The sequence below is a fragment of the Dioscorea cayenensis genome, chromosome 1 (assembly GCF_009730915.1).
Source record: "Dioscorea cayenensis subsp. rotundata cultivar TDr96_F1 chromosome 1, TDr96_F1_v2_PseudoChromosome.rev07_lg8_w22 25.fasta, whole genome shotgun sequence".
NCBI lineage: Eukaryota > Viridiplantae > Streptophyta > Magnoliopsida > Dioscoreales > Dioscoreaceae > Dioscorea > Dioscorea cayenensis.
In genome coordinates, this window is record NC_052471.1 from 16,751,212 (window position 1) to 16,823,300 (window position 72,089).

General features: G+C 38.1%; 2 protein-coding genes, 1 long non-coding RNA gene and 1 other non-coding gene across 4 annotated transcripts; 1 reads left to right on the top strand and 3 right to left on the bottom strand.

The window, feature by feature from the left end:
• Positions 1–20,336: 20,336 nt before the first annotated feature.
• Positions 20,337–21,125, bottom strand: LOC120264563. Its single transcript, XR_005537470.1, has 3 exons — positions 20,861–21,125; positions 20,571–20,628; positions 20,337–20,498 (listed from the first exon to the last, which is right to left on the bottom strand). It is a non-coding gene; the product is annotated as an uncharacterized LOC120264563 (long non-coding RNA).
• Positions 21,126–21,557: 432 nt separating this feature from the next.
• Positions 21,558–26,684, bottom strand: LOC120255705. The gene is made up of 8 exons (XM_039263495.1): positions 26,243–26,684; positions 26,031–26,168; positions 25,486–25,540; positions 25,180–25,237; positions 24,434–24,528; positions 24,245–24,348; positions 23,455–23,583; positions 21,558–22,260 (listed from the first exon to the last, which is right to left on the bottom strand). Exons 1-8 carry the CDS (start codon positions 26,302–26,304, stop codon positions 21,558–21,560), a joined length of 1,344 nt encoding a protein of 447 aa, XP_039119429.1. The 5' UTR covers positions 26,305–26,684.
• A 22,238-nt stretch (positions 26,685–48,922) lies between these two features.
• On the bottom strand, positions 48,923–50,122 carry LOC120255785. Its single transcript, XM_039263592.1, has 3 exons — positions 49,868–50,122; positions 49,235–49,810; positions 48,923–49,030 (listed from the first exon to the last, which is right to left on the bottom strand). Exons 1-3 carry the CDS (start codon positions 50,120–50,122, stop codon positions 48,923–48,925), a joined length of 939 nt encoding a protein of 312 aa, XP_039119526.1.
• A 19,150-nt stretch (positions 50,123–69,272) lies between these two features.
• LOC120267407 lies at positions 69,273–69,381 on the top strand. Its single transcript, XR_005538454.1, has one exon. It is a non-coding gene; the product is annotated as a small nucleolar RNA R71 (small nucleolar RNA).
• Positions 69,382–72,089: the final 2,708 nt, after the last annotated feature.

The window sequence follows — 72,089 nt, forward strand, 5'->3', positions numbered from 1 at the left end:
ATTCTTCAATCGTAAACTCCCCTAACTGAACAAAACACTTCAAAGTACACTAAAAAAGAAAGACAAAACCAAAGAAAAAGGTCTCTAGTATCATATTCTTACTACCTCTTTAAATTGTGTGAAACTCCTAGATTTCATGCGAACTTTAAACTGAGGGTCCTTCACGTCTATTTCTTCATTGAATTCAGTATATCTAGGCTTATTAGGATCTATCTCATCTTCATCTATTGATGAACAAGACTGCAAATCCTTAGATGATATACAATCTGAGTATATTTTCCTCCTCCTCATCATTTACTTCTCTTCTAATTTCATCATGTGTATTTGTTGGCTCAGCTCTAGCTATAGCATTCTTAGTCACAACAACTTCATCCTCATCCCCTTCACTATGAAAGTTGTATTTAGAGTCATGTAATTCCTCTCGCTGCACAACTTCTAAACCCACATGTGTTTTTGGATCTTTTTCTAGGCTTTCTTCTATATCAACCTACCTTACTTCCACAAATCCACTCACAATGGCAGCATTTAATTATATATTACCAACACTAGACCAAGTACCATAGAGGCCTTAACATACACATTTGTACTCCTAGACTAGTCTAAATTTAAAGTCATTACATACTGCATTCAACTCATTTTTTATTTCTGACACGACCATCCTTTTATCCTTAATTTCCTTCCACCAAAAACTATAGCCTTCTGTATGTAATTTCAAATCCCTAACCATGTGTATAAGCTCTAATATGGAAATGTAGTTAGCAACACAGAAGTCAACAAATCTTGCAAGTCTATACTCACTCAAATTCTCAAAATCACTCATCTCATAGTACATTTGTACTGTGAAATAGTCAACAGTGGGTATTGAAATAAAATTGGGGAATTAGGAATACATTATTGCACTGCATGAGATTCTAAAATGGTTGCATAAATACCCAATACAACCTAAAATCATTTTTTTCAAATGTTAACAGGCAAATTTTTAATACTAGTATACAATTAAAGTAAAGCACTCCATCCATGAAGGGACAAATAAGTAACCAATCAAAAGAAAATCCACACAAATAAAATGCCAGCATATAATAAATTCCAATTTATACCCAGTAAGAACCAACATTAACAAAGAAAGAAATTAACTCATTAGGATAAAGACCTAACATTCAATAAGTTCCAAAACTTAAATTATAACATTGGGAAAAAAATGAAAAAATTAACAAACATAAACCTAATACAATTATGAAGGATATCTTTCTTATGCATAGATTATTCTACATTAATTATATACTTTATGCATATGCAACTATTTGGAGTAACCATTCAGTTAAAAAAATATATTTTTGATGAAATACTCTTCATGTCATTCACAATCCAACTAGTCATTTGAAAAATTTTAGCAAATACACTACACACATATATATATATATGCAATGTTCATTACTGTTACCTCCATTGATACTATTACTTATTAAATATTACATATTAAATAATGTTTTATATTAGAAATTCATGGCTTAATTCAAAGGAGATTTGTTTAGATGTGAAGTATGGATTCTTTCATTGAGATGTGCAATGAAGTGTAAAGGGGCACTTCAATAAAGGTGAACTTAATTTGATACAAATCTGTATTTACTGCAGTACAACCTAATGTAATTTTATTTCAAAAGCCAGCATACAAATTTACTGTACTATAACCTAATCTCATTTTTTCATAGGTGAACTGATGTGTTCTCCGTAGGTGCATGAGTCACACATAAGTAGTAAAATGGTACCCCGTGAGGGATAGGGTTGTCGAACCTCAGGGATCGGGGCTTAAAGTACTAATCTATCTTCTGATGTTCAGTTAAACAAAGATTGTAAAAAGATTGAATTAAGAACTAGAGATGAAAGAGTGCATGATGGTAGTGATCAGGAGATTAGGATTGTGTTTTCAACAATGAAAGAGCAATGCTCTAGGATGATTTCTATGAGTTATAGCATGCTGACTTAATTCTAATGTTTATTAGGTACATTCTAAGGTTCAAGTGTGTGCTCTAAAGCAATGTTGCAACTATGGTTCTCAAATACACAAAGTTATGCCAAGATAACTAGATTACCTAAGCAGTTGTGCAACTCAAACCATCAAGATATGCAAGCACAAGATTAAACAAAGAAACCAAAAGAACTCCGTAATCATTAACAATCAAGTAGTCAAAGCATACAAAAACAACATAGTTCACATCCTGGGACACTGTGGATGGTTAGCCCCTCATGGATGGGTACAACAAGGAAAACAAAGATGAAGCACTAAAGAAAGAAGACATGACTCCCTTCCCCTCAAGATGATCTTTCTCATCGAGCTCTGTAGCTTAACCCCACTTCTCTTATGCCTCCAACTCTTCCTTAATCCCCTTAAGATATGTGGTGAAGCTTGATCTTCGTCCTCTTCGAAATCCTCCCGGTGGAGAGTTAAATCCCCAAACAAAGATGGAGGCAAACCCTAGAAACTAGAGTTAAAAAGGGTTGTCTTCGAGTGCGACACGGTTTAAGCATGATCGTGCTAAACTAGTGTTTCTATGGATTGATTTTGAGTGAATCGGCTAAGTGTTCGCTTGAGATTTTCAGTGGGAGGCATCTGATAAATGCATAAATGTATGTATTTTATATGTATTTATTGTGTATGAATTGTGTATTTTATTGATGAATCGATGCCCTTTTATTGTTTAATTGTTTAATTTCATGGTTCAAGCACAAAGGAAGCCTAGGTGAGCTCAACGACGTAATTTGAGAAGAAATCGACACCAAAAATGGCGTTTTAGGGCTAAAGCAGTGTAGTGACACTATAGCAGCCTGAAGCACGAAGACTTTGTGAGAATCCTAAGTCTAGAAATCCTTACGGGAAACCTCATAGCCGTGAAGTCAACAGCGAGCAATTCAGAGAGATGTAGTACTGTAGCAGTACTTTAGCTACTTAATGATTTTTTCGGCCCATTTTCTAAGCGACCTCACGACCAGTATTATGACTGTAATGCCACCCATTAGCCATCCCTAGAGTTCTTTTTAAAGAGGGTTAGGGCATCATCTTCTGTGAATTTTGGCCACCATTCCCCACCATCATTGATAAGTGCTTGTGTATTAGTAATACAAAGTATTCTTTTCTTACGATGAGCATTACTTTTCTCAGATTCTATCGTTAATACATGTGTATTTGTGTTCTTTTGTGCATGTAGGGTTGTGGAGACAAACATAGAAGAAAGAAGCCAAAGTAGATTGCGAGTGCACTTAGTTGATGAAATCTTGGAGGGAACAAAGGTGAAGACACAAGTTGTGCTCAATGACATGTGAGTGTTTGCCAACCTACATTATGTTTAAGGAAATATGCAAATTGGAGGGTCACAAAGGCAGTCACACTCATGTGTTTTGACTTGTACAAAGCTAGCAAGATTGTCGTCAAATGTGCTTTTATTTGAAGATGCGACACGATCTATGGCATAGACGTGTGCCCGTTTATGTTACCTCGATGAAAGTGTGGATTCGGGAGTATTTTGGCAGAGTTCTGTAGCATATTACTATAGCAAATCAATGTAACAATTTACTGTAGCAATTACTGCTCACAGGCCGCAGGAAATTAATTCTTGAAGATTCACATGGGCGTGTGGAAATTCCACACGCCCGTGTGGATGCCCGATTCTAGCCCTATTTAAGTCTCGATTTCAGCCCAATTTTAGAATCCTTCTTTCCATCTTTTGGCTATCTTTTCTCCACCTTTGGAGGCGTCCGCGGCTAGGGTTTGGAGAGGCTTTAGCTAGGCTTTTGGAGGGATTTACGGCCTTTGACATCGCGTTTTCTTCAGAAGAGAGATATTGGAGGAGCTTTCGTCGGCACCAATCCGGTGAGGTGTGCCCTAGGTTTGACGAGGGGACCTTTGGAGAAGACACAGGCACTCCACAAGACCATTGATACGAACTCCAAGGGGGTTTTATTCATGGATTACATATTTTTACTTTTGATTTCATTATTGATTGTATTTTGCTCGATAGAGAGCTAAACCCCTTGTGGGTGCTTGGACTTGTAAACCCTAGGATGATGTTATTTCTTTGACCTTTTATTATGCTTTCTTTAATTGATGTTTTAATTAAGTTCCAATCTTTAATGCTTATTGAGTTGGTTTTCCCTTAGAGTGGCACTAGGGCTGAGAATCCATTTTAGTAATCCTTGTGGATGAGTGACACACTATGAGGGTTAGACAATGCTAGATTGGAGAAGGTTTAGAGGGTGAGTCGAGAGGTAGCGGAATGTTCCCTTTCTCCTCCGTTGTGATTTATCCTACCTCTACATTCCAAGAGTTCTTTGCGGTCATAATAGAATGAAGTGCTAAGAGACGAACTCCTCTGGGGCTTAGTTGTGCAAGCGACAGAGTGAAGCGTTGAAGTAATCCTTAGTATCTGGTGCTTAATTGTGGCTAGGGGTCTTTCACTTGGACCAAAGGGTTAGATCTATTTTAGGGAATAAGATTTATTAATTGGAATCCCTAGAGCCTAAAGCAACCTAGCATAGTGTGAGATGTCGAGACTGAGAGATTTCTCCACTGGGGCATAGTGTAGGGTTAATCACGGTTGACCTTAAGTTTTGGGGCCGTATGTTTAAGGATCTCCAAGAGTCATTATACATTAATTAGGAACATAATGATTGGTCTTGCACTTGAAATAATAGTCCTAGGGTGAGCAATGTCTGGGTGCCCCATTTATCGTCGATTGCCTCTCCTATCTTTTATTCGTGCCTCATTCTTTTTCTTATTTTATTTACATTGATTCTTATTCACATCACTATTAATTCATCCTCGTTCTAGTTAAATAGCAATCTTTGTGTTTCTAATCACTATTTCCTGTGGATTTTACTACCCACTTACTGGGGTATTATTACTTCAACAAACCGTTGTACTTGCGGCACACATGCAAAAGGGCATTGTCAATCATCATCTAGGGTTTTCAAGGATGCGGGAAAAAGCAGATCTAGGGTGAAAATCCAAGGGGAGAAGTGGAGTGCTATCAAGGAGAAGATCTAGGAGCTTGCCAGCGCGGATCTGACAAGTTCTCATCACCACCTTCTAGTCTTCATCTTAGGGGAATTTGTTTTGAGCTTTGCTTTATATCTCTTGTCTTCTATGCTTTCTCCTTTGTTGATGATGAACTAGACTCCCAAGGTCACAGGGCATCCAGTGAACCATGTGATTTACATTTATGGTATTTGTGCGGTTTGTGGTTTAAGCCTTGTGAAATTTGATGTGTTGATTTGCATGAGAACTCCGTATTTCAACTTCTAGGTTGTTCTTAGTAGCGTGACCATCACCCTTGTACTATACACACTTGGCTTAGAAGGGATTCATGTAGAATTACACCGTGACCATCAGTTATTTCGTACCCCTCCAACCATTAGGGTTGGACCTAGTCTGAGTTTTGGCCCTAATTAGAGATATCCCGACACTTTATGCAATCATAGGAGGATTTGGGCGGAAGTGATTTTGACCCAATACTTGTATGGAATTAGGGGTTATCACCGTGACCATCAGGGTAACATTTTTGGATGTCTCTTGGCCCATCCACTACTGCCTTTGTAATTCTAGCATCCCTCTAGCCTTAGTAGTCCAGAGGGAATCCTCACCCAGGGCCTCGAACTTTCATTGTTACTTGCTTCATTAGTATACTTATGTGGCGAGCCCTTAGTTCATGTGTTTATAGTTTTCTCTTTGTTATTTTTCCTATCTTATTTTAATCCTATATTTGGTAGACTAGATAGTGTCATATAGAGGGAAGTAATAGCAGCTCTTGGGACCCCAGGGAATATGACCCCTGTGTCACACATAGTGTATTACTTAACGACCGTTGTGCTTGCGGATCTCACTTTATCAGTAGTGTGGTCATGCTTGGCGCGTGCTTCCATAAACATGACTGTGCTAGGAGCCTTCGGCATGTGCTTCCCCTGTTGAGTAGAAGAACAACTGCAGCCTAAGATATTCAGGGAAGGGACACAAGCGGGCTTCAACCATGTTCGCCCTGGTGTTACTTCTCTGCAAGCTTCTTCACTTGATCCACACAAGGTTGGGAGATTCAAGGGGGACGGAGCACGACTGTGCTCTACCCGTGCTGAGCCTGAACACTTAGCATTTCTTCCATTTTCTCTCATTTAGAGACCAGATTCACTCTTAATTGAATCAAGCTCCTCAATTCCTGTATCATAAACAAACATACCAAGAATAGCACCGAATGTATACAAAGTTGTGCTAAAAGGCAAGCAAAAGCATGAATTGAGGGTAAGAAAACATGATATGAATTGCACTCAGCATGAACAGACAAGTTTTAAGCAATGCAACCTAATTAAAGTAAAGAATCTAATACAATAAACATGGAAAGAAATAAACAGAATAAAACATCCATGGTTTTTCAATGGCCCACACAAAGGCTTAACGCATAACACAAACATATAGAGTGACAAATAAATAATCAAGTGCATCAAAGCCCACATGGAGGCCCAACGCACAAGACAAGAGAATGAAGGGACAAAAAAAGTGGCCAATCAAACGGAAACTCCAGTTAAACAAAAAGGCAACATACAATAATTTCTAATCATAATCAGCAGGCACCAAAAAAGAAATTAATTCATTAGGTCTTAACATTCAATAAGCCCCAAAACTTAATTTCAACATGTGAACAAAATGAAAACATTAATTTATAGTGCGAAAGGATTGTATAAAAAATAGTCTAAAGGTGAACCTAATACAATTTTGGAGGATATCTTTCTTATGCATAGATTCTTCTACATTAATTATATACTCTATGCATAGTTTAAAATCTTTAGAAAACCCAAATAAGGGTGTAATACCCTGAACCTTTGGATACCTGTAAGAAATTATATTCATGGTATTATCACCATTGTAATAAGATTTTCCTGCAGAGTAATTTTGGTGGTGAGCTTAGATTTGTTAATGGGCCATATTGGGCCCATACACAAACCCTAATATTTGTTTATATATACTCTTGTACTCTTTTTTTAATTGATATCCAAAATTATTTCTCCTATTCTCACATGGTACCAGAGCACTGGGTTAGACCCTAGTGGCCACCCAAAACCCTAGCCGCTGCCGTCGCCGCCGTCACCATCACCACTCTAAACCCTAGCCCACAACTCTCCGCCGCCACCTCTACCACTAGCCACCTCTCATCTGTCGTTGTTCCCGTTGTTCTACGGGTACCTAGTGATGTTCCTCAGCCATCACCAGTGATACCTTTGTCTTGTTGCTGAAGGATTTGTCTCTTCGTTGTCATGTCTTCGTCTCGTGGGTATGGTAACGGCTCCTCTCGTGGTGGTCGAGGAGCCGGTTGTGGTGATTCTCGGGGTAGGTTTGTGTGCATCTTTCATCGAAGGACAAGCTACACTGAGAATCATTGTTGGGATAAGCATGGTCGTCCGGTAATGGTCAATACTAGTACAAAGTTGGCCGATCCGTCACCTACTTCTGGTGCTGAACAATTCGTCACTATCTCTCAAGCTGACTTTGTAAGGTTCCAGCAGCTATAGGGCACAGTTTCTCATGCTATAGTCTCTTCTATTGCCTTAGGTAATGTCTTTCTTGCTTCCAGGAACAGTTCCTGGATTATTGACTCCGGGGCCTCCTCTCATATGACAGGTACAAAATCTTTTTTTCCAAAATCTTTCTCCATCTATTTTTCATTCGGTGGCAATTGCTGATGGACGATCTTGCTTAGTGTCCGGAGAAGGAGTTGTGTAGGCTTCCTCTCAACTTAAACTAATTGATGTTCTTTTTGTACCTGATTTTTCTATCAACTTTTTATCTGTTTCTGCGATCACTAAATAGTTGAATTGCAGTGTTACTTTTTTCCCTTTTTACTGCATTTTTCTGAATCTGTGGATGGGGAAGAGGATTGGTTTAGGGCATAATCGTGGTGACGGCGAGTATACATTGGTGCGTGATGATATTCCTTGTGGTTTGGCAGCTTCTATTTCGGACACCGAGTCATCACTCATATGGCACTGTAGATTGGGTCATGTTTCTCTTAGTCGTCTTCAGCAGGCTTTGCCTTGGATTCGGGACGAGTCATTTCAATGTGAGTCATGTCAGTTGGGTAAGCATCATCGCGCTAGCTTTAAATGTTCTACTCTAGTGTCTAGTCAGTCGTCATTTGATCTAGTTCATTATGATATTTGGGGACCTTCTATAGTCGCATCTATTTCCGGTCATCATTACTATGTTGTGTTTGTTGATGATTTTTCCTGAGTGTCATGGGTATATATGTTAAAAGACCGTCGATCTATTATTGATCTCCTTAAAACATTTATTTTGGAAGTACAAAATCAGTTTTCCACTGTTATCAAATGTCTTCATACTGATAATGCTTTAGAATTTCTATCTTCTGCTGTAAATTCTTTATGTGCGTCCTTTGGGATTATTCATCAAACCACCTGTCCACAACCTCTCAGCAGAATTAAGTTGCTGAACGAAAGCATCGTCACATCTTAGATGTTGCACGCACTCTCTTAGTGTAGCGTAATATCCCTAGGTATTTGTAGTCTGATGTTATCTTAACTGCAGTATATCTTATTAATCATATGCCTTCTGCACCCCTAGGCGAGAGGTCCCTCTACATCGTCTTCTACCTGATACTGAGTTGTTTTACTTGTCTCCTCGTGTTTTTGGTTGTGTTGGTTTTGTTCAGGACTTAACTCCTGGTTTGGATAAGTTGTACCTGCGTGCTCTTAAATGTGTCTTTGTCGGATATTCCCGCACCCAACGTGGATATCGTTTGTACCACCCGACTAGTCAAAAGTACTATGTATCTATGGATGTCACGTTTTTTGAGTCTCAGTCTTTTTTTACTGACTCGGGTTCTCACGATTTGTTGACTACGTCGTCTGATATTGTTCTCCCTATTCCTATTTCGATAACTCCGCCTGTGCCTGTACCTAGTGTGACGCCTCCTCTAGTAGATCCAAATGATGGTCGTTTTGGACAGTTTATCATCACCGCCAACATGTACCACTGCCAGATTCGCCTCCTCCAATTGTCTCTCCGGATGATGCAAACCCGTCTCTTGAACTTCCCATTACCTTTCGCAACGGTATTCGTTCTTGCACCAAACATCCCATCTCACTTTTTGTTTCTTATGATAATCTTCACCCGTCCTTTCGCACATTTGCTCTTTCCTTGTCTACTAAGTCGATCCCCAGGAACTACCATGATGCACGTCTACTTCCACAATGGCAGAAGGCAATGGATAAGGAAATGGAAGCCTTCAGATCTCGTGGTACATGGGAGCTCATGCCTCGCCCTGCTGATACCAGCGTCGTCACTTGCCGATGGGTTTTCTCTATCAAGCACAAAGCTGATGGTACAGTTGATCCCTATAAAGCCAAGTTGGTGGCCTGTGGTTTTACTCAGACTTATGGTGTTAATTATGCTGAGACTTTTTCACCGGTTGCTCGTCTGAATTCCATTCGCATTCCACTGTCGGTAGCTATGAATCAATCATGGGCACTCTGTCAACTCGATATAAAGAATGCTTTCTCTACGGAGACTTAGTTGAGACAGTGTTTATGGAGCAACCTCTAGGGTACATTGCTCAGGGGGAGAATGTAGTTTGCCAGCTCAAGAAAGTGATCTATGGTCTGAAACAGAGTCCTCGTGTATGGTTTGAAAAGTTTAATGTAATTGCAGTTGCAGGTGGTTTTCGTAGGTGCAATGTGGATCACTCCGTGTTCTATAAGAACACTTCATCTGGATGTGTTGTACTTGCGGTATATATCGATGACATCTTGTTGACGGGTAGCGATTATCAAGGCATTCAGAGAACTAAGGAGCATTTAATGAAGCATTTCGTTACACAAGACATGGGACGACCCAGATACTTCCTTGGTATTGAGTTTTCATATGCCAAAGGAAAGATGATGCTTTCATAAAGGAAGTATGTATTGGACTTACTTGAGGAGACTGGTTTATTGGGTTGTAAACCAGAGAGTACACCTATTGAGCAGTCACCACCCTTCTGGGAGGCATCATCCCCAACTCTCAAAGATCCAGGTCAATACATATGTTTGATTGGCAAGCTCATTTATTTAACAGTTACTCGTCCTAATATATCTTACGCAGTTATACTCTTGAGTCAGTTTATGCATGAGCCACGAGAAGTTCACTGGCAGGGTGCTCTGAGGGTGCTTGCATATGTTAAAGGAGCTTCGGGCAAAGGTCTTCTCTACAAGAACCATGGTCACCTAGACATTGCAGCGTATTCTGACTCAGGTTATATTGGCGACAGAGGTGACAGGAAGTCTACGTCAGGTTTTTGTACGTATGTTGGTGGAAACTTGGTTACTTGGCGAAGTAAGAAGCAGAATGTGGTTTCAATATCGAGTGCCGAAGCAGAGTATAGATCAATGGCACAGACAGTAGGTGAGATGGTTTGGGTGCAGTCTCTTCCATCTGAGTTAGGATTCCCCATCACGATACCTATGCAGATGTTATGTGATAATCAGGCCACCATCTTCATTGCAAACAATCCAACATTCCGTGAGCATACCAAGCATGTGGAGGTTGATTGTCACTATGTTCATGATATGGTATTAAAAGGAGTCATCTCTATGCCATATACCAGTCATCTGAGCAACTGGCGGATATCTTCACCAAGGGTTTAAGTGTTAAAAGTTTTTAGTAATCTATGTAACAAGCTAGGCATGTTCGATATATATGCTCCAGCTTGAAGGGGAGTGTTAGAGCTTAGATTGGTTAATGAGCCATATTGGGCCCATACACAAACCCTAATATTTCTCTATATATACCCTTGTACTCTTTTCTTAATTGATATCCAAAATTATTTCTCCTATTCTCACAGGTGGTTTATGTGTTAATTAATTGGATATATGCGTGTTTGTATCTTGAATTTAAAATTTCATTTTTCTTGGAAAATAGAAAGAGTTTGATGATGGAAATTATGAATTGTTGTTAATAAGGGTTGTTGCTTCAATTTTGTTTGGAAAAAATTTGTATTTCAGTGAGATTTTGCTTGGAATGAAGAATGAATTTTCTATTTTACTGTAGGATTACTGTAGTACCGAGATTAGGATTTGTTTGGGTGATTAAGTTGATGATGATAATGATTAAGATGACGATGTTGATGATGGTTGGAATAGAGTTGGTTGAGTTTAATTGATTTGGTGAGTTGGGCTTGATCAAACAAAGTGATTTGGGCTTGATTTGAATTAGTCAAGTTTATTTAATTGGATTGGGAGTTGGGTTTGGATGAGAGTTGTTGTGATTGGGTTGAATTGAATTGATTTGGTCTAGGTTTGATCAAATCAAGATGAGTTGTGGTTGGACTTGAATTATTTTGGCTAGGTTGAGTTGAGTGAGTTTAGTTGATTTGGGCTTATCCAGTTTGGGCCAATAACTTTGGGCTAAACCAAATTGAGGAGAATTGGGTTCAGTTGAACCAAGTTGGTTCAAGAGATTTTATATAACAAATGGAATTGGTTCAATGTGGGTTGGGGAAATTAAACTTGGTTCAATGGAATTGGGGTTGGTTCATGTTAATTTAGAATGGTTTAGCCCTAATTGAGTTGGTTTAAGTGCAATTGGAGACCAATTTGATTATGCAAGGTCGGGTTTTAATCGGTTGGAGTAAGTGGGCCCAATTAGATAGTCAATTATTTGTTTCTTGTATTTTCTTTTGGGTTCAATTCCGTCATTGGGTTGCATTTCTTTTATTTTTATTCTATTCTCCTGTTAAGTGTTATTCAGGCTTGGGAGAGAGAGTTTTAGGTTTAGTAAGAAACCCAAGGGAGACCAGGTGAGTTGGTAGTGGCTACTATTTTTGAATAATTGGTTAATCACTATGATTTTGAAATAGTTATTTAAATGGCTGCTATTTGAAAATAATTGGTTAATTATTTCATTTTATATTGTTTAATAATTTACATTGTTAAAATAATACTTATATTTATTTGCAGTATGTCATAGCAATCGTATTAATATATCTGGTTTTGACTATCATATGTAGTTTCAACTGTGGTTTTAATTATGCACAATTCTTCTAAGAGAATGACTATGATTATTCTATATTGCTTATGTAAAAGTTTTTATTAGTTATTACACTTGCATTGAGACTTTATTGAATTGGAATAAGTTATTTACGATGTTTCATACTTGAAAAGCATTATTGTTCAAAGACAAGGATTTTCAGATTGTTACTTGATTCGTAAATTGTGCATTGATTTATGTTAAAATCTTTGGATATGCTTGTGTTTATCATTTCCGTGGGTAAATGGCAGATATTTTGGATATTGATTTTTGTCCTGGTTATGGACTCCTCGTTGTGAGATGCATGTTTGTATTATTTGGTTGGTGACATCCTACTGCAGTAGGTGGTTTTCACTGCCAGCCTGTTGAGGTGGCGTGGAAGAACGGCAGACTTATGTGTCTTGTTTAGGCGGGAGTGTAGAGCCCTGACTGGATGTTTATTGGGAAGCCGGGGTCACCACACAATGGACCGATAGGTTAATGTTAAGGACATGAGTTCCATGATGGCTCTGAAGCTAGCCGCGGCCATGGTGAAGGTTTAGAGAGGTTCCTTTTGAAGTGCTATGTTAAAGTTGTGGTTTTGGAGGCTCTCAACCTAGTCGCGACGGCGGCTACGTAGGGGAGTATTTTTTGGTCGATGATTTGGGGGTGGATTTTACTTTACTTGTTATTTTGGATTGTGATGAAGGGGCAAGGCCCACTGTCGCTCTTAGCAGGGCAGTTTCTCACAAAAATTTTTATTTTCTGAGAAAATTGAGTTGATGTTGATTTATGTTGAATTTATGTTTCAAAAGCTCTTTATAGTTGTATTTTGCCAAAATTCTGGTCTTTGTGAAAGTTTAGAAGTTCCTTGGGAAATTTGATCTTTATATATCCTATATGCGATATATTTAATTATTTGAAATTATTGAGCCACTATCGACCAACAGAATGTGCTGCAGTTGCAGGAGCAAGACCCTACTAGTTTGCTTGTGTGAGTATAAAGTCAGTCAAGGCTAAGTTCAGGGTTACCGTGGGGTCAATTTTCTTTCTACTGTTGGTGTCGTAATTTTATAGCAGGTGTACCCACATGTTGGAGTAATTGTGCTTATTGTATCTGTATATTTGAACAAGTAGCCAGTATAAAGTTGTTAATTGTGCCCTGTAAGTCTGATTTGGTTTTTCAGGTTGGTCAGTTTTCCAGTTAAAATGGGTTTTTAATTGATGGGTGTCACATTTACCTAGGTAGAAGGGGTGGGTGTGACAAAGGGTCTCTATCTTATGTAATATACATATAGTTTAAACCCTCATTCACTCACCACTCAATAAATAAAAATTATTTGGGTGAAATACTCTTCATGTCATTGCCAATCCAACTAATCCTTTGAGATAATTCTGCAACTGCACTACATATATTAGTTTGAAATATTGATTACTCTTGCCTACATTGATACTATTACTTATTAAATATTGTATATTAAAGAATGTGTTATATTAGAGCATTCAATGGATGAATGCAATGGGAATTTGTCTAGCTATGAAATATGAACATTTTCATTGAGATGTTCAATGAAGTGCAAAGAAGTACAACAGTAAAGAAAAAAACTTTGTCAGAACTACACCTAAAAATAACTCATGAAGAAGTTGTCCATGTAAAAAATTTCTTGATAAATTACTTCCTCCCTATCAAGATAGCATGTATAAGACAAGTTGTCACCTTATCTTAATTAGCCTTATGATAATGGTAGTAAATCAATGTCACCCAAAGGACTAATCATGAAAAAATAATATCATATGTTATGAAGAAGTGCTAAAAAAAAATATTCAATATATTGTCTTATACATGCAGAACATTCACACACACACACACACACATATATTTTGAGCCTTATAAAAAATTGTCATTTGGGAAATTTATCGCAAGATTTATTAGAGAGCATCAAAAGGGAGGATCTTTAAGAATGTCATCCTTCACACAAAACTCTAAACACTAAATTCACAAGATTGGAAGTTATTTATACCTTTAAATAAATTGGTTCTTTATAGAGTTTCTTCAATTGATAAACCTCACAAAACCCAACTAGATTGGACAACTTAAGCTTTTACTCATGCAATTCCTAAAGTCCATATCCTTTCCATATTTCAAAACAATGAAAAAAATGAGATAATCAAATGCCTTACAATAAGTTGGTGCTTCACCATCCATGTCGTGCAAAGTTCTAAACACAAAAGGCTCTTGTTCTTGCACCGACACCTGTCAGTGGTGGCTGCTTGGGTTTTGGTCTTCCTCCTTTTCATTGCTCACTTCCCCACTAGGGAAGAAAGAGATCTTCAGTGCTCGAACAAAGAACCCCCTTCTCTCTCCCTCTCTCTGATGAAGGCCAGGGATGATGATCCCTCAAAAGAAGAGAAAGATGATATTGACTTGGACATTGAGTCGTCAAAACTCAGATGGCATGTCATAAACAGCGTGTATTAAAATCAAAATTCAATTGACATGGCATCCTGAGAAGGTTATTGCTGACTTGGTTTGTCCCTCGATAACGTGTCATGGCCAGCGTGGATTAAAGTAATTTTAATCATTGCTGATGTGTATTTTCCAGCAGCCATATCGGATTAAATTTGCCAGAATCTCATGGGTACCCTCCCGGTGAAAAACAATTGGTGTCTAGTGACCAAAAGATACAAATTCAAAAGTTAGTGACCAAAATGAAAAAAGGTAATAGTACGGTGACTAGAAAAAATTTTACTCGATAATTAAGTTCATTAGAGGATATTCCTTTCAACTTACAGAATAGTGGTACAAGCGTGCTTACAAGAAATCTCAAAACCTTGTCATTGTCCATAAGAGCATGTATTATGGGCCGTCCAATTTTACCCTCGTTTTGTATTAAATAGTATTTCAGGGCATTCTAAAGACACCTAACACTCACGAAGCAATTTAATGCGTTTTTGGAGCCATTTTGAGCACTTTTGAAGACATTTCAGTCTCATGTAGGCTCCCATGCGCCGCTTATTGAAGATACAGTGTTCTTAAGCAAGAAAATTGATTAAGTATATCACACAACAATTCATGTGAGCTTCATGCACCCGCATGGAGCTCACATGCCCTTGGTATAAGTGCATGTAGGTAGCATGTGGGCACATGGTACTCGCATGTAATAAATAGAAAACCATGCTACCTCCATGTGCCTTCATAAAGCCCACATGGATTTACAGGATTCTTCAGTTCGAGTATTCCACATCCCATGTGGCCTCTATGCGCTGACATATGTGGCTACATGATATAAAACTATTAAAGGATGAAACTAAGGCTTTAGAAGGGAGAGTGGGCTGCCATTCAACTCCATACATGATCTCTTTCAAATCTCATCGAGAGGAGACTCTCTTGGGTTTAAATAGAAGGGAGAGGAAATCAAAGCATTTTTGTATTTCGGGGATTGTTTTTGGGCGGCATCTCTAGGATTTAAGGATCTTTGTTCACCAACATTAGTGGATAAGGAGGGAGTTCTACAATGAGTTTATATTGTTTTTTCCTTAATTGTGTGATTCCTCCTTCTTTCATATAGAACTAAGGGGCTGTTTGGTTGCAAGGAATGGAATGGAGAGGAGTGGAGGAGTATTGAAAATGAGGGGGATTGGAAAAGGCATGGGTATAAAAACTATGTTTGGTTGGAAGAATTGGGGAGGTAGTTTATTGGGAATGAGAAAAAGTGAAAAAAGAATATATGATAAAATGACCGTCATGCCCTTTTATATAAATGAATATCATTATTATATATATAATGAGGTGTGATAATTATTTTTAAAATTATTTAAATATTAACATAAATTCATTATTATAAAAAGATATTTAACTTTAATAGCTCACATGTGACACTATTCATTTATTTATTATAATTAATATTGTATTTAAATATTTTCGGGTTAATTATTATTTAATTATTATAAGAGATTATTTAGATTAATAGATTTATAATTAAAAAAGTAAAAGGGTAAATGGGTAAATTTACCCATCATAACCCTCATTCCCCTCCCACTCCCCTCAAAAATGAGAGGCATGGAAACTCCCCCCCATGCCTCTCTCACTCCTTGCCCACGCCTCTCCCACTCCCATTACTCCATATCCAAACAAGGGCTTTCTCAATATAAGTAATGATTCCCATTCCTTTCCTTCAAACCAAACACCCCCTAACTTCCCAAGGCCACTGGGTTTCAGTGAACCTTAGGAGGAAAACTTTATATGGATGAATATTATTTGATTTATTAATGCATATTAGCTATTCTTCGGATTTAATCTTTAACGCTTCATGTTTAATCTATAATGGATGGATTCCGTAGCTTAATTCCAAACTATATGTGTAGAATGGGATGTTTGTATGTACTAGGTCATGCTTAAATCAATGAGGGAGTAATTATATCTACACGATGAAGGTTCCGGGTGTAGGTAGCCTTCCGTATTTGGTTTTTAACCTAGAATTGAGATTCCTTGTACCCTTTGCAATCTCAAGTGTGACCAAAAATCGTCGCCCATATGGAATTCGGATTACCCACCAAAAGTTTTTGGGATAATCTACATTGGAATCTCGTGGTCCAAAATTGCCATCAAAGACCTAAATTCATTATCATCCTTACATTGTTAGTTCTCACAAGAGGATCCATACCCGACGCCTACTTCATTTATTGAGATTTCTCCTTAATTTTAGGCTCATTTTGGTGACTATTTTGTATTGCTTTCATTAGATTTAGATATAACAATCACTATCGAATGATAGACTAGATAGTGACACATAGAGGAAGTAATAGTATTTCTTAGGCCCTAGAAATATGACTCTCTCGTGCTCACAAGCAGGGGATTTAGTACATGACAACCCGTGCACTTGGCGTGGGAGAATGTCATAGTACGTCACCATCAATACACCAAGGTATCCACTCTCTTCGATAAGGTTGTATACTTTCTTATGTATATTGGGACATAGATGTGTGTCGCACTTCTTTTAATATTCTCACTCGATTGTCTCGTACGCACATCACATTGTACTTATCATGATCATATAGACTTTCTTGATTGACAAATAAACACATATGCACCTTGGAAACAAACACCAAAACTACAAGGGTGAGCAACTGCTAAGTGAAATTGCACAAGAAACATAAGATGTAGCCAAAACCCGTACGAATTACATACATCGCAAATAATAAAACTACATATAAGTTATAACAATAATGGCATAGAAAATAGTATTAAAAAATAATGTACAACACATTAAGCACAGCGAAAGTGATATTCTTTACCAAGCATGCGCACTTGTCCCTAATAGGCCTACCAAATCTAGTAAGTCCTGTATAGGAGTTTGCATCTAAATGATGTAGGTAGTATGCATGTGGTGATCCAAGGATGACATTTGTGATGGTATTGATTATCCCCTTAAATGTGATGTTCTTATTATATTCATCCTTTCTACAATACAATGTTGCAGATAAGTTACACAAGAACCAATTCCAATTTTCATCTATTTCATTATCCACTGTTACAAAAGTGTTAGGGAAAATTTTGATGAATTAAAACGTGTAATAGTTATGACCAAAGTATGTTTAATAATGACTTTCATCTACAAGGGTGTTAACCAATATTTATATATATATATATATATATCAACCACATGTGTAAACCGACATGAAAAACTAAGCTTCTTGCAACCACACACAAACTAATTTGGTGGTAAGAATTTTCAATCATCAAGATCACATGTGAAAACACAAGGTAAACACTCCAGCATGTAAGCAATTGAGTACGATTCTAGCTAAGAAAAAAACACAAAAATTAATATGATTAATTAAATAGGCCGCCCAACTTAAGTTGCCCAAATAAAACATTGGACCTAACAATGAAAGGGATGTGCATATGAAGACCGAAAGTTAGCCATACTCTTGATATTCATTAATAGAATTTTATCTCCACACAAAAATGGAAAATCTGGTGCATGGACTATATAAGATATATGCCTAAAATCTAACAACCTGCAAGTTACTTGAAAATTTATAGAGACCTGACGATCAATTTTGAAATTCAAATATATCTGAAAGACATATACCCTAATAAATGAATATCAAAATTCCAATATGGAAGACCAATTTGAATCGAATCAGATGCCGGACAATAGTAATGTCTTTTGGACATGTTTCCAATACCAAATTCATTTCCACCCCCAATTAACCACTAGTGAAGTGAAGGGAATTTTTACAAGAAGAACAAAACAACCCTGGACGGCCTTACTAAATCATCGCGTGCATGCCTCGATAGAAGAAAGTGAGGTGAATCCGTGACACATAAGTCATCTGGACCACCAATATACAACCACCGTTCACATCTCTCAAAAATTTGTCCTCAGCCGAAAATTGAACTCTCACCACTCGAGATGAAGAGAAGAGAACTTTTTTGGGGTGACCTTTACGTTGTATCACACACATAAAAGGCCAACTATAATTTTGTAAATGGATTGTTAATTTTTATTTATTTATTTATTTATTTTAGTTTAGTCTTTATATTAATGTTAAGCAAGATAACCAGGTTAACAAATAAAAACTAAATATTTTATTGATATAATGCTAAAACTGTATAGAATATTATCGAAGAAGAAAAGTGCCTTGATAAACACTTATATATAATGATTCTGGTATTTTACAAAAATAATTATCGCAGAGTGTCAAGTAAAGTCCATAAATTTGAATGGGCTTTTTTTTTAATAAAAGTAATTTTCAAGTTTTACTGCCCTTCGTATATCTTCAAAACTTTTATAAGGGCTTTTCGGAAGATATTAAGGTTGTATTTGGATGAAGGTATTGGGCACTATTGGCATTGATTGACTCACATAGGGATATATGTCCATGTTGTAGATTTTTACTATTATCTTAAGAATGAGATCTGAGGTAATTGTATGAGTGCATAGTAAAGCGATTTTGATTACCCCCAAAAATTTGGGGGCATGGAGGGGAATAAACACTATTGATAGTAAAATGACATTTTTGCCCCTACTTAAAATTTAATTAAATAATAATTATTAATTTAAATAACTAATTATAATAATTAAAGTAAATAATAATTAGTATAAATTGAGTCATTTAAATATTATAATAATTAAAGTGATATGACAATTTTGCCCCTACATAGATTTAATTAAATAAATAATTAATAAAAGTATTTAATTATGATAAGGAAAGTGAAATGACAATTTTGCCCCCTACATAGATTTAATTAAATAAATAATTAATAAAAGTATTTAATTATGATAAAGAAAATGAAATGACATTTTTGCCCCTGCTTAAGATTTAATTAAATAATAATTATTAATTTAAATAACTAATTATAATAATTAAAGTAAATAATAATTAATATAAATTGAACCATTTAAATATTATAATAATTAAAAGTGAAATGACAGTTTTGCCCCTACACATATTTAATTAAATAAAATAATTAATAAAACTATTTAATTATGATAAGTAAAGTGAAATGACATTTTTGCTCCTACTTAAGACTTAATTAAATAACAATAATAATAAATATAAATTAAGTCATTATAATAATTAAATTAAATTATAATAAACATAAATTAAGTAATTTAAATATTATAATTAAATTAAATTGGTTAATGATAAAAAAATTATTTATTCTAAATATTTAATTATAATAATTATAGAGACTAAATATTTATTTATATGTAATTATTTTATATATTAGTTTATCATTACTTATATTAAGGGTATTAAAGTAATTTACATACAATTCTCTATGTCACTTTTTCCATTCCCAATATTTATTCCTTTCAACCAAACACTTTTTTTATTACCATTACCATTACTTTTCCCATTACCATTACCATTACTTTTCCCATTCCCATTACCATTACCATTTCTATTCCGTGATCCAAACGGACCCTAAATTAATCTAAACTGCCATTCAACTGACACACTCTCAAGGTGAAAGACGTACTAGAAGTTGTGACAAAATAAACACCCAAGGCCACATTAAAACGAAGTCATTAAAAATCTTCAAAATAAAGTGAAACTAAAATTTAATCCAAGGCACCAATCTCGTAGCTATCAAGGGTCTGTTAAGGTTTATGATTTGGATTTTGAATCAAAGACTACCAGGGAAATTTCAATGCAATGCACCATGACATCTTAAGAAAACATGAAGAATACCACGTTCCAAATGTACAGCTTTGTTGACTCAGCCTTCCCAAAATTCATCTATACAAAGGGGATCAGAGTCAACGTTGGTTATCACTGAGTCTACTACTCCAAAATTACAAATTTCAGTGACTCAGTTAATGTAATCATTGATCGATGAAATCATAAAAAACATTCTAAAAAACAAGACGTAATTTTATACAGCTCTTGGAGCATATAGGGATAGCAAAAGTTTTAGTTTAGCAAGAGAACAGGGTAATGGAAACACCTGCAAGAAACTTATTATTAGTACAGTCCTGAAACAATATAAGTGTAAAGGAAACATCATGCAGGAACTTACCTCCGTTAAATTGTCTACAAAAAAGTGTTCTTGAACTGCATTCGCAATTTGAGCTTGTCTGCACACAAACAAGAGTGAAATGCCAAATTGTAAGAGAAAATTATACAAATTAAACCTCAGAATCAAATCATCTAAGTATCTGAGCACAAATTGACATCAGTAAATTTTCAAATTCATATATGAAATAGTTATTAATTGATAAGATCGAGATAAAGGATTATTGATGAGAAAACTATAAAAATGAATATTCTGTAATTTCATGTTCAGGGCCACCGAAGTACTGCACTGACCTGATGCTGCAACAGTCATAATGAGCAAGCATCCCACTCCAAATCAAACCCCATTTCTAGCTTTTTCTCTATGCATTTTGTTGTACTAAAATGTTTACTCTTCAATGGCTGTTCACTGGAATATGATAAAAGCGGCTCCCCATTCAACATATCAGATTTATTCAGATCGAACAAATTTTTTCTTTGATAGTGATGCGATACACATTCATTATCCTTATCATTCTCAATGTTTGCAACCCTCCGAGAAGAATCACCACTACCATCAGTTTTTTTGTTGCTTCACACCTTGCTTGTGGAGAGTTCTTTGAAACAACACTTTTTGAACTCTCCTGCCACGCTCGCATGATTGATGGGATATTTTTGAAGGTCTTTGCCGCACTCCTCAAGATAGATTCTGGAGTGGTTGGAACACAAGCAAGACTCAATGACAGGTTTGATGGCGTGGAACACTGAACTGGGCTACACTTCTGCTTGGTATGAACATCCGAGATCAGACTTTCGTGAATTCACAAGTGATATTTCATTGCCTCGCCAACTGCAATGGTGCACAATACAAGGGCAAAAAGTTGAATTGTCCAAAAGATACAGGTGTTCTAATGATCTGATCTCCACCACAAAAATTTATCATAGCTACTTAAAACAGTCGTAGGAGTCTGTGAAATATTTTTATCCTTATATTTTTTGTTCTCATCCTTAATTACAAATTCACACCTCCACAGTTTTTTAGGAGATTCCAACATCTTATTACTGAAGGATCTGTCAAACTCACTATGTGAAAAGAACGGATTACTGATAAAATTCTGTGCTTTTGGCTGAAGAACTGAAGCAACATGTGAATCATCTGCAGCACCACTATGATTAGAATCTCTATGCGCCACAAATTTGTCACATGAGGCAAGAGATCAGTCCTGCAAGGACTCGCATCCTTGTATAGGAAACTATTTGGATAACTGGCGGGACCTTTATCTCCCCCACACTGTAGATGCTTTGCAAAAATTGATCGCTCTATTTGTATACATTTAGGATCATCCAATGGAATTTCTTCTACCTCTATTTTTAATCGTTTTGAATCTTCAATTGTAATTTCTCGATTCTCTGGTCCTACAGCTATAGAATTTTCAATTGACTGCAGACCAAAATCCTGAAACCCCAACGATAAATCCTGATCATCCAAACAAGCTTCGGGTGTAACTAAAGATTTATTTATGGTTCTTTTCCTATCAAATTGTTTGATCTGTTGCTGGCTAGGCTTTACAGGCTGGCATTCTAATGTTGGTAAATGCCCATTCAAATCAAGAGAAGCAAGCCCAGGGGTTTGGTCAAGAATTCCAGAAGCTAAAATTGAGGGCAACCTCTTTTTCAAAGAACAGTTCCAGTGATTCTTTATTGAGTTATCAGCCCTGCACAATCAATAATCATAAATGTTTATCAAAGCAATTTAATACAGAAGTAAATTTAGGAGTCTGCACTATACATTCTTTCATGATCAGTAATCCTTGATACTCGCCAAAAAAAAAAACATACAAATCACAAAATTAGGAGTTCATACAACAGTATTTTATTTGATCATGTTGAAGCCTTCAACTCCATCTTCAGCAGGGACATCGATTTTATAATTCACTCTTGTATTAGATTTGTTATTATTTCATATTATTAGTAAATTGTGTGATTAGAGTAAATGGAAATAAGCACACCTAATTCACAGTATTTTATTTGATCATGTTGAAGCCTTCAACTCCATCTTCAGCAGGGACATTGGAATTCACTCTTGTATTAGATTTGTTATTATTTCATATTATTAGTAAATTGTGTGATTAGAGTGAATGGAAATAAGCATACCTAATTTTTGCGTGTTTCACAATTTATCAATTAACAAATTATAGGTATGCAATCTTCTATATTTAAATGAAGACCTACCTATATTTTTGAGAGAATAACAGTTAAAACAGATCTACATTATATAGACTATAAATTTGTGATTGGCCAGAATTTGGCAGAGCAAGCCAATTTCAAACAGATTCCACTGACTGTAACAAGATCATTTGTTGTTATGCATTATAACAAATTTGCATTTAGTGCACATAGATGTTATGCACATAATAATACAAATAGGCAGCAGCATGAGTGTTTCTTCACATACATCTTACTCACAAAAGAACCATAATTTTATTAAGATCATTGACACCATTTATGTGCAGAAGTTTATAAGTTAACCTAATTTTAAGACCAACAGCTTCCTAAATCTAAAAAAAAAATTGAAGTTGAGCTTCTGTGGATGTGGATACGACCACAGCCACATTTTTCTTTGACAAGCCACTTGAATAATATGTGACAATTGATGCTGGCTAATTATTTTCCTGTTCAGTTTAGCATGTGCAAATGATGTTTCAATCAAAAGGAGGTAAAGCCTTCTTCTTATTGCCTTAAATTTGCAGCAGTTAAAGAAATTATCAATCCCAAGCTACCAACTCAGACATGTGCATTTACGCGGTCAAAGAAACCTTATCATAGCCTTAGAAAAAGTTCCAAGCATGCCAAAATACAAGGCAACATAAAAATCTCACAGAAAATTAATAGCATTAGATATAATATACCTTCCAGGTAGAAGCTTAGCCATTTCTGCCCATTTGTTCCCATACAGTTGGTGAGCATGAATAAGAACTGTCTCTTCCTCCGTTGTCCATGCATCTTTCTTGATTGCTGGGTTCAAATGATTGTGCCACCTAAAAAACAGTAGCAGCCTTTGAATAAAGGAATGAACATTTACAAAGTACATAAAGTGCTATATATTAACATAACAGACAGAAGGTTCACAGTGATATGATGACATGCCGAAGGAGGAAATGGCAAACAAGAACTATTTCCTCCAGAGATAATCCACAAAATGTGATTACTCACCCAGGTCAACGTTATAAAAATAGAATGAGAAATCTATGTCATCTTCTACATGAACAGAGTAAAAATTCACCATTATATAAAAATAATACAAAATATCCAAAGAGGTAAGCTTAACGGTAGATGCACAACCAGAATTGAAAGCATATAAAGGCATACTGCTGAACTGCATATTTTTCCAACTTCATATGGTCCAAAAATTATGGATGACTAGTAAGTGTCAATTTCAAGGCAATAAATTAATCGATAATCACTCAGTGATTAAGGACAAATCTCATTTAGCTCCAGTTATGAAATTATTCTGAAGCTAACAGTTCAAATGTAATAATTTTATTTCACACCAGGAATTGAAAATCAATAATAAAGGTAAGTGCCTCTGTCCATTTACTAAGATCACTGTAAGAAAAGATCCAGCAATTGGTTTGATGTAATACTAGAAATTCTTCATTTCAAACCAAATATTTTATATGTGCAGGTTCAGCAACAAACCTCTCCCGACATTGTTTGCCTATCCTCCCTGGCATAGACTGTGCAATGAGAGACCATTTCTTAGGACCATATTTATTAACCAGTTTGATAATGCAATCATCTTCCTGCATATCAAGCAAGATTATTATATGCCAAATCTACATCCAATTTATATCAATCTTCTTTTTGGTAGAAAAATCTGAACAGCACCTCTTTTGCCCATGCTCCTTTGACCAAATCAGGATTAAGCACCTTCTGCCAACGATGAAGGCACTGAACGTCAGTCCTGTCGGGGACATATTCAGCTGTGAAGGAAGAAGTATCAATCAGGCTAATCTTCATTAGAACAAAAACACAATAATGAAGATTTTCATTTGTCAAATCAAATCAAAATTATCCATCTAATGTTCATGAAAGAGCACATTAGATGAGTTTATATTGAAAAAGATTTATGTTTCTCATAGAAAGTAGCTTTCAGCCACCAAGAGCCTATATAAAGGCCCCTGATAATCCAAAAATAGAATGTTAATGACTTGGTTCCAGAACTATTATACTCCACCAAATAAGAAGAGACTAAGCTTAAGTAAAATGTGCCACAGTTCAGTTGAAGATACCAGGAGACACAACTACCTCTTTAAATGAACTGAAAAAAAATATTGTTTTCTCATACCAACATTGCCAAATATAGCGCCAAGGTTTGAAACTGATGACATTGTTAAACCAGTTCTTGTAAATTAGTTTTACATAACAAATACCTAACCAATTACATATAAAAGATAGCCTAGACGATGAATGCAGTGCCAAAGCAGAAATTGAATCAGCATATCCAATACAGTCCCATTTAAATTATGCAGAAAATAACAGGACCTCAAAACTGCAGAAGTAAGTTAGCACAGTTGGAAGTACATCACAGAAACCAGATGGTACAAAATCTTATTCCTAACAACAGTATGTACCAATTTTCTTCCAATTTTTCCCATTGAACCGCCTCACAGCTGTAGCCAATATATCATCCTAATCAAAAAAGGAAAAATTAATTGCAATTAAAAAAAATAAATATAAACATAAGTCCTGCGAGGTTACGAAAAAATTGATATAAATAGATGATTGGACAAATTCCTTGCATTTAATTATTCCCAAGCAAAATTTAGAGAAAAAAAGGAAATCAAGTAAGCAAAATTAACTTATATATAATGACTGCCATACATTCATATCACTCAAATTAGTCTAACATCTAAGTAAAGAAATTATAAAAGAACTACCTCTTCATCTGTCCAACCACCCTTTGTTGATCTCCTGGTTCGGCCAGCACCTCCCCTAACAAAAAAGTCAAATAAATAGCAGCAAAATGATCACCAGGAACTTAAATTACAACCAATAGTATTGATGCTGGGGAAGTAAAAAAATATGACTTCAAGAGAGCAAAGGCCACATTCTAATAAACATAAAAAGCGAAAACGAAAAACAAAAAGAGATTCTTCTCAAATTTAATAGCAAGGAAACATGTCAGAAGTTCAGTGGCAAAGAAGTCTTCAGCACCTTAATCAATATTTAAGGGCAGCTTTCCTTTCCTATCGAACGTAAGCAGTGCTGAGAGGAATACAAGACCACTACATATACCATTCCATTACTCACCACAAACCAGCCAAAGAAACAACATTTAAGTAAGAAACCGAAGTAGAATGAAACCCTATGTTCCAAAACAGCAATATAAAAGAACAAAAATTTTCACAACCACAAAAGCATCCCGAAGATATAAAAGAAGCTCCTTTCAGAAATAACCACTCAAAAGAAAACAAGAGCATACCCAGGCAGAGCGCTAGCCTTCATCTCGAAGCTGCCATCCGAAGCCGGAAACCAGGACGTCGTCACAACACCCTGAACCTTCTCGCCCTTCCCATGCTCCTTCTTCACCTCTTCTACCATCACTCCAAATTCAAATCCCCTATACCCAGAACAGATTAAAACCCCCCAAAAAACCAGAAACACAAAATCTCAACAAATCCAGTAACGGACGACCTCTGAACAAAAAAAGCCTCCCGATTTGGCGGTTTAACAAGATTCAAAAGAATCCAAAACATCCAAAAAAACCAAGTTTTCCAAAAGTAAATTCCATGATCTCGATCATCCCCAAAACGCAAACACGCCCAAACGCCTACCAAATACAGCAACGCCGATAAGAATCAACGGCGAGGGAGCAAGAGCAGGGGAGACAAAGCAACGACAGCGATCTCCAAGGCGCCGGCGAGAGCTAAGGGGATTGGAACGAGGTGCTCCAATGGCGACGAGGCCGCGGGAAAAGGCCAGAGAGACCAGCGTGGGAGCAACGAGAGAGAGAGAGAGAGAGAGAGAGAGAGAGAGGAATGGTTTGAATTCTCGGGTGAGTGTTTTGTTTTGTTTCAGAGACGAGGTTGACATAAAATGACGGTTTTACCCTCCGTGCGACGGTGCTTTGCAGATACTTTCGACGGAGAGGTTTGGCTTGGTTGGGGGCGGCGTAGGTTGGAAGGAAGCCTTGTGAAATTACTTAATACCCCTTTTAGCTGTTGTAACCGTTGTCCAAGTCAAAATCATAATGATTGAAAAAGGAAAAATAATAACAACTTTTTTTAATTTGGAAAGTTTAGCGTGTGGCTTCATCAATAATTTTTTTTTTCAAGTGATCTTAAAGTGAGTGGATTTTTCATCTTATCACAAAAAAAAATAAAATAAAATAAAAAATAACTAATGGCATCTGAATATCAATTTGAGATTAAATGTGTTTTTGTGAACTAATTAATTAATTAATTAATTAATTAATTAATTAAACAGTAAATTTTTGGATTAATAAGACAATCCGCAGAGGTAAGCAAGGGGAAAAAAATTTTGATTAGAAAATAAATGAATCATGAAAATTAAAATAAATCAACCATTGGATAACTCAATGGCATGACGTAAAAATTCTAAGAAAGAGAATAAGGGTTCAAATTCTTTCACGATAGTATTATTTTTTTTTTTATTGTTTATGCATTGTACATTCGGGTCTAATACTGTTTATATTATTTATGGGTCAGGGTGTGGATTTTTCTAAAATATTCATAAGCCCATGCACCTATGTAACTATCTGTCTTTTTGACAATTCATAAAAAGGGAGGCGTTTATCATCGGTTAGTAAAAAAAATAACTTAAAATCATTATATAATATATAAATTATATATCACGACAGTGAAAAAAAATGAATAAATAAAATGAAAAAGAGCAACGTGAAGATACCGTAAGATTTGCAATATGGAGCTGAGATTTGGAGCTTTGTTCCCGTAATGGATAATACTAATTCAAAATACTTTTTTTATGTTTTTCCTTTATAATGGTAATAGATGGTCTTTTTAAAAATTAGTTTTATATTTTTTTAGATGTTCATCCAACTCAAAAAAGCGGCATCATTTTCAGGGGCAATAAAATCCACAAATTTTATGAATTTGATAAACTAATTATTAAATAAAATTATTTAACGTTATTTTTGAAGGTAATGATATTAATTAAAATTAGAAATTAAAATTAAAATATTCTTTATTTAATTATATTGATTAAATCAGATACTCCAGTCGAATGTTTTTTTTTAAAAAATTATCATTTATCCTGATCGAATAGACTAGTACTGAACCTCATCGACATTAAATCCTAGCCGTTGGATGCGTAGATTGGGGAGGTGATGTCTTCAGTGGTAAAATGGAAATTATAATATTGTTGAAGGATTATTTGGTAAATAAGTTGGCTTGATAGATTCTCTGGCACAACCGTGTGGATGTTTGAATACAAATAGCATCAATCCAGTCATCAAGAGCCACATCATCGTCTTGAACAACGAATCAAGACCGTACGATGGAAAACACGGTGTCACGCCCCGAACCTGGCTCCCCAGGCCCAGTGCACTGACAAACGGCCACACACCCACCAAACTGAGGCCCAGTAGGCATGAAGGCCTCAAAACCTGCTTCTCAACAAATCACAAAAAGTCTAACGAGAGCGAAAGGCTAGAAAAGCAAGAATGAGTTCAGACTAAAAAGAAATAAGCTCAAGTGTCTTTGCACGATTCTATCTAAATTTAATCAAATAAAAACTATGCCTACAACAAAGCGGGACTTATTACATGCTAAGAAGATTGACGGTGGCCCAACGATCCTGCTAAGTTATCCGTCATCCGACCTCTACTCCGATCTAAAAGAAAAAAATAACAACAAAAATTTATGAGCTTAGCGACTCAAATGAAGCATCCCACTAAAAAAATATAGGGATCACTTATCAAAAATCATAATTTAATAATTTGCAAAAACCAACCATAAGTTTAATTCACTTAACATAGATGTCAAAAATTAAGCATATAGGTCCCCCAAACAACTATTGCCCCAAAAACAAATCACAAAATTCATATATTTACCCTCGGTGACCCGAGACAAAACAAAAAGTCATATTTTTTTACCCTCGGTGACCCGAGCCAAAAATTAACAAAGGCCGATATTCACTGCCGACGGCAAGCGGTGGGAAACTATAGTTTCTAGAACAAAAATACGATGTCGACACGGTCGGGTGTTTAACCCCCGATGTGAGGGTTATTGCAAAAGTTAGTTGGGGACTAGTTTTTATATCAAAAGTACCTTATGTTCACAAACGATGAACTAGCAAAATTCAAAACAAGCAAAGTACAAAAGTTTACAGTAACATGATCCCATTTTTGTCATATCAAAATACACCAGTTAATGGAATACAAATATGAACAAATAATAAAAATAATAATATTCTTTAATAAAAATTTAAATAATACCCTAAATTCAAAATAAATAAATAAATACATAATCTGAACTTTAAACACATGAATTCAGAAATTTAAATAATTATCCGAAATTCAGAAATATGAAATTTCAAAAGTAAAAAGAATCAGGATTTAAAAGAATTATTTGAAAATTCGAAATTTAACTAAATCAACACGTGGGAATTCTAAAGAATCTCATTAATTAGAATATTAAATAATTTAAAATAATTCCGAAATTAGTATTAATTATTTAAATATAATTTGAATAATATACAGAAATTTAATTATTCAAAATAAATAAATAAAAATACATATTTTCACAAATTTAACAAGTTTCAAAAAGTCTATATACATAGTATAATTTATATGTGGGATACTTACCTGATATTCGCTAAACCCACAAAAATCCAAGTTGACTCCCACTTAACTCTCCACAAAAGAACCTATAGACATAAAATCAATTCAATAACCCTAACTTTACAAATTAACTAGGAGTCTTGGATTCCAAGTATAACACTTAATCTTATAAAGGATCAGAACATAAATATCATTGGATACTATAAGACCTCAATCAAAACACTGCACATCCTAACCCAAACAGTACAGTGCATCAAGAAGAAAATTAAACTGCTAAAGCATTACTAATTAACCTTTGAAGGATAATATAAATTCACACAATGGCATCCATAAATAACCAGGATAAAACATGGAGAAGTAAAGCTTGCCTGAATTCACTGGAACCACTAGCAGAACTATAAAGAACGTATTTAATAGAGAAACTTAAAAGAACATGAAGAACCTACAAGCAGAGAACATCTAACATACTAACACCAAACAAACACCCAACATCGCCAAACAAGACCACCACAAGGTACAGAAATCAGATGATTGCCTAACCTTGTATTTGGAAGTCGCTTAGATCCTCGTTTGACAATCGGGACTAGGAGAACCTCTCGATTCCGCCACCACAACGCTAAAAGAGACGATAGGGAGAAGATGCAGAAGTTATCCCTTTTTATTGAGATTTAAAAATCGCGAAAGTGGGAGGTTGCCTAAAAATATGGGTAAAAAGGTTATGAAAGGATAAGATAAAACTTTTTAAATGAAAACTAATTAAATTAAATAAAAAAACAAAAAGATAATTTTAAAGAGAGTGGGGTCCACACACGGGTTGAATTCTGACCGTTGGATCGAATAAAGCAGTAATATCCGTTAGTTTAGATAGCAACATTCGAGTCATTACGTCATCGGAGTCCTTAACGTGCTCCGCAAGCTGGAATCGACATTATTTAAATAATTAATAAATCTTTTGGCTTTTTTTTTTAATTTTGGTATAATTGTCATGCAGGTCCTGTAATTGTATATTTTTTTATCCTTTTTTAGTCTTTGTAATATTTTTAGATACACTTAAATCCTCATATTTGATCGAGTTGGGACTTTTGAGTCCCAGATGTAGATTGCGTTATCTTCGCCGTTTCTTTTTGAGCTAACATAGCTTTAAATATTCGATGTTAATAAGTTCAATTAAGTCCTTATATTTGATCAAGTTGGGAATTTTTAGTCCCCTTATTTTGTAATAAAAAAAGTCACATTAACGGTACAATTAAGTGCTTATATTTGATCGATTTAAAATTTTTTAGTCCCCCAATTTCGTAATAAAAAAAATCACATCGCCGCGAAAGAAATTGCAAAGTTAACGGTATCTATGCCGCGGACAAGAAAGTCCCAACTCAATCAAATATGATGATTTAAATATCCCTGAAAGTATTACAAAGACTAAAAGGGCAGAAAGTATATAATTACAGAGACCTGTACGACAATTAAACCTTTAATTTTTTATTTTTTTTATTATTTATTTATTGTTTCTATTTTGTTATTCATCTCTATTGATTAGTACCAAAAAGAAAAAACAAAAAAAACAAAAACACCAAGGCGATAACCTACTGAAAATAATCTTAAATCCTTCTCTAATATGGTTTATCTATTTTTTTTAAAAAAATTCATCTTAAATGATGAGTGAATGGTGTAACCGCATTGCTATATAATACTCTACAATAATATTATAAATATACTATATAAACTAGATTTCTTCTCCTCCAGGATTATAAACACACAAGGATTTACTATTGTAGATTAACTAGTGCACACTTTGACATCACACGTGGGGCATTTTTCATCATTGGTAAAAAGAAAAAACCTTTAGCTATCTTGATAAATATTTAAAATTATTTCTTAAAAAAATTCAAAGATTTATTGGGAATTTTGGAAAGGAAAGCGATGTCTTTGGTATGCGCAACTTCAACAAAGAATTTGATATGTTAGTTATTTGTATAAAAAAATGACAAATAATTTTTAATTCTCTGAAATATTCTTTTTGGTTAAGTTGGTGATGAAGTTGTGGAGTTAAGAAAAATTTTTGTAATCTCTTAAATTTTAATTTTTTTAATTAGTAATATGTATTTATAAATATAATATTTTTAAAAATTATTATTGAAAATTTCTGTTCTACTTTCAGTATGATAAATTTGTGAGAATACAAGGATTCCTTAAATATGTGTGGATGCATTTATAATTTTATTTATTTTTGTTTATTTATCATTTTTTATTTATTAATCAAGAAATATGCGAAATTCACATGTTATGGAACCATGGGTGTTAACCCTTTTTTAAGATATTTTAACAATTTGAAAATTATAGACATCAGGTATTTTGGTAAAATTTTTAATCAATAAATTTTATACTATAGAGTTAGTGTGTTTTATTTAGAAATAAATAAATCAGAGGTTTTTAAAAAAAAATAAAAAATCTGCATCTCTCTCAACCCTACAAAAAATGAGGCCATGGCAACAATCGCTCTGAGCGAGCTTGTGTGGCATTCCTCCCACCCCAATGGGCACTAATCTATCGACGATGAGTAGCAACATTTCAAAAGAGAGGAGAGCCTCAAGGTTCAACAATGATAGAGACAGTCATCTTCTTCCTCCCTCTACAAAGGGAGTCATCCCTCTAATTCTTTCTTCTAATACCCTTCTCCCATCTCCCTCCTCTCTTCTTCTTCGCTAGTCCTTTTGCATAGCCTTCTTTCGGCAAAGCCTATGATCTCATCGGTTCTTGGCAGGTTTTCTTAAATCTAGTTCTTGGGCAGTTACAAGACTGGCCTCATGGTCGGTTCCCAGATTTTCCTGTTGACCTGACAAGGTTTGACTATAAATCCACTAATATGTTTATGTATATTTTTATAACTAAAAAAATTAAAAATTCAAAAAAAATCCTATCTCCATGAACGGGATGGGATTCATGAAAACAAGGCAAAAACAAAAATAAAATCAACATTAGATAAAAAAAACCTTGAGAGGAAAAAAAAATCAGTAAAGAAAATGAGAGAAAACAATGAAATAGAAGAAGAAAGAAACTCAAGAGAGAAGAAGAAAAACCAAGGAGAAGGAAAAGAAGAGGAAAACCAAAGATAAAAGATGATACAAAGATTAGATAAGGTCACAAGGGTATTAACAAGGAGTGTGTTATGGAGGAATCAACAAGACCAAGAAAAGAAGAAGAAGAAGTAGAAAGGAAACACATCAAACTTTAACAATCCCCCCTATAGTAATATGGGAATGGAGGGTCAAGATTACATTTAATAGTGGGACGTCAACGCAACCACCAACCAACTCCAACTCAGATGCCACGTCAACACCAACAATTAACCTTTTTAACTAACTGCTTCACTTTTTCCCTCCATTTCCTAGCATCTAAACTCAGTAGTGAACTTCACAAGCAATGGTTCCCCTCTTCAACAATACCAACAACATACTTTACTAGCAACAACTTTAGCTCCCACACACTCGACTGTTGGCAACTCCTGTGTTTCTTCATAACAAATGGTGCTAAAGCACTGAAATTTAGCGGCGTTTTCAAGTAAAACGCTGCAAAATTCTTGATAATTCATAAAATTTATATTTTGCAATGTTTTTCAAAAATGCCGCAGAACAATAGATACTTTTTTTTTGAAAATTCACAAAATTAATCTTTCGTGGCTTTTTTCAACAAATGCCGCCAAATTCCTGACATTTAGAAGCGTTTTCAAGTAAAACACATGGAAATTATTGACATTTTTAAATTTAAAATTCATTAGAAAGTTTCTTATTTTAAAATTCATAAAATTAAACTTTAGTGCCATTTATCCCACAAAGAGCGGCTAAAATATAAATATTTTTAATTTAAAATTTACAAAATTAAACTTTAGCGGCTTTTGTGCACAATAATACCACCACATTATATATTTTTTGCATTTAGCGAGTTTTTTTGTCTAAAAACACCACGAAATTAGAAAAATTCAAAATTAGCGCCATCTATTTTAAAAGAAATTGAATTTGGTGTCATTTATTTTAAAATTTACATTTAACTGTGTTTTTCTTTAAAAAAAAAGAAGGCCACTAAATACCATCCTTTTTTATTTTCTTTAAATACCTATTTAATTGGAAGATAATGAAAAAAAGAAAGAAAGTGGAAAAAGGAGAAGAGAAAAATGCGAGGAAAGATGATGATGATGATGTTGATGGCGATAAAGCTAAGATAATAATAATAATAATAATAATAATAATAATAATAATAATAATAATAATAATAATGTCATGTCCTGACCCTCGGGCCCAGGGGACACGACAATCGCCGCGGCAACCCAAGGAAGGGTACACTACCACTCAACCCTTCAATCACCGCAAGGCCAACCAACAAACCTGGAATCAACAACCTCAAACAAAAAATACAAAAATAGGGAAATTTAAATGTTTGTAAGAGAAGCATCAACAACATGACTTGATAATAGGGTTCAAGAATTGTACTGATCACAAGTACAATGAAGTTTCTAAGAAATTAGACAAACATACAAATCATGCAATAGGGTTCTCTACATACTAGTGGATCGATACTCAATAACATGTGCATGATTAAATTAAACATACATGAACTTAGAGGATATAAATACACAAAATAGGACAGTAGTAAAAGCCCAGCACGCTACCACACAACCTCATCTACAACATACAACAAGCTGGGAGAAAGAAAGAGGGGTGCGCAACTAAAGTTACTTAGTGAGGGGAGGTTATTACAACTCTACTAGGAATATACTAAAATAAAATAAACATGAATCTTGAAAATGATATTTTAGTAATAAGATGACTAGCTTAAAGCATGAATACTTAATATAGCAAATTGTAATACAATAATATAAAAAAATAGAGTCAAGAAGCAACAAAAATTTATATGTACATAATTACTAGCTTAAATATAAATTGGTGAATTTTAAGTAATGATCTTGTCTCTCTTCATCAAGGTTATCTGATACAGTTAAACATTTTTGAGATAGCAATTCTTCTTGGTCCAGTTCAAATAAATTTTTGCCTCACCAAAAAGCTCACATAGACAATATCTAATCTAACATTGAAGGTGGTTCATAAGCCATTAGTAACACATTTTGAATTGCAGCAGAACACAAGCAAACTTAATACAAGGTGTTTCAAAGATTAAAATACATAGATCAAACTTAATCAAGTTTGAGCAGCATCTTCAAGACTTAACCATTCAATATAAATCATTGGCAATACAAAGAACACAACTCTAGATATCGGAGAATTAGTGCACAAAAAAGCAACATAATACATTCACAAAAAAGGTATAAGCCAAACCACAAAAAAATGGCTGCCACCTATGCCTTAAGAAAAATTTAAAATGAAAACATTCAGATTTCTGGACAACTGAATTAACACCATACGAACAACAGCAAAAGATAGGGTAACAAAGACAAACATTCAGAATTAAAATCAAACAAGTAAATTACCTACTGAGATACAGCAGATTGGTGAGAAAATTAAGGAAGAGAGAAGTAGGAAGCTTGTTCTACAAAGAAGGTGAGAGTTGCAACTCCTTATTGCAAACTAACAATGAAAAATAGTTAATCAATAAATCTAACATCCAATTCAACAAGCTTTCTACTATCGAGGGAACATCATGGGCCACCAAACCCATTTTTACATAGTATTTTTTACATACAGATTCTTCACAAACATAAAAAAGTCTGAATGTTTTTTAAATTTCCCAACAGAAAATAACAATTTCAACAAGTTGTTGAACATTTAGTTGCATTAAAACTGTTAGTTCCTCCGGTGTGGTTTGTGGGTATTAAGTAACACTTAATCACTCATAGAAGTCTCACACAAACCAATAAAGAAAAAAAGCACACAAACAAACAGGGGAGACACACAGCGTTGGTAACCTGGGTTCAGGCCCACTCGCCTACGTGCGGGGGCCAAGCCCGGAGATAAACAATCCACTAAAAAGAGGTAAAAATAGATGAGTACAAATACTTGTCACTCACATTCTCAACAATAAAGATCACTACCCTCTCTAGATTGTTTGGTGCTCACACACTCTCCTCAAAGAGTCACTCAAGAGTCACACCTTACAATCTCAGAGCAAGGTAACTTATATAGACGCCTCAACGTCCCAAATATAGCACATACCTCTTTTAGAATCTCCATGGCTACTAATTTAAAAACACGCTGAAATTAGTCATTGCAACTCCCTGTTGTAACATGAATTGCAACATGGCCCTGACTGCTGACTTGACTAAGTTCTGGTTACGTTGCGGACGACCTCAAGACCCATCAACCTCCCGGTCATGCTTAGTTCGAGTCGATGCGCCCAAATCTCCCGATCCCGATTGCCGGCGACTAGCCTACCTCCTCGGGCTCCTCATCACGCAGTCCCCTCGCAAGGCGCCGCGTCCTTGTCGTCTTCCATGAAACTTGCCAAACTTAGTCTTCAATCCACCTAAATTTGGTCTTCAAAGATTCTCCAAACTTGATCTTCAATTCACCCAAGTTTGGTCCTCAAATCTTGCCGTTAATAGACTTCAATGATTCTCATCAAGGATTCTTCAAATCATATCTCCTTCATGCCATGAATAGATCTTTCTTTAATTTAGCTCCACCATATTTAGTCTTCAATCAAATCACCTAAATATGGTCTTGATATGATCTTGTCTTCAAATGTAATGCATTGCCAAAAATAACTCCACCAAGATCTTTAAGATAGCTTCACCATGATCTTCAAGATATTTGGCTCCATGTTAGAGACTTACTAAAAATAGCTCAATCAAGATCTTCAAGATGTTTGCCATGCACTCCAAGTCTCCTTGCCATGTCACCATGCTTGCCACATCATCAATTATGCTTTGTCACCTTATTTGCCACGTCACTTGGTCTAGGTGTCAAATCATGCCAATAAATAGTGCGGTTGCACTAACAATCTCCCCTTTGGCATAATTTGACACAACCGGCCTACCGCACCAGGGCTCGACTCTGTTACAACATTCTGTTACAACACTGACCTGGACACAGACTAAACTGACGCTGTTACAACTTCCAGGAACAACATTAACTAGAGAACAGAAACTAGGGGATCGACACAAGATATCATCTAGTTGCTTACAAAATACTTGAGAAAATATTACAAAACCGCAACTAGTGAGACAAAAAGCGATTTAACCATAATGAGCCGACAAACATAACAATGTTCAACACAATAAGACTAAATGTTCAAATGCCCAAGAAATGAAAAACAAATAACTAGTCAGTCTGGTGCAAGCACACTTCTCCCCCTTATTGACATAATTGATGCCAAAGTCTTCATGAACTGTTGCAAGCTTTGTTATACCATCTTCAGCAACTCCCCCTATCTTCAGGTTTCCTGGTCTTCATCTCCCCCTGAGTCGTTGCCATCGTCTTCTCTCTTCTTTTTCTTCTCAAGAATTTCCAGGCGATATAGAATCTTCTGCTTCTATCGGGCAATGATGAACAATTCTGCAGATAATGCTCGTTGCCTCCTCTCCACATCTTCTAGTTGCTCTTTCAACATCTTCTCATATTCTTCTTCTACCAATAGATTTGCCTCTTCTTCATCTTCAGGCATTGATGGTGGAGACACCCTTCCCTACTGGGTAAATCAATCTTCTTACACGAGTCTGAATAGTTTTCGAGAAATCTTGACTTCTTCATCTCTTGTGATTGCTTCTCCCTTCCCGAGTTGTACTCCATGTTGTAACAAATCTCTGCGACGCAGTCAGCAGGGATACCCAAGTGATGTTGAGGAGCTTGTGAAGTTAGCTTCTTTCACAATATTTTGGAAGATCAGCCTTCCCAAATTAAACTTCTTGCCAGTACCAACAGCAAACAATAAAAACGCGAGCTCCTTCGATATCATCTGGAATTGTGTGGGAGTCGGTAACCAATTCGAATGCCAAGTCTAAAGCAGAACATTGTACTTGGTCATAAGGGTGGATCTTTGGAAGTCTTGTTTCTACTCCCCCATGACTCGTTCTTCCTCCGAGTGATCTCTTTCAGAACTTCTTCATTCAACTCAAGCCCTTCTTCAAAGTTTCCTTTCACCTCTGGTTTAAACTCCAAGAATTTATTCAGACAAGTGGGAGTAAAAGGGATCCACTTACCTCGAACATAGACTCTAGTAATGCCTTTGTCGGGATGGTAGTAAATTCATCGTAAAACTCTTGGACCAATGACAACTGTAGCTTTACGGAAATGTTGCGGACTTGTATAAACTTATTTGTCGCAGCACTCGGTTAATCCATACTTCTCAAAAAGCTTCTTCATCAATCATCCTTTTCAACCACAATACCTCTCTCTTAATGATTCAAACTTCTTCTTGGATGCTTTGTCACGAAAACCCTGCTCTTCATCACTCGTCTTTTGTCCATTGGGTTGCTTTCTTCTTCTTTTTCTTTCTTAGAGCTTCGCGATGGTTTCTCCCCTGTTTCTCTGCTTGATGACATCTTCTCTCTGTGCCCTAGGGGAAGCTTCTACTTGGGTTCAGAGAAAGACTTTCTTTTGCTAACCTTCTCCTTCTTCTGGGTTTTCTTCCTTGACTGGGCCTTCTTTTCGGGACGCTACTTTTCTTCCCTTTAGCAATCCCGAGCAACACGATCTTTGAGTGGGATCTCATCGAACTATGTGAGCTGCTCGGATGTTGCGGAAGATGTTATAACAGTCTTTGTGACATGTTCTGTTTCTATAGGTGCTTCAGCATGTCGGTGTAGATCACCCAGAACTTCACTTAGAATAGTAGCAGCCTCTTCTTCAGCACTAGTGGGAACATCTGTACTTCTTTCTCCAATAGTTTCTTCTGCTTGTGCTCGGTTTGCTTCTTTTTCTGCAGCATCTTCATCCCTAGCCTGTTGTTCTTCTGAACCTTCTCCTACTGGAACAGTAGTGGAGTCCTCCTGTTCATCTTCCTCTGCTCTCTGAACATAAGCACCTGGAAAAGACTCACGAACCCATCTCAAGAGATCATCTCTGTCTTTGACACCTGAAGGCAAGTCTTGAGACGATGTTCCCGCTTCTCTTACTTCAGCATCTTGAGAAGAAACATAAGGGACAATCGCTTTCCCCAAATCTTCTGATTCTTCTCTTCTTGGTGGGCTTCCTCTAGAATCAGTCCCTCTCATCCTTACTTCCGCAATTCGGACAGCAATTTCTTGTGGGGTCGGTGGAGCACGGCGGGCCATCCTCTTTGTCCTCATCTTTTCTTACTGTCTTCGTTTCTTTCTTCTCTCTCTCTCCTGATTTCAAAAACAATCTTCGGAAACAATTTGGGATATTAGGGGTTTTTATGCCCCCATTAAGTAGTTATAACTTCAAGGCACCATTTCAATCTCTTTTCAAAAATAATCCCTCTCCCTTTTTGAATATACTTTCCCTCCTTTTTTTATTTCCTTTTTTTGTTTTTTTGATTTAACTTTGAGAGACATCAAGAGATTTTCACTTCTTGGAGTGTTTTGCTTGTTGACTTCATAGGACCTCGGTCAACATATTGATTGTTGTACCATAATGTTGTACTGCTCGATTTATCACCATCTTCAAACCCTGAGCTGGAGGACTCTTCTTCTTCTCTTGGTACTTCACCTTTTCGAATCCACAATTTCTTGATTACAATAGTCTTCCCTTTAACTTTTCTTTTAATGATTGCTTCTTCATGTCCAATTATTCTTCCACTTTTCAAGTCTTCTTTCAATTTGTTGCACTTGGGTCTTATGTGGCGATTTCTCCACAATGAAAGCATGTAGGTACTTCACTTTTTGGTTCTTCTCTTGCTTTGACTTGTTTTTCTTTAACTTTTTGTTGGGTAGTTGACTTGACAAACACAACTCCCGAATCTTCTCGTCTTGACACTTGAGCTTTCTCAATATACCCAATACCATGTCGGGCTTTACTAGTTCTTCCAAGCTGAAAGAATCTCGTCAAGCTTGGCGTACCACTTTGTTCATAGAGTCCAAGGTCTTCTCGACGATTGAGACGACTTTTTCTTTACATATACTCAACTCTTCCTCAAGCGTTGGTTTTTGTAACATTATATCATTAAATCTGTTCATTATGAGTTTATAGCTTGTGAGAAGATCATTTTCTATTACCTCATTGTATTCACTGTCAGTTTCAGTGAATGTTGTAGCTGATGTTGCAACATATTACGCAGCAGGTGAGATCCATTCATCACAGCGAGGGAAAGGGACGTATGATGGTTGCTCGGACTTCCTTCATCGTCTTCTTGATGACTACCATCCGAGTCATCACTCCATCTAGCATTCGATGATTTTCCTTTCTTTCGAGAGTATTAGCACACTTTCGGCTGATAGTGCCCAAAGCCTTCACATTCTCTACACTTGATCTTCATGAGACGATCTTCAATTTCATCCTTTTTGTGATGATCTTCAACTTCTTCCTTTTCTTTATTTAGGCCATCTTTTTCTTTTGAAATTTCTTGCCTTGTGTCTTGTATCTTCTAAGCATGTCATGCATCTTTCTTGACAAGAAAACAATTTCTCTATCCTCTTCGTCTTCATCTTCTGTTATATGACTGTTGTAACTCCTTCGTTTTTATTGCTTCAACCTTCAAGGCTATATCTTCTATTCTTCTTTCGAGATTAAGGTTCATCTCATATGCTTGCAAAAGACCCCCATCGACTCATCCAGGTTTTCATAGTTGAAATATCTCTTGCTTCTTCTATTGCGAAATTTTTGCATCAAATCTTCTTGGGAGTGATCTAAGAGTCTTCCGGACTAGCTTTTTATCCGAGTACTCCTTGCCGAGCTGGTGAGGCTTGATTTACAATGTCCATCAATTTGGCATTGAACATGGCTATCGTCTCATCTTCTCCCATCCTGAGATTTTCGAACATAGTGGTTAACATTTGAAGTTTGGATTCTCTTACCAAGTTGGTACCTTCATGTATGGTTTGAAGAATCTCCCAAGCTTTCTTGGCACTCTCGCATGTTGCAAAATACTTGAACTGGTTCTCATCAACTCCTCCAAAAATTGCATTGAGAGCTTTTCCATTAGCATTAGCTGCGCATGTCTTCGACACTCCAATGACTTTTTCTTCTTCATGATCACGTTCTCATCTTCATCAACTAGAGTAGGAGGAGACCATCCTTCTTCTACAACAATCCATGCACTCTCATCAATGGACTTGATAAACGCCTTCATCGTGCCTTCCAATATGGATAGTTGGATCCATTTAGCAGCGGTGGTCGTGTGTCGGAAGCTCCTTCTTTTTCCGACCATCAATGGAACTTGTTAGGACCTCGCCCGACTTTTGAAACCAAAGCGAATACGGCGACCAAGTCTCTGATACCACTTGTTAGTTCCTCCGGTGTGGTTTGTGGGTATTAAGTAACACTTAATCACTCATAGAAGTCTCACACAAACCAATAAAGAAAAAAAGCACAAAACGAAACAGGGGAGACACACAACGTTGGTAACCCGGTTCGGCATCCACTAGCCCTACGTCCGGGGGCCAAGCCCGGAGATAAACAATCCACTAAAAGAGGTAAAAATAGATGAGTACAAACACTTCTCACTCACACTCTCAACAATGAAGATCACTACCCTCTTTAGATTGTTTGGTGCTCACACACTCTCCTCAAAGAGTCACTCAAGAGTCACACCTTACAATCTACGAGCAAGGTAACTTATATAGACGCCTCAACGTCCCAAATATAGCACATACCTCTTTTTAGAATCTCCATGGCTACTAATTTAAAAACCCTGCTGAAATTAGTCAGTTTGCAACTCCCTCGTTGTAACATGAATTGCAACATGGCCCCTGATCAGCGACTTGAGCGAGTTACGGTTACGTTGCGGATGACCTCAAGACCCATCAACCTCCCGGTCATGCTTAGTCCGAGTCAATGCAGCCAAATCTCCGGATCCCGACTGCCGGCAACTAGCCTACCTCCTCAGCTCCTCATCACGCAGCCCCCTAGCAAGGCGCGCGATCCTGTGCGTCTTCCATGAAACTTGCCAAACTTAGTCTTCAATCCACCTAAATTTGGTCTTCAAAGATTCTCCAAACTTGATCTTCAATTCACCCAAGTTTGGTCCTCAAATCTTGCCGTTAATAGACTTCAATGATTCTCATCAAGGATTCTTCAAATCATATCTCCTTCATGCCATGAATAGATCTTTCTTTAATTTAGCTCCACCATATTTAGTCTTCAATCAAATCACCTAAATATGGTCTTGATATGATCTTGTCTTCAAATGTAATGCATTGCCAAAAATAACTCCACCAAGATCTTTAAGATAGCTTCACCATGATCTTCAAGATATTTGGCTCCATGTTAGAGACTTACTAAAAATAGCTCAATCAAGATCTTCAAGATGTTTGCCATGCACTCCAAGTCTCCTTGCCATGTCACCATGCTTGCCACATCATCAATTATGCTTTGTCACCTTATTTGCCACGTCACTTGGTCTAGGTGTCAAATTATGCCAATAAATAGTGCGGTTGCACTAACAAAAACAATTCTCATATAAACCTAAAACTGATAAGCATATTCAACTCCCATTGTATGACCAACAATAGTAAGTAAAACGTTGACATGTAAGAAAAGATTAAGAGACCTATTTAGTAAAAACAGGAGAAAAAATAAATATACATTAGCCATATAGTCCAAAGAATACATCAATTTAAGCATTTAAGACATTTGTTTAGTTAGTCTTCAAGTCTCACAAGCTGCTATGCAATTTTGAAAATCAGGGGCTTGGAATAGCTTTAGAAAAGAAAAAGGGAATTAAGATTTCGTAATGAACATGTGTAAATGAAAGAAAAAAAAATACTAACTGAATGATGTGAATTAAAATTTTAGAAATATATATTCCAATATAGAAATATAACCAAATCAACTAAAATCAAAATAATAGTAGGGAGAAAAATCAAAAGAAATGGTTGATTTGAAATACCTAGTAACTCTTTATAAAGCTCTCGTTGGCTCAAAGCTCATCAATCCAAAACACAAAATCTAAAAGATATTGTTCTGCAAACAACAATAATCTGAAACAATCAATAAATCACAGAAATAAAAAAAAGGAAATCACCATAGATCAATATGAGAAAAAGAATCAAAGAAGATATGGGGAAACATTATGGATGCCAATATGCAAGCAACAATACCAGATTAAATCAAAATCAAAGCTAATTAAACCTTGTCAATCCCTCTCCTTCCTCTCGTTTTAATCCTACAACCTAAGGTCAACAACATAATTTTACATCCAATTTTTCTATGAGAAAAATGGAAGATCTAAAAACACAACATGCATTTTACATATGAATAGGGATTTTAAACGTATTCTTAGATTCTGAATTCCATTTGATTAAAAAAAAAAGAAAACTCAAATTCTAGTCAAGAAACCAATGAGAGATCATTAAAAGAGAAATTGAGTGTTTTACAAGAAAGGAGAAGAATTAAAACCAAAATTTCCCAAACAATATCAGATCATCCAAAATACAACAAAAATTCAAGAAAATTTGAATGAAAACTTACGGAATCGAAGAAAGAAGAAACAACAACACCAAATAGCAAAGGAAAACAAGGTGAATTGATGGCGATGGTGATGTTGATGGCGACGGTGATGACAATGATAACAGTGAAAATGGTTTCACTAGATGGAAAGGATAAGGGGAGAGAATAGCAACAACAGTCCAAATAATAGTATTGACGATGATGGCAACGGCGACAATAGTGTCAATGGCTATTGGAGAGGATGAGGGAAAAACTGAAAGAAGGAAGAGATAAAAGCCCACTTCCAAGGAGTTCCAACCAGTTGGGGAAATGGGGAGGAAGTCAATATTTATGTGGTACCCATTTTCAGCCACTTCAGTAGTAAAAGCTCTAAAGTGTATCTAGTTATATACTCACTTGGGGAAGTTGAGGTAGTGCCACTTCCACTTCATTATAAAAAATAACCGAAGTGGGGAAAAATCAACCCACTTTCCCCTACTTCAGCCCAAATGAACAAGCCCTAACTCTTCAGCATAATGTTCACCCAAGCTCTCAATTCTGGGGCCCTCTATTGGGTTACACTTGGGTACTAGGGTAAATGCACAACTACTATATGCTGATAACATTATTGTTCTAACCACTAGAGGGATTGAGGATATGAGGATTTTTAAGCTTATTTTGTATCCCATCTAAGGCTTAGCAAATCTCTCAATAAAACCCCAAAAATCTTGTGTTTAATCATCCAGGTGTGGTCACACCCTAATGTCTTAACAACTGCCTCCCTGAACTGTATTATTGGCTTGTTGCCATTGATATACTTTGGGGGTACCCTAATGTCTCCATTACATAAGAATCAAACTAATCGCCTAGATATATATTTGTAAATCTGGAATCTGGGGAGGGTGTGGAATTATCAATAGTCAAGATTGGTGTACGTCCACTAGCAAATGTATGGATCATCAAATAATAACTCACACAAATATATGAGTATCTGACGAACCTCTAAAGTGTGTGTGGATATGATTATGCAAATAATGTTAAAGTGAGTTTGTGAATATCGCAAGTGTACGGGTCATCAAGTAATACCTCGTGGGTGAGCACGAGGGTTGTATTTCCCCAAGAATGGCTAAAGTCTCCTATTATTTCCTTTTCTCTTAATCAGTAGCTTAAACGTCTACGTTGTTTCTTTAGTCTACTTCTACAATTTATTAAACAATACAATGGAGGATCATTAAGCACAATTGGAAGGAGGTGGGTCATTGCATGATAGTTTCCTTGTTTGTTACATATGGTATGCATTGAGTATGATAATCACAGTCTAATATTAGACCGGGGGAATTCAAAGGTCTACTGGTCCCAATCTCTTGGCAACCAGGTCTAAATCACTAGGAACTTTGGATGGAATCTCTTCCTATCCCAACCTCCTATGTTTGCCTTAAGTTCAAGAGCTCCTCTAAAAGGGGCAAATCAAACCCTAAGCCTAAGGGATGATCAATCTCTAATTTAGAAACCTAGCTATGCCTAATCTCTTAACGCATTGATAAGTGCTAGAAAGTTTATATTTTTTATATCATTTACACTACATTTAGCATGGAATTCGACAATTTTAGCACCTAATTAGTATAAAATTTCATTTTTTTTTGGTTCAACACGGCTTTTATTTCTATTTTAGAAAAGAATAAGAGAATTTGGGGGTATTTTGAAGCAAATTGGAGTAAGTTGCAGAACCAGAGCTTCACCACGGCTCACAATGGCCATGGTGACATCTCACCATGGCCATTGTCCATACCCAATATTGTCGTTATCAAGCTTTGGTAGTGTGGAATCATTGGGAGCAATACAGAAGCCACAACGGCCTTAAAATAGCCATTGTGAACCCATAATGATCATGATCCACCCACACAATTCCGAGAGAAGATGTTCAAGGATGTGGCTTGGAGTGATGTTCTCTCCTCAAGTGCACGGATCGTTATCAGTAATAAAGTGGTATCCCACAAGGGGGTATGGTTGTCGAACCACAAGAAATGGACTTATAGTACTAATTGATCCTCTAATGTCTAGTCAACTGAAAGGGTGGTAAAAGAGTTAACTACTAAACAAAACTAAAGAATGAAGGGGTAAAAGAACCAAGTAGACTAGGGTTGAGTTTTGATAACAAGAGAGCAATGCCCAGGGATGATTTCTAAGTGCCTAAGATACTGATTTGAATATAATGCCTACCAAGGTACATTCTAAGATCCTTGTGGGTCCTCAAAATCTTTGTTGCAACAATGGCTATCAACTACGCCAAGTTTTACAAGAGTAACTATGGGCTTCATACTGGCCAAGTTTTGCAACTACACTAGGTAATCACAACTACGGTAATCCACATACGCTGAGTTTTACACAAGCATCTACGCAAATCAACCATGTTAAGCTATGCAACACATGAATTACACATGAAAGCAATAGAACTCCATAGGCATTAAAACTCAAGTAGTCAAAGTATAAAAGACAACATAGTTCACAATCCCGGGGCACCGTGGAATGGTTAGCCGATCATGGATTCATACAAATGAGAGAATAAGATAGACACAAGGAAGAGAGACATCTAGGCTTCCTTTTTCACACGAACTCCTTAAATATACTTCAAGAACTCAATAGGATGGCCAACTCCACTTCTCCAATGTCTCTAACTCACCTTTTATCTCCTTAGCTCGAGTGGTGATGGTTGATCATTGTTCTCTTCAGAGTACCCCCGCTGGAGAAGGAGACTCTAGAACAAAAAATGCCAAGAAACCATAAATCTGGGGATTAATAAGGAACTTTTAGGCTTGAGAAGGTCTTAGAACAGTTGTGCTCAAACAGTGCTCTTCTTGAAGCTTCTGAATGAAAAGGGCTAAGTGTCATCCAGAAGGAATCATGAGGAGAGCACGTGTGTGCTCCACCTGTGCTCAGCTTGAGCATGCCCATGAAAGGATCACGCTGACCTTGCTTCTCCTAAAAGCATAAGCCACTCCAATCCGAGATAATCATGGGGAGATAGCACCCTTGTGCTTTACCTATGCTTCCACTAAAAAAATAGGGGAGTTGCCACCCAGAGGGAAACATGGAGAGATGGCACGCCTATGCTCAACCCGTGCATGCATTGGATATTTAGATAAACTATTTTCTTTGGTTGGTTTTATCCTTGATTTCATTCCATATGTGTTACGAGAGCTAAAAGCTTGTGACATAGACAAACATACCCAGAATAGCATCATTTATAAACAAAATGTGGTAAAATACAAGCGAAAGAGTTCATTAGAGGTATGCAAAATATGATATTGCTGTTCTTAATGTGCATGACACTAGCCAATCCACCACAACCAATATTGAGATGAGATGAGAGACACATAAGTGAAGCTTAATGGTTTAAAGACAATAAAATAACAAGAACTAAAAATGCACAAAGAAAGTGCATCAAAATAAACAAACCAAAATAAACAAATTAAAATAAACAAATTAAAATAAACAAGTCTAAAAAATATGAAAATAAATACAAGTCCAAATATTGAAAGCTAAAAATAAAAATAGCTGCATGATGATTGAAATGAAACACTCTCAGAAGGAAAAGAAGCATTATCGGATAAAGGTGAAGCAGAGTCCTCTACCATAGCAGTATCGTCCATCCTTCCCTAAGGTGGTGATCTGATGGTAGAGGATGGCTCAGAGGATAGACATCCCCAAGTGCTCGGCAATCTTGGTGACACTCCGCTGAAGCCACCAAAATGCCAAAGCAGAACAAATAACTTGGTCGTTATGGCTAGAGGAGGCACATGATGATGGTGAGGATCTCGGTCGGGCAGCAACGACAGTAGGAGAGGAAAGAGCAGGGGTAGTAGCAGTATTAGTAGGATGTCATACACTGTACTCAACCCCTCGTGTTGTGTGAACCCGCTACAGCATCCCCATCAATCTCAGGGTCTCGAGGGACATAGAGGCGACTTCGCCTATCACTCACATATGATCAGCCCCCTAAAGAATGCCCATCCCCCATATCAGTGTAGTGATATATAGGTCGACAAAGAATGATCTGATCTGAGGGTCTGTCCCTTGATAGGCAATGGAGATGGCCACCTCGTACCCCAAATGCATCTGGAAACCATTGAGAATTGACAGTAGGAAATTAAAATCTCATCTACTAACAACGCCAGTACTGTAACCCTGACTTGTCAAGGTGTGGCTAAGAATGAAATGAATGTACCTCAGAGCAGGAGAACGGAGGGTGGAAGCCTTAGACCAATGTGGGTCATAGGCAAGGTCAGCACTTAGTCTTCTCTAAGCATCCTCTTAAGTTTTTCTAACCGGCTAGGATATCAATAGCGAATCATATGCAAGAGTTTGAGTGAACTCCGCATCATAGAGTCCTAGACGAATGGAGAACTCGGTGAGACTCATCCGACGTAATGTGCCATATACCTGAAACTGGATCGAATCCGCCCGATGAAAAGCTACAGTACCAAGGGAAAGTTCGAATGTAGCCAACATCTCGAGTGCCAACTGCTTATAGGTGCTGTCAATAATCATGAAGTGTTGCCACCAAGCCCCAACACTAAGCATTTGTCAGACCTCGTCCTCCAGTTCAACTTCACATAGTACATCCCAATTATCTCCCTCGATTCGCCAAAATGATGTCCAGCGAGTTGCTTGTAACGATCCTGGTGCACTTGTGAATGGAAGATAGGTGCAAACTCAGTGGACTAGGCCGGTTCCTCACGTTGAGGCCTCTTCGATGATGGCCCAAACGATGTGTGTTTTCTCAGCATAGTCTATAAAAGAAACTCCTCAGATTAGTGTAAGGATTAGAGATTTCAGGAGGAGCACGGTCGTGATAGGAGTGCACAAACCATGCTCGCTAGGAATGTAGGAGCATGCTCCCATCTCTATTAGGCTATGAGCAAGACTGTGCTTCAGGGATAACCTTCTTCCCTGAAAAGCCATAAGGACTACCATGCTTACAAAGTTATTGACATTAACAAGATTCATCTATTTTAAGCCAAATGGTATATGTAAAGCATTTGCATATATAAGGAGAATGAAATCATTAAAATGAGGTCCTCAAACAAAACTACGGAACCTACTAGAGTTAAAAAAATAAGCGAGCAAGTGAGGAGCAAAATGACTAATGGACGGTGAGCATCGGCAATAATCTCGAGAAAATGGGTGCAAAAAAAAGGGAAAAGAGGGAGCATAGGAAAAACGGCGAGGAGAGTCGACCGGCGAAGTCTAGGTTTTTAAGGGATGAAGGAAAAGCCAACTGATCGCACCCAAGCATGCACAAAGCACAGACTTGCTTGTGTGCCAATTAGGGCAATTGCACGGAAAGAAGCACGGTCATGCTTGGCCCGTGCTTCCTTCCTGTGATAATCTCATTATAATTCCCCAAGACATCAAGAGATGAGGCACGGTTGTACAAGGAGCTCCAAAACCATTCTCATTGGTAAGCATGCTTGTGCTCACCCCGTGCTCACCCCGGAATATGCTTCACAAGATAGAAACTAAGAAAATCACGGCTTGAGCATGGGCATGCTCTGCTTGTGCTCGGCCTAAAACACCCAAGACCTAGAAATCTCCCTTAAACTCTATATAAAACAAAAATAACACACACGAGAGAAAACCACCGAATAGACATTTTCCGATGGAATACCACTTCAAAAATAGAGCACAAAGAATAGAATTTCACAGCTACAAATCATTTCAAAACACCGAGGAGCGACAAAACTAACTAAAAGAAACAAAATGAACACTTAGGTTTTCTCGCAAGTAGCGCTTGTTTAATGTCACTAGCTTGATGTACCTATACGCACCAAGGAGATACGTAAAATCTAGACCTCTTATAGCCACCTGAAATGCATTTGCATGAATATGGTGCTAAGGTATTAATTAAATTGATCTCACCAAAATTTAGAAAAGTTGATCGTGTTAATTTTAGTGGTAGAGTGGGTGGCTTCCTTTTCCTTGGGATTATTTGCTTCCACCACCTTGTGGCTTGAGAGGATTTTTTTTTTGATGGCTCATGAGGCAAGAGAGTTCCTATGATCACCATGTCTTGATAGCATAATTGTCCACCAACTCTTCTTCTGGTTCATCAGCCTTAGGAGGGTCATCTTCCAATAGCTCACATAGTTCATCCTTCATGAATGTGCCCTGAACATACTCAGAAACAAAATCACCAACAACATCAACACAATAACAAGTATCATCAAAGACCATAGTATGTCTCATTAAGTCTTGAAGCTTGAAAATAACTTCTTCTTCTCCTACTCAGAGTGACATTTGACCATCCATAACAACAATTAGGGCTTGTAAGGTTGCCAAGAATGGTTTTCCCAAAATGAGGGGCACGCCAACCTTTTCATCAACATCGAGGATTACAAAGTCCACCGGAAATATGAACTTATCCATCTTTACTAAAACATCTTCAATAAATCCTCTTGGTTGACGGAGGGATCTGTCAGCCAATTGTAGTGTCATTGTTGTGGACTTCAGTTCCCCTAGTCCTAGCTTTTGGAAAATTTTGTAGAGCATCAAGTTAATACTTGCCCAGATATTGGGCAGAGCTTTCTCATCCACAAGTTCTCCAATAGTGCAAGGAATGATAAATCCCCTGAGGTCTTTTTTTTTCTTGGAGAGCTTGTTGGTTATTAGGGCTAAGCACTCTTCACCAAGTGTCACAGAGGACACTTCCTCAAGCTTTCTCTTGTTTATGAGCAACTCTTTTAAGAATTTTGCATACCTTGGCATTTGAACAAGGGCCTCAATAAATGAAACATTTATGTGAAAGGTATTGAACACATCAAAGAAATTCTTGTATTGCTCTTCTTGTAGGTATTTCCTTGCTTTCATAGGATAAGGAAGCTTGGGCTGGTACTTGGGTAACTCAGTTCCTCCTTTTCCCTCAATTTTCTTCCCAATGTCAACTATAGTCTGCAAATCAACAACTCTTGACTGTCTAGCCTCTGGCTAAGGTTTAATAGGTTCAACCATAGACCTCTCTGCAGTAGGGCCTGAAAGTTGCTTGCCACTTCTCAGGGTAATGACCTTCCGAGATTCTTTTGGATTGACTTCCGTACTGCTAGGGAGAGAACCAGGAAGTCTTTCCTCAATTATCTTTGACATTTGGGCAATATGATGTTCTAAATTCCTCACGGTGGCATTGGTGTTCCTCATTATTTCTTCATACCCAGAAGGATGAATTTCATTGTCCTTGATATATCGGGTCAACAAACTGTTCCTCATTAGAAGATCCTGGTAGAAAAAGAGTTGGTTGAACATTTTGTTGAGGAGGCCTAGACTGTTGCGGCACTTGTCCCTATTTAAGTTGACTAAAGGAAAAATTCGGGTGATTTCTCCAACTCGCATTGTATGTGCCACTGTGTGGGTTGTTTTGATATCGTTTGTTCTACCTAACAAAGTCAACTTGCTCAGCTTGCCCTATACCCATATCTGAAAAAGAAGAACCGCTAGGATCCCTATGAGATACCCAACTATTAGAAAGAGGTCTTGAAGCTTGAGAGAGTGACTACATGTTGTCCAACCTCTTTTTGATAGCTTCAACCTGTGCTGCTAAAGTAGTAATGGCATCCACCTGATAAATCCAGGCAGCCTTTACTGGTATATTCCTTTCAGAACTCTACTAATAGCCTTTGCTTGCCATTTACTCAATCAAATTATAAGCCTCACTTGGTTGTTTACTACATAAGGACTCTCTTGAGGCTGCATCAAGCATCTGCTTAATGGTTTAGTTTAGCTCATTATAAAAGATTTAGATTTGTATCCATTTTATGATTCCTCATTGTGGGCACTTTCTCATCATCTCCTTGTACCTCTCCCAAGTTGACACATCCCTTGTGTGTGTGTACCACAAGTGCACGGGTTATCGAAGTAATAAAGTACCCTGGCGAGTGGGTAGTTGTATCCATAGAGAATAGTGCTCGGAAACACAAGTATTGCTATTTAACTATAGTGAAGATGATTCAAGGGCTGCGTGAACAATGTCAATACAAGTAAAAATAAAGAAAAGAAAAAAGATATGCAATTGAAATAAGGAGAGGCAATCGATAGAAAATGGGGAACCCAACCATTGCTCACCCTAGGGCTATTGTTTCAAGTGCAAGACTAATCATTATGTCTCCTAACTGATGTTTAATGAGTCATGGAAATGCAAATACACACGGTCCCAAACCTAAGGTCAATCGTGACTAACCCTGTACTATGCCCCGGTGAAAAAGAATACTCTCGACTCCTCACACTGCATGGGATTGCTTGAAGCTCTAGGGATTCCAAGTGATAAACCCTATTCCCTAATATAGATCTTACCCTTTGGTGCAGATGAAAGACCCCTAGTCACAATTAAGCCCCAGCACTAAGGATTACTTTAACACTTTACTCTGTTGCTCGTGTAACTAAGCCCCAGTGGAGTTTGTCTCTTAGCACTTCACTCTATTATAACCGCAAAGAACTCTTGGAACATGGAGGTAGGATAAATCACACTGGAAGGGAAAGAGGATGTTTTGCTACCTCTCGACTCACCCTCTCGACCTTCTCCAACCAAGCTTTGTCTAATCCTAATGAAGTGTCACTCATTCGCAAGGATTACCAATATAGATTCTCAACCCTAGAGACACTCTGAGGGAAAATCAATTCAACAAGTATTCAAGTTTGGAACTCAATTGAAACATCAATTAAAGAAACATAATAAAAGGTCAATCAAACAAAATCATCCTAGGGTTTACAAGTCCAAGAACCCACTAGGGGTTTAGCTCTCCATGGAGCAATATACAATCAACAATGAAATCTAATGTAAAATCACGCAATCCATTGATAAAAACCCCTTGTAGTTAGTATCAATGGTCTTATGGAGTTGCTTCATCTTCTCTAAGGGTTCCCTCATCAAGCCTAGGCCACACCACCCCGAATTGATGCCAACAAAAGCTCCCCCAATAACTATCTTTGAAAACAACACGATATCGAAAGCTATAGAACCACTCCAAAGACCTAGCCAAAGCCTCTCCAAACCCTAGCCCCGAGCGCCTCCAAAGATGGGGAAAAGATGGGAAAAAGATAGGAAGATGATCCCCTAAAACATCTAAAATCACAGTATTTATAGGGGCTGGAATCGGGCATCAACACGGGCGTGAGGAATTTCCACACGGCCATGTGGATTTGTAGACTTGAGTTTTCTTGTGCGCTGTGAATAGTAACTATTACAATGATTTGCTACAGTAAAGTGCTACATTACTTCATCGGAATGCTTCCGAATCCACCCTTCTCATCGAGGCCACATGAAAGGGCACACACTCATGCAGTAGATCATGTTGTATCTTCAATAAAGCCACATTGACAAAGATTTTGCTAGTATTGCACCAGTCGGAACACATGAGTGTGACTGTCTTTGTGTCCCTCCAAATTATGTATTTGCTTGAGCACAATGGAGGTTGGCATACACCCACATGTCTTTAAGCACAACTTGTGTCTTCACATTTGTTCACTCCAAGATTTCATCAACAAATGCATCCACGATCTACTTTTGGTTCCTTTCTTCCACAATTGTCTCCAAAACCCTAAATGCACAAAAGAACACAAATACACATGTATAAGCGATAAAATCTGAGAAAAGTAATGCTCAATGTAAGAAAAGAATACTTCATATTACTAATACACAAGTACTTATCAAACTCCCCCACACTTAAGCTTTTGCTTGCCCTTAAGCAAAAATTAAACATTCAAGCATCCAAGATGGAAATTGAAAATGCTTGGCCTTAGGTTCACTAAAAGCATGCAAGGGAAGCATTCTACAAGTAGGGAAAAATTTCAACACCGAATAAGAAAAATCAATGCTCTGGCTAAAACCTCGAATAAAAAAGGACAACAAGCCTGATATTGTGTAGTGTGTGTAAACTCACTCAAATCAATCCAACATTTACTCCTCAAAATTCTAAGTGAGAGGGACTTATTTATGTACAAAAAGAAAAAGAGAAGGTAGTAGCTTCACACATCCTCTAAGGTAGCATTTTCCTAAGTGGCCGCTAAGGTGGCTTTCACACTTTCGAGGCGGTAGCTCTTTCTACCAGGGTAGTAGCTTTTACTCATCCCATGAGATAGCTCTTTCTCTCACTATGGTATAACTAGTATCTGAGTTATGAGAGTTGCTTCATACTTCATAGGTGGTAGCTCTTTCCACCCCCCGTGCTCAACAAGACAAATAACTTTTTTTTCAAAGAAATTGGAACAAGAAACAAACTAAGACAGTCCCTTAAACTTTGAACTTGAGTTTCCACAAGGTTTAATGAGTGAGTAGTGCAACAAGTGTCAATCAGGCAAAAATTCCTAAAGATTCATGTAAAAGTAGAGCATGAGAACATTTAATGTTAAAAATTCTCCTAAACTTAAGAATACAACCAATGCAACTAAGGTGAATCATCATTGGCTACAAGAGCATGAACAATGAAAGCATAAGTATAGAACATGTGTAATGTGAACTCCCCTCCACACTTAAGATGTACATTGCCCTCAATATAGGCATGCAAGCACATTAATGAAGTATAACAATCAAAAACATCTGTGGAGACTGGCAATTGCAACAATACTCCCCTGAACTCCTAATGGTACTTTTGATGGAGCTATATTCTTTGAGAGTTGAGTTCCAATGTGTTGTGGAGCACATACGGCCGTGTGAATGTCACATTGATCGTGTCCATGACTATTCCTCAAATTCCAGACTCACAAGACCATCTGCACGTATACATGAGGGAATTCAGTGAAGCTCAACAAAAATAAAATAAAATCGAGTCTATAAAGATATAGAAATGAAATACAACTCAAAATAACTAAAAATAAAAGATAAACTCAGAAGGAAGATCCTTTCTAAGTAATACAAGTTCAAAATAAATGCAGAAGTAAAATACAAAAATTATAAAAGCAACTAAAAGTACAGATGCCTCAAGAGTCGGTGTCAACTGCTATCTCTGTTACTGCTGCTAATGATACTACTAGTGCCTCTAGTGGTAATAGTGGTGCTGGTGATGCCGGAGGAGTGCGGGGTCTGATCACAAATGTAGATGTCACATCTCGCTCTAAGATCTGTTGTAGGATGTCAAGATGTGCCATCACCTCTGCATGGTTCGTGGCATGTGTCATGCTAACCTCAGCTAAATCATTCTGCGATACACCTACAACACTCTCAAGCCTCTCAAATCGATCATGGGCTCGAGAAAGAGAGATGATTTGAACTGGTGGTGGCTCTTGCATTGCAAGGGGTGCCTCTGTCTCCATACGCTCCTGCTAAGGCTTGGGTGCAGGCTGCGAACCTTCTGCTGCATCTCCCTCTCCCTCAATCGCCTCTAGTGGGGGTATAATCATCACATATACTCCATCTCTATATCTCCTGATCATACCTATTAGTCTCATAGTCTTCAGGCCAAGGAGAGATGGTACTATGATCTTCTTGGCCCCTCTGCTCGCATCTATCAGACCCATCCCCATGATGATTTGAGTAATGTATGGGCCTGAGAAGAGTACACCAACCCTGGCATACTACCCCTGATGACACAGGTACTCCGCTGTGATGTGTCCCAGGTGGAGTGGCTCGCTCTGTACCATCGAGTATAAATAAAGCAGCTCTTGGTGACTTAACACCCCTATACTGTCACCACGAGCGTTCACTGATTGGCTAAGAACGGTGTGGATGTAGTGGTAAGCCGGCCGAGAGAGGTATGTCACCTCGGAGACTCCCGGCTCGTACTGTCCCTGGCCGCACAGTGCTCTATATGTGCGCTGAGGTGTCAAGCTACTAGGGTAATCTGTTGGTAGCTGCTCATACTCCTCTATATCGGTGAACGCCTCATCATACAGACCCATTCAGACTGAAAACTGCCTAACCCTCATACTATGATAGTGTCTAAAGGCTCTGAACTGAATGACGTCAATGGTGTCAAAACTAGAGTACAATCAGTCGTACTCGAATGAGGCTAGCACCTCTAGTGTCAACATGCAGATAACGGGCTCTCTGATAGAAAGTAGATGTCACTAACTCCCTATAGCAAGCAACTCCTCCACCTCATCTGCCATCTCATCTCCCAACTGTGTCTCTCTCAAAACACTCAAATCTGGGAAATGAGATTAGCCAAACTTCATCTTCGACAATCTCTCAAAACGAGTCTGATGCTCAGGAATCGCAAACTCCATGTGTTCAGGCTTAGGCGAGGGCTCACATGGACGCTTGCAGGCCATTTTCTTGGTAGTGGGTACCATACCTGCAGGAATTGAAGAGAAATTGATCAAATAAACTCCAAAACCTAATTCTGCAGAAATCCACACGGTCGTGTGGATCTTTAGGGAGTGAAAGCCTCATGGCCACTATGCAAAAATCCCGAAAATACATGAAAAATTCACTCAAAATTCTTCCTACAAGCATACATCAACCATCTAAAAAGTAAAATCGAAGCAACATTCACCAGTTTAAGTAAAATAAATCAAGATTGGAGAAGAAAAGAGAAAAAAAGCTTACCGACGAAATGCAAGTGAAAAACTTTGAATGCAGCCGGAAAACTCAACTAAAATCTCTTTAAATCGATGATGAGGAGTCAGGAGAGTAAAGAGATGCATTCTCTGAGTGTTTGGGAGTGAAAAGATGAAGCGGCGCAATTAGGATGAGCTCTAAATGGAAACACACACCCCTGTGTCCTCTTGGGATGAGCTATGAATGGAAACACATGCCCGTGTGGAAATTCCACACGGCCGTGTGTCTTCTATGGAAGAATTAGAAGAAAATACAAACTCTGCAGAAAAATTTATGCAAAACTTGGGCAAAAACAGAGACTGCTTAACAATGAAAACTGACTAGAGAATCATGAAAACATGCTCAAACGACTAGGAAACTTCACCAATCACAGTTAAGCACACTATAACACAAACAATCCATGAGAAAAACACAACAATAGCATGTAAAAGTTAAGACACCAACACTAAAGCTCTTATTCATGCAAGTACTAACTAAAACCTAGAAAAACAGTAAATGCTTGGGTTGCCTCCTAAGAAGTGCTTGTTTAACGTCACTAAGCTTGACGTACCTAACCTTACCTCACGGGGACTCATAGATGAAGGTTGCCCTCTTACCTACAACTTGAAAGCACGATGCACACAATTGTTTCAAGGTAGAGGAAGAGTTATCAAGCTTGTTATCACATAAGGGTTCGTCACCCTTACTCCATGCATGAACATCCCCACTAGCATTGGGGCGCTTCCTGTGACGTCTCCTTACTCTTTTCATCTTTTGGAGCATCCTCTTCATGATCCCCGGGGTAGGTTGCACCTTGTCCTCTAGAACAAGTGATAAGAGTTTTTTATTCTCCACTTCTTGATTTAGCAAGCTCTCGAATGGGTCATGGGTCCGGACACATCATTTCCTATATGTATTCATCAACTTACTCATCAATAGTGTCAAGAAAATATAAAGTATCATCAAAATCAAGAGAATGTCGCATGGCTTCGGCGAGGTGGTATGTCAACTTGTCATCACCAACTCTTAATGTAAACTCCCTATGGTCCATGTCAATAAGAGCTTTGGAAGTGTGCAAGAATGGCCTCCCAAGTATCAATAAAACCTCAACATCCTCATCAACATCCAACACTACAAAGTCCATAGGAAATATGTACTAGTCAACTTTCATAAGTACATCTTCAATGATGCCCCTTTGATGTCTAACTGTTTAGTCGGCCAACTGAAGTGTTATCCGAGTGGGCCTAGGCTCTCCCAAGCCTAGTTTCTGAAAGAATGTTTAAGGCATGACGTTGATGCTAGCCCTTGAGTCCGCCAATGGCTTTTCTTTCCCCAAGTTACCAATGTTGCATGGAATCATAAAGCTTCCGTGGTTCTTCATCTTGTTAAGTATATTCTTTTCCAACACTGTAGTTCATGAAGCATCTAAGATCACAGATGCACTCTCTTCCAACTTCCTCTTGTTGGTCAAGAGCTCCTTAAGAAACTTTGCATAGCGAGGCATTTGAGACAACGCCTCTACAAATGGGATGTTGATGTGCAACTGCTTGAATAGACCCAAGAACTTCTTGTATTGCTCATCATTTTGGTCATTCTTTAATCTTGAAGGATAAGGGATTCTTAGTTTGTAAGGTGGGGGTGCCACCTCCTTCTCTTTGGCTCTATCCTCAATCTTCACGACCTCGGATAACTCAACATTGGTCTTCTCACTAGGGAGCCTACTCTCAACTTCATGACCACTTCTCAAAGTGATTGCCTTCACATGCTCTCTTGGATTGGTCTCCGTGTTGCTAGGCAAACGCCCTTGATGTCTTTCTGAAAGTGACTTCACAATTTGTCCCACTTAGTTCTCCAAGTTGTACAATGATGCGGTGTGGTTGTGAAGTGTGGTTTTAATCGATTAAAATCTTGTATCTGATGATTGAATGAACTTGGTCAAAGTCTTCTCGAAGTCGGTCATCCGGTTCTCCAACCCTGAAACTCGATTTTTCCTGTTCAGGGCTTGTTGTAGTAGTTGGAAACCCAATGGTGCCATAGTCTTCTATTGCCCTTGATTACTTGAAGAAAGGTTTGGGTGGCTCCTCCACCCTGAATTGTAGGTATTATTATATGGATTTTCTTGACCTCTTATTGCATTACCTACAAAGTCAACCTATTTCACTGAGGATGTACCACCAATAGAAATCGGGAAATCAGATGAAGCATGTACTCCCCCGCACCCAGTGCAGATCATCATGGCCGCTCCTCTAGGAGAAGTTAGAGTGTCTAACTTCTTGCTCAATGACTTAATCTGGGCCACCAATGATGTGACTGATTCAATCTCATGAAATCTGGCTATTGTCTTTCTATCCTGTGTGTTCCACTGATAACTATTCATAGCCATTTCTTCAATGAGATGTTGGGCTTTTTCAGTGGTCTTACTTCCTAAGAAGATATTTACCTCCTGCTACAGCATCAAGTATTTGCTTTGTGCTTGGGTTCAACCCGTTATAGAAAGTTTGAATAATCATCCACTGGGGGAACCCATGTTGAGGACACTTCCGCAAGAGCATCTTGAACCTATCCCATGTCTCCGAAAGAGACTCCAATTGAATGTAGCCACTGCTTTACTCTCCCCTTTAAGGAAAATGGGAAGGCCCTCAACTTGATAGCATCATCCATGATACCATTAATCTTGATCATGTCGCACACTTCCAAGAAGTTTTCAATGTTATTGTTTGGATCCTCATCGGCCAAACAATTAAACTGTGCTCACAGCTGTATCATCTAGATAAAGCCTGGCTTAAGATCGAAACTTTGAGCTGTAATTGGTGGCTACACAATACTGGATTGTGTACAAAGAACTGCAGGTCTGGCATAATCTGAGAGCGTCCTCTGCTGCTCATTCTGTTCTGCCATATTATCACACCCTTCACCTTCTATCTCAGCTTGATTTGACTGTTCTTGCACAGGTTCTTTTCACATTCTATGAATTCTTCTTCCAATATCCGAATCTCCTTCAACTAAAGTCGAAGGGTTTCCTTGGGTCATAACTTGGAGCTGCAACCAAGAAACAAAAATAAATCAGAATGATGGAAGAATAAGAAAGTGTAAAATAGAATAAGTGATAATAGCTAAAATAGCAAAGTGCAAAATGCTTCCAAAATGCCTACTCCCCAGCAATGGAGCCAAAAACCTGACACACCCCTTGCATGTGTGTACCCCAAGTGCACGGGTTGTTGAAGTAATAAAGTACTCTGGTGAGTGGGTATTTGTATCCATAGGGAATAATGCTCAGAAACACAAGTATTGCTATTTAACTATAGTGAAGATGATTCAAGGGTTGCGTGAACAATGTCGTATCCATAGGGAATATGAAAAGAAAAGATAAGATGAATGATCAAATAAATGAAAAGAGATATTCATGAATATGAACAGTATAAACAAACTAGATCACCAAAATCCTAATTTTCCTAAAAGTTTCCAGTCCCCGGCAATGGCGCGAAAAACTTGAAGTACTCTCTGCAAGTGTATAGATCGTTATCAGTAATAAAGTGGTACCCAACAAGGGTGTAGGGTTATTGAACCACAAGGATTGGACTTCAAGTACTAGTTGATCCTCTAATGTCTAGTCAACTAAAATGGTGGTAAAAGAGTTAACTACTAAACAAAAGTAAAGAATGAAAGGGTGGAAGAACCAAGTAAACTAGGGTTGAGTTTTGATAAGTGTAATGCCCCGGGATGATTCCTAAGTGCCTAAGATACTGATTTGAGTCTAATGCCTAACAAGGTACATTCTAAGATCCTTGTGGATGCCCAAAAGCTTTGTTGCAACTGTGTCTATTAACTATGCCAAGTTCTGCGAGAGTAACTACGTGCTTTATGCAGGCCAAGTTTTGTAACTACACTAGGAAATCGCAACTACGGTAATCCGCATACGCCGAAATTTTACACAAGCATCTAAGCAAATCAACCATGTCAAGTTATGCAACACATGAATTACAAAAGAAAACAATAGAATTTCATAGGCATTAAAACACAAGTAGTCAAAGTATGAGAGACAACATAGTTCACAATCCCGAGCCACCATGGAACTGTTAGCCCCTCCTGGACTCATACAAATGATTGAGTAAGGTAGGCACAAGGAAGAGAGACATCTAGACTTCCCTTCTTCACAAGATCTTCTCAAATGTACTTCAAGAACTCCATAGGATGGCCAACTCCACTTCTCCAGTGTCTCTAACTCACTCTTGACCTCCTTAACTCCACTTCTCGTGGCCCCTGGGCCGTGCTAGCAAACCCTATTTTCCCATGGTTCTCTGTCCTTACACGCGTGGTGCCCTGTTTGCATCATTTTCATGTTGAATTAACTTCTTCTGATATTATATTCGCAGGTATGGCACCACGGACTAGGAAATTGACTCAGAAATATCAACGCCAAGGTAAGAGCCAACCCCACCACTTGAAATTGAATTTCCTGACCCTATTTATTAGTAGAGGTTCAAGTGTCTCCAGTAACTTAAGTTTGTACAGTCACATTTTATTGACTAGGATGCACTAGAGGAGATTGGTCTTGCTGATGAGGTTAGAGAGCTTGTTAGCGTGGCTGGTTGGGACCAACTATTCTCTATTTATGAGCCCTTCCATCAAGACATTACTTTGGAGGTTCTCGCCTCATTCTCCTTCAATCGTACCATAGCCGAGACTGACTTTGACACAGAGGATGCCATTTGTTTCCGAGCCTTTGGCCAGCTGCATAGGATGTCTCTTACCCAGTTCTCAGTGTTACTCAACTTATACGATTAGAATTATGTTGACACAGTTGAGTACACATAGCGGCCTATCGACTACCCTCCCGCACCTCACTCTAGGGTTAGATCTTTCATGACTTATGCGGCGGTTACCAGTATGTCCCTGGCCAATCAAAGGCCTCTCTACTGACATGACCATTGCACAGGTACATTCATGCTATTCTCAGGCGATCAGTGACATGACGTGGAGATGGGACAGGCTCACTTCCCCAAACCGATCATTTGTACCTCAATTCCATGGCATAGAGAGTGCCCATCCATCTAGGATAGGAGTACTTGAGGACAGGAGTACTACTTGCGGGACCCTACATCACTTTTCTCATATTCAAGATGGGTCTACTCCGCTCATTTAGAGGCGAGGAGAGGATTAGTACCCCAGCACCTTTTGGTATTGGTCACTCTCCGTTTGGTGGGCATTGTGAGACGCATAGGTTTAGGTGCTTATGTATTAGTGGAGCCATCATCTGAGGACGATGATGAGTCCATGGTCACCGAGGCAGCACAGGTTGCATCAGCCGACCCTAAGTCATCTTCAACCTGAGTTCACGAGCATCTGGCTTGACTCGAGGCTTCCGTGGCTACCATCATTGAGAACCAAGTGCTGATTCTGGAGTGACTTGATCACATTCAGCAAACCCTTGATGAGGGAGATCTCATCTGACTTGGCACCAGTACTCTCACTAGCATCAGCACCAGCACCATATACCGACGCTTGAGACGTCACACTCATGAGACTTCATTTTACTTTCTTTTGCTTTTATTTGTTTTGTTAGTATTTTGTGGACTTATGTACTCAGAAAGGCTTTGCCTTTTGAGAGTTATCTTCATGTTTATGTTTTGTTCTATGAGTATGTGCTTTATTGTTCTATTTGTATGAACTCATATTTTCTTTTCTATTTTGTTGTGCTTCAATAAACCCCTTGTATTCTGTGCAGATGGCCTTGAAAGTGATGTTGATGATGTTTTTGTCATAGACATGATCATGTGAGCTTCATAACCCAATGTACACAACACACCCATGAGTTAGACTTCACCAAATGATGAATGAGGAGTTCAAAGGGAGTATTATTTTAATTGCATTCCCACAGGCATTATGCTTCCATTGATGCCATTTTTATTGTGCTTACATGGGTACATTGAGGACAATGCCATTTTCACCACATGACTTCTACTTTTTTTTTTATGAGCATGCTCTTATTGCCAATGAAGGTTAACTTTAGTGTTAAGAGTTTAATTCTTCATTTTTGGAGGTTGTAAACATTAGATTATATCATGCTCTAGTTTTCATCCAATTTTCTTGAATATTTTTGTCTGATTGCATTTTATGCACTTTTCTCACTCATTAGATCTATGAAGACTATGGTTCATTATTTTTGGAACTTAAGTGTGCTAGTTTTATTCTGAAAAAAAAAATTTTTTTTTTGGGCAATTGTGTGTTGTTTGTATATAGAGGGTTGGAAAGAGCTACCACCCATGATATATTTAGCTACTCTCATAAGTCTTATACTTGTTATGCCCTAATGAGAGAAAGAGCTATTGACAACGCCCCATGTGTGTAACTCGTAAGTGCACGGGTTTGTCGAAAGTAATAAATCCCAGGTGAGTGGGTTATCGTATCCATAGGGAATAGTGAATAGAAACACGATGATTGCTACTTAATTAAGTGAAGATGAAACAATAATAGTATGGATTAAATCAATGTAAACAAGATTAAAGACAATAAGAAAGAGAGGCACAATAAAATGAGAGGAAAGACAATCGATAGAAAGCGGGGAACTCGGACATTGCTCCCCCTAGGGTTATTGATTCAAGTGCAAGACCAACTATTATGTCTCTTAACTAATGCTTAATGAGTCATGAAAATCCTAAAATACACAATCCCAAACCTAAGGTCAACCGTGACCAACTCTACACTATGCCCCGGTGGAGAAATCTCTTAGTCTTAACACCTCACACTGTGTATAGTTGCAAGAAGATCTTGGGATTCCAAGTGATAAACCCTATTCCTTTATGTAGATCTAACCTTTTGGTCCAGGCGAAAGACCCCTTCTCACAATTAAGCCCAGATACTAAGGATTACTTCAATGCTTCACTCTATTGCTTGCGCAATTATGCTCCAGCGGAGTTCCTCTATTAGCACTTCACTTTATTGTGACAACAAAGAACTCTAGGAACATGGAGATAGGATAAATGACACCGGAGGGGAAAGGGATGCTCTGCTATCTCTGGACTCATCCTCATGGTGTGTTAGTCATCCACAAAAGCTACCAAGATGGACTCTCAACCTTAGTGTCACTCTAAGGGAGAAATCATTCAATAAACATTCAAGAATGGAACTCAATTAAAGACATCAATTAAGGAAAACATAATAAAAAGTCAATGAAACAATAACATTCTAGGGTTTACAAATCTTAGTACCCACTATTGGGTTTAGCTCTCCATGGAGCAAGATACAATCAATAATGAAATCGAAAGTAAAAACATGTAATCCATAAGAAAACACCCTTAGTATTCATGCCGATGGTCTTTTGGAGTAGCCTCATCCTCTCCAAAGGTCCTCTTGTGAAGCCTAGGTTACATCTCACCGGATCGGTGCCGACGAAAGCTCCCCCAATAACTATCTTCCAAGAGAAATGCGGTGTAGAAGCCATAGAACCAGTACAAAACCCTTGCCAAAGCCCCTCTAAACCCTAGCCGCATGTCTCCCAAAGGTTGGAGAAAAGATGGAGAGATGGATGAAAGATGGATCCCCAAATCGGTACAAGTCGCGGCTTTATAAAGGGCAGGAAATCGGGCATCCACACGGGCATGTGGAATTTCCACACGCCCGTGTGGATTTCTAGTAATCCGATTTTTTTGTGGGCATTGAACAGTAACTACCACAGTAAATTACTATAGTGTTTTACTACAGTGTCTACTACAGTACTCCTCCAAAATACTCCCGAATTCACACTTTTTGTCAAGGCAACATAAATGGGCACACATCTATACTATAGATTGCATCGCTTCTTCAATAAAATGCCATATTGGTGAAGATCTTGCTAACATTACACAAGTCGGAATACGCAAATGTGACTGCCTTTGTGCCATCCAAACCATGTAAACAATATAATTACTTGAGTGTATGGAGGTTGGCACACATTCACGTATCTTCAATCATAACTTGTGTCTTCACATTTGTTCACTTCAAGACTTCATCAACAAAGTACAATTGCAATCTACTTTGGCTTCTTTCTTTCATATTTGGCTTCACAACACTTCATGCATGAAAGTTCACAAATATACATGTATTAGCACCAAAATCTGATAAAAGTAATGCTCATCGAAAGAAAAGAATACTTCGTATTACTAATAGACAAGCACTTATCAAATTCCCCCACACTTAAGCTTTTGCTTGTCCTCAAGCAAAAATAAAACATTGAGGCATAGAAGAAGGAAATATTGAAAGTGCTTTGTCTTAGGTTCACCAAAGCATGTAAAGGAAGCATTCTACAAGTAAGGAAAATTTCAACACTAAATACGAGAAATCATTGCTCTAGCTAAAAACTTGAATAAAAAAGGATAACAAACCCAAAATCGTGTAAGTGCGTAAACTCACTCAAGTCAACCCAACGTATACTCCTCAAAGTTCTAGGTATAAAGGACTTATTTATCTACAAAATAACAAAAAATAAAGAGATGGTAGTAGCTTCACGCACCCTCTAGGATAGCCCTTTCCGAAGCGGCCTCTAAGGTGACTTTCACACTTTCGATGTGGTAGCTCTTTCTACCGGGGTAGTAGCTTTCACTCATCCCATGAGATAGCTTTTTCTCTCATTAGGGCATAACTAGTATCCGACTTATGAGAGTAGCTTCATACTTCATAGGTGGTACCTCTTTCCACCCCAAATGCACAACTAAAACAAGTATTTTTCTCTCTTCATTTTTTAGCACAAATAACACAAGAAATAGCACAAATTAGTTCCCTTAAACATCAAACCTGAGTTTCCAAAAGAGTTTAATGAATGAGTAGTGTAACAAGTATCAATCAAGCAAAACATTCCTAAAAATCCAAGTAAAAACTAGAGCATGAAAACATTCAATGATGAAAATTCTCCTAAACTCAAGAATACAATCATTGCAACTAAAGTGAACCATCATTGGCTATGTGAGCATGCACGATCAAAGCATAGGTATATAAACATGTGTAATGTGAATTCCTCCTCACACTTAAGATGCACATTGCCCTTAATGTACGCATGCAAGCACAATACAAAGTATATCACTCAAAAATATATGTGGGAGTGGGCAATTGAAACAATACTCCCTTGAACTCCTGGTGGTGCGTTTGATGGAGCTAAATCCTTGGGAGTTGAGTTCCAACAAGTTGTGAACCACACATGGCCAAGTGTAAAACATATTGACCGTGTCTATGACTAATCCTCAATTTCCATACTGACAAGACCATCTACATGCATACACAAGAGGGTTCAATAAAGCTCAACAAAAACAAGATAAAACTTGAGTATATAAAAATAAAGAAATAAAATTCAATTCGAGACAAAAATAAAAGATAAGCTTAGAAGAAGGATCCTTTTTGAGTGTACAAGTCCAAAAATATAGAGCAAAAGTAAAATATGAGAAATAAAAGGGAAGAAAACTAAAGACGCATCAAACATCGGTGTCGTGCTCTGGTTGCTATCTACTGCTGCTGGTGTCGGTGCTAAATCGAATGGTGCCGGTGGATCTAGTGATGGTGTTCTCTGGAGGAATCTTAGGGGTCTAGGGGTCGCATAATGAATGGTGAGGTAGCGTCTCGCTCTAGTAAATGCTGTAGGGTGTCGAGACGTGCCATCACCTCAGAGTGGTGTGCAGGCTGCATCATGCGAACTTCAATGATCTTAGCCCGTAGCATCCCCACAGCACCCTCGAGCCTCTCAAAATGATCATAGGCTCGAGAAGGAGAAAACATGCTTATTGGAGGTGGATCCTACACTGCAGGGGATGCATCGGTCTCCATATGTTCCGGGCTAAGGCTCGAGAGCCTGCTATGATCCCTCAGCTGTGTCACCTACGTCCTCGGCTATCTCTAGGGTTGGCATAGTCAGAATATATGCTCTCGGCCTGTATCTGCACACTAATCCCTATCGGTCTCATCGTATCTAGGCCGAGAGGGGAGGAAATGATCCTCTTCTCAGCCCCACGGATCACGTCCAATAGACCCATTCCCTAGGATGAGTCTAGTGATGTAAGGGCAAGCGAATAATACTCCCACTCTCGCATATTGGCCCTGGTGCCTCAGGTAATCTGCCATGATGTGCCCCAGGTGAATTGCTCGCTCTGGATCATGGAATATAAATAAAGTAACTCCTGGTGGCTCAAAACACCTGTGCTGTTGCCTCGGCCACTCACGGATCTGCTGAGGATCGCATGTATGTATCTGTAACTCAGCTGGGAACATGCACGTGGACTTTGACACTCTCGGCTCATACTGTCCCTGTCCACACAGGGCTCTTTATGCTAGTTGCGGGGTTAGTGCGCCAGGATAGTCGGTCGGTAATCGATCTTACTCCTCTATATTTGTATACATCTCATCATAGAAGCCCATACGGACTGAAAACTATGTGACACTCATGCTATAATGATGTCCGAATGCCCTGAATTGTATAACGCCAACACTATCGAATTTGGAGTAGGATCGGTCAAACTTGAAGGATAGCTGGCTCTCGAATCGATAATAATCTCCTCCAGCTTCCCATGACCAATAGTTCATCAAAATCTCATTGGCCATCTCATCACCTCATTTAACCTCTCTCAGCGCACTCAAATCCACGAAATGGGACTGTCCAAACCGGAGTCTCAACAAATGCTCAAATCGAGCCTGATGCTCAGGAATTGAAAAATCTATGTGCTCAAGCTCAGGTGAAGTCTCCCTGGGACGTTTGTCGGCTTGCTTCTTTGATTTGGGGACTATATCTGCAAGATTTGGAAAAAAAATCGATTAAAAACACTCACAGATTAAAACAATAGAAATCTACACGGTCGTATGGAAATTCCACACGCCCGTGTAGATCCACGGGGCGTGAAAACCGCACGACCACCATGCTAAAAGCTCAAAAATACATCACAACTTCATTTCTAAACTCATTCTAAGCATGCCCAGACTATACAAACATAGAAACAAAGCAACATTCACCATTTTAATCAATTAAAACCAAGTGTGGTGAAGAAGAAGAGAAAAAAATGGTTTTACTCGATGAGATGAAGATGAAAATGTCAAAAACAGCCGGAAAACTCAAACAAAACCTCTCTAAAACAATGGTGTGAAGTCAGAAGAGTGAGTGAGAGTGTTCTCTAAATGGTTTGGGAGTTAGAAGGTGATGAAACACGAAGAGGTTTTAAAGAAAACCCGTGTCTCTTGAGTTTTGTACATCTACATAGGCACATGGAAATTATCCACGCCCGTGTCACTCCACAGGAGAGCTTCATAGGGGCAGACACACACCCTTATGTGCTCTTGGGATAGCATACTTTATCTCTGAAGACATCCACACGGGCGTGTGGAAATTCTCCACGCCCGTGTGCTCGACCCACAGGGGTACCCACACGCCCTTATGGCTTCTCTGTCCAGCCGAGAAATTCTTCTAAATGTTTCACATGCCCGTGTGGCAATTCCACACGGGTGTGGATCTTCACAGGGTCACTCACAGGGGCATTCACACGCCTCTATGTCTTCTTAGGATGGAGAAAAACTTCTGCAGGAATTCACAAGGCCGTGTGTAGTTCATAGGGTCAAACACAGGGGCAGACACACGCCCCTCTGTCTTCTTGGGATGAGATCTGAACACAAACACACACCCATGTGGAATTTCCACACGACCGTATGTTTTCCCAAGATTACTTAGAAAAAAATCACAAACTTAGCACAAAATTCCTGAATATTTACAAGTACTCAAAAGGCTATCTATATTATGCAAAAGTAACCAGAGAAACATGAAAAACACGCTCAAACAACCAAGAAAATTCACCAAAACACAATTAAACACATGAAAACACCCAAAGATCCATGAGAAAATCACAACAATAGGATGTAAAAGATCATGACACCAACACTTAAGCTCTTATTCATGCAAACGCTAACTAAAACCCTAAAGAAATAGTAAAGAATTAGGGTTGCCTCCAAAGAAGTGCTTGTTTAACTTCACTTAGCTTAACGTACCTTGCCTTACCTCACAGGGGCTCATAGATGAAGGTTTCCCTCTTACCCATAACTTGAAAGCATGATGAACATAGTCTTTTTGAAAGGTCGAGGGAGAGTTATCAAGTTTGTTACCACACAAGGGTTCATCACCCTTACTCCATTCTTGCACATCCCCTTTAGCCTTGGGGCGCTTCTTATGACGTTGCCTTGCAACATTCATCTTCCGGAGCACCTTCTTCATGATCCCCGGGGTAGATGGTACCTTCTCCTATAGACCAAGCATCAAGACTTCTTCATCCTCCACTCCTTGGTCTAGCAACCCCTCGTACAGGTCCGGATTCATTATTTTCTGTGCATATTCATTGATTAGTTCATCGATAGTGTCAAGAAAATAAAGTATATCATCAAAGTCAAGAGAATGTCGCATGGCTTCGGTGAGGCGGTATGTCAACTTATCATCGCTAACCCTCAGTGTTAACTCCTCACCGTCCATGTCGATAAGTGTCTTAGAAGTGTGCAAGAATGGCCTTCCAAGTATCAAAGGAACATCTACATCCTCATCGACATCCAACACTATGAAGTCTACAGGAAATATGTACTTGTCAACCTTGATAAGCACGTTTTCAATGATTCTCCTCGGATGTCTCACCGTTCAGTCCATCAATTGAAGTGTCATCCGAGTAGGCCTAGGCTCTCCCAAGCCTAGCTTATGAAAAAAATAGTATGGCATGATGTTGATACTAGCCCCTGAATCTGCCAATACCATCTCTTCACCCAAATTACCAATGTTGCACAGGATGATGAAGCTTCCGGGGTCTTTCTTCTTGTTCGGCATATTCTTTTGGAAAACAGCCGAACAAGAGGCATCTAAGATCACCGATGGACTCTCTTCCAACTTCCTCTTGTTGTTCAAAAGATCCTTCAAGAATTTCGCATACCAAGGCATTTGAGACAACGCCTCCACAAAAGGAATGTTAATGTGCAATTGTTTGAATAGACCCAAGAACTTCTTGTATTGCTCATCATTTTGGTGGTTCTTCAATCTTGAAGGATAAGGGATTCTTGGCTTGTAAGGTGGGGGTGCCATCTCCTTCTCCTTGTTAGCTCTCTCCTCGACCTCAACGACCTCGGGTGCTTCAACATTGGTCTTCTCACTTGGAAGCCTACCCTCAACCTCATGACCACTTCTCAAAGTGATCGCCATCACATGTTCCCTTGGGTTAGTTTCGGTGTTGCTAGGCAAGCTTCCTTGTGGTCTCTCCGATAATGACTTCACGATTTGTCCCACTTGATTCTCTAGATTATGCAATGAGGCGGTGTGGTTGCAAAGCGTGGCTTCGATCGATTGAAACCCTGTATCCGATGATTGCACAAATTTGGTCAAAGCTTTCTCTAGGTCGGTCATTCGGGTCTCCAAGCCTGAAACTCGGTTCTCCATGTTCGGGGCTTGTTATTGTTGTTGGAAACCTGGTGGTGCCGTGTCTTTTTGTTACCCTTGATTATTCCAAGAAAAATTCGGATGGCTCCTTGGCCCCTCATCGCATAACCTACAAAATCGACTTGTTCCACCGAGGATGTACAACTAATAGAAATAGGGCAATCGGATGGAGCATGGCCTCGTCAACATCCATTATAATTCGTTACGGCCGCCAATCTAGGAGAAGTTAGAGTGCCTAACTTCTTCCTCAACGACTCTACTTGGGCCGCTAACGATGTAACCGCATCAATCTCATAGAGACTAGCAACTTTCTTCATCTCTCTTGCATTCCATTGGTAGCTATTCAAACCCATTTCTTCAATCAATTATCTTGCTTCTCCGGGGGTCTTGCTACCAAAGGTACCTCCTGCTACTGCATCAAGTAACTGCCTTGTGCTAGGGTTCAACTCATTGTAAAAGGTCTAAATAATCACCCACTCCGAAATCCATGTTGAGGACATTTCTGCAGGAGCTCCTTGAACCTCTCCCTATGTCTCAAATAGAGACTCCAATTTCCATTTGCATGAAGGAGGATATTTTATTCCTAAGCTTTGCAGATTTTTCAGGAGGGAAACATCGGGCAAGAAAAGCTTCTACCATCTCCTTCCCATGTAGTAATCGATGCTCTAGGTAATGAATGTAGCCATTGCTTCACTCTCCCCTTCAAGGAAAATGGGAAGGCTCTCAACTTAATGGCATTATCCATAACACCATTGATCTTAAGCATGTCGCACACTTCCAAAAAATTCTCTATGTGACTGTTTGGATCCTCATCGACCAAACCATTAAACTGTGCGGACTGCTGTAACATGTGGATGAATGCCGGCTTTAGCTAAAAATTCTGAGCCGTAATCAGTGGCCACACAATACTAGATTGTGTGCCCAAATTGAGGGTCTGGCATAATCGGAGAGTGTCCTATGCTCATTCTGTTCTGCTATGTTTTTTGACCCTTCACCTTCTACTTCAATGGGATTTAATGGTTCTTATACAGGTTCTTTACCCCTTTTTCTGAGTGTTCGTTCAAGTTCAAGATCTCCTTCAACCAATATTGAAGGGTTCCCTTGGGCCATAACCTGGAGCTGCTACAAAAGAAAGAAAAATAAATAAGAATGATGATAGAATAAGAAAAGGTGAAATAGAATAAATGATGAATAGCTAAATAGCAAAGTGCAAAGTGTCTCCAAAATGCCTATTCCCCAGCAACGGCGCCAAAAACTTGACAACGCTCTTGCGTGTGACCCACAAGTGCACGGGTTTGTCGAAGTAATAAATCCCATGTGAGTGGGTTATTGTATCCACAAGGAATAATGAATAGAAACACAACGATTGCTACTTAACTAAGTGAAGATGAAATAATAATAGTATGGATGAAATTAATGTAAACAAGATTAAAAACAATAAGAAAGAGAGGCACAATAAAATGAGAGGAATGCAATCGATAGAAAGTGGGGCACTCGGACAGTACTCCCCTGGGGTTATTGATTCAAGTGCAAAACCAACTATTATGTCTCCTAAATGATGCTTAATTAGTCATAGAAATCCTAAAATACACAGTCCCAAAACTAAGGTCAACCGTGACTAATTCTACACTATGCCCTGGGGGAGAAATCACTTAGGCTTAACACCTCACAATGTGTACAGTTAGAAGAAGTTCTAAAGATTCCAAGTGATAAACCCTATTCCTATATATAGATCTAACGCTTTGATCCAGGCGAAAGACCCCTAGTCACAATTAAGCCCAGATACTAAGGATTACTTCAACGCTTCACTCTATTGCTCGCGCAACTAAGCTCTTGCGGAGTTCCTCTATTAGCACTTCACCCTATTGTGATCGCAAAGAACTCCAGGAACATGGAGGTAGGATAAATCACACCGGAGGGGAAAGGGGATGCTCCGCTATCTCTCGACTCACCATCTCAACCCTCTCCATTCTAGCAATGTCTAACCCTTATGGTGTCTCACTCATCCACAAAAGTTACCAAGATGGACTCTCAATCCTAGTGTCACTCTAAGGGAGAAATCATTCAACAAGCATTCAAGATTGGAACTCAATTAAAGACATCAATTAAGGAAAACATAATAAAAAGTCAATGAAACAATAACATTCTAGGGTTTACAAATCCAAGTACCCACTAGGGGATTTAACTCTCCATGGAGCAAGATACAATCAATAATGAAATCGAAAGTAAAAGCATGTAATCTATAAGAAAACACCCTCGGTATTCGTGTGATGGTCTTTTGGAGTAGCCTCATCCTCTCGAAAGGTCCTCTTGTCAATCCTATGGCACACCTCGCCGGATCGGTGCCGATGAAAGCTCCCCCAATAACTATCTTCCAAGAGAAATGCAGTGTAAAAGCCGTAGAACCACTCCAAAACCCTTGCCAAAGCCCCTCTAAACCCTAGCCGCAGACCTCCCAAAAGTTGGAGAAAAGATGGAGAGAAGGATGGAAGATGGATCCCCAAATCGATACAAGTCGTGGCTTTATAAAGGGTTGGAATCAGGCATCCACAAGGGCGTGTGAAATTTCCACACGACCGTGTGGATTTTTGGTAATCTAATTTTCTGCGGGCTTTGAACAGTAACTACTACTGTAAATTGCTACATTGATTTGCTACAGTACCTGCTACAGTACTCGGCCAAAATACTCCCGAATCCACACTTTTCATCAAGGCAACATAAATGGGCATATGTCTATGCCATAGATCGCATTGCTTCTTCAATAAAATGCCAGTAATGGTGAAGATCTTGCTAACATTGCACAAGTCAGAATACACAAATGTGACTGCCTTTGTGCTCCTCCAAACCATGTAATTGCTTGAGCGCATGGAGGTTGGCACACATTCACGTATCTTTGATCACAACTTGTGTCTTCACATTTGTTTACTCCAAGACTTCATCAACAAAGTACAATCGCAATCTACTTTAGCTTCTTTCTTTCATATTTGGCTTCATAACACTTCATGCACGAAAGTTTACAAATACACATGTATTAGTACTAAAATCTGAAAAAAGTAATGCTCATCATAAGAAAAGAATACTTCTTATTAATAATACACAAGCACTTATCAGCTATCTCATGGGATATGTGAAAGCTACCATCTTTGGTAGAAAGAGCTACCACCTCGAAAGTGTGAAAGCCACTCAGGAGACATCTTAAGAAAGGGCTACCTTAGAGGATTATGTGAAGCTACTACCTATTCTTTTAGTTTATAAATATGTCCTATGTTAATAAGAACTTGGTAGTGGACATAGTGTTG

Coding starts and splice junctions, on each gene's coding strand:
- LOC120255705 (XM_039263495.1), bottom strand. CDS start 26,304: ATGTTTTGGATTCTTTTGAATCTTGTTAAACCGCCAAATCGGGAGGCT. Junction 25,238..25,485: donor GTGGTTGGACAGATGAAGAG/GTAGTTCTTTTA, acceptor TTTTTTGATTAG/GATGATATATTGGCTACAGC. Junction 22,261..23,454: donor GCTAAGCTTCTACCTGGAAG/GTATATTATATC, acceptor TTGATTGTGCAG/GGCTGATAACTCAATAAAGA.
- LOC120255785 (XM_039263592.1), bottom strand. CDS start 50,122: ATGAGGAACAGTTTGTTGACCCGATATATCAAGGACAATGAAATTCAT. Junction 49,811..49,867: donor CTACTGCAGAGAGGTCTATG/GTTGAACCTATT, acceptor GTTGATTTGCAG/ACTATAGTTGACATTGGGAA. Junction 49,031..49,234: donor TCCTCGATGTTGATGAAAAG/GTTGGCGTGCCC, acceptor GAGTATGTTCAG/GGCACATTCATGAAGGATGA.